General features: G+C 42.4%; 1 protein-coding gene across 1 annotated transcript; it reads left to right on the top strand.

The window, feature by feature from the left end:
- The first annotated feature begins 41672 nt into the window (after positions 1-41672).
- On the top strand, positions 41673-65265 carry LOC126406023 (neurexophilin-1). The gene is made up of 2 exons (XM_050070130.1): positions 41673-42472; positions 60228-65265. The coding sequence occupies exons 1-2, from the start codon at positions 42416-42418 to the stop codon at positions 60999-61001; spliced, it is 831 nt and encodes a 276-aa protein (XP_049926087.1). The 5' UTR covers positions 41673-42415; the 3' UTR covers positions 61002-65265.
- Positions 65266-71821: the final 6556 nt, after the last annotated feature.

Genomic DNA, 71821 nt, shown 5'->3' with positions numbered 1-71821 from the left:
GACATTTTTCAACATTTTAACACATTTTTCGATGAAATGATTAGTCGACTAATCGAAGAAATAATCAACAGATTAGTCGACAATGAAAATAATCGTTAGTGGCAACCCTATTTTAAACAGCACGTAAACATTATATATCAGCATTTTCTGTTCATATATTACTACGGCATTTACTACTAATACCACTGTTGATACTTTTAGGGATTGCTAATGTTAAATACATATTGTTATGTATTGTAAATACATACAATTAATAAACACTCAGTACTACTACATGTAATATGCAGTACTTGTATTAGGCAGTACATATCAATGACTCATATCAAAACTGTGCTTCATACTCGCATCGGTCGCAGGCACCCGTGAAAATGTCTTGTGAAATTTTCCAGTATTGTTGTATTGTTCATTGTCCATGGTCCATAAGAACCATAACTGATATTGAACATGAACTGGATAAATAGTAAATGTGGGTTGGCAGGCTTGTAAGGAAGATGGTGTCTCTTCTCTATTGTAGCGCAAGTCATTTAGACTGATAACACTAATTTAGGTGTAATTCTATGTGCAGAGAGTGTACAGTGTCCTGATATTAGCTGACCAGGGTCTTGTGCCCGTGTCCTTTCATCCTCAACCACAGGACCACAGGCGGGGGAGCTGAGAGGCAACAATAACATAAGAGCCCAGAGATAACGCAGCCTAATTTTCACGGCTGCTCAGGTTGGCTGTGATGGACACTGCCAAGGTGCAGGCACTGCCAGCGCCACACTGTGATGAATAGGTCCTGCGGTGCGTCGTGACTCACTCTGCTTCGAGCGGGCACTGTGCCCACCCCCACTCCTCCACTCTTGGGTGCTTTTCCTCCCGTTCCCCCTCTCCTGCAGCAGATGAGTCAGAGAGGCTGTTACAGTAGGAGATGGCTGAGCAAGGAGAGGGAATTAATGAAATAAAAGAATGAGAAGCCTGCCATTAGGGACCCTCCCCGGCACGCACTGATGGCACACTTGATTTAATTTAGGGTTTTTAATCTAAGAAGGGGAACTATGCTTTTATATCTCTTTTTCTCTTCTTGGCAGGCGACATTTTTGAGCTTTCCAGGGAGTTCTAATTGTTTTAAGCGCTTCCTGGGCAGGTGTCAGCCGTGACGGCCTCGCATTGGAGGAGAAAGGAAGGGTAGTGGGCACAGGCTTGTCTTCTGCGCTTAGGAGAATGAGCCGAATGTGTGTCATAAAGTGTTATAAACCATGTGAGATGTGAAACCTCGGGGGAGGGCTTGGGGTTGTAATGTCTAACACCTGACAACTATTCAAAACAGACCAGCATCAACCAAGTTGTCTGTTATATTCATGACTCTCGACACACGGCCACATGTCCACTCAGCTCTCAAACACACACAGACATCAAAGAGTGTTACTAGGTTCTGGTTCACTTGTGACCTTCATCTTCACTGTATTCGTCATTATTGAACAGGTGTTGGATTGCGAGCTGTGGAGGCTGTGGGGTCACGATGAGGAATTTCTCATTTTGCTGGTGTTGACTGAATGACAGAGCTGTCCTCTCTCTGACATAATGAGGATCTGCCAGAGAAGGAAGGTAAGGCATTTCCAGTGGTTCTAATAATATCAATGTTGTTACTGGCAATATCTATCAACAATAAGAGTGGAATGTACAAGTGATTATATTTATATCCACCAGTCATCAAAACCATTTTACAAGAGGTAAACAAAACTACAAAGGACTAAGAATAAAAAGGACTCTGAAGCAGGGCTGGGCAGTAACACGATAACAGTAATTATTGATATAATTTTCCTCAACAGAAAGATAACAAATGTTCAATATAATTATACCACTCATACACTGGAAGAGGGGGGCACTAATGCACCTTAAACGCTATTGGATACCTGCCATCAGAACAGAACTCTACTGTTAAAAATTGGTAAAATCTTAATCCATTGTAGAGCTGTGTGCAGTATGTTGCTTTGCTCAGCGCCTCCCTGCCCTGCTGTCGCTCTCCCTCTCTGTTTATCATGAGACTACTGCTGCAGGAGTGTGAGCTCCACACCAATATAGTTGGTGAGAGTCCCCCCACACGCACAAACACAGTGACAGAGCTAACTGATAGCATCACACAGCTAATGTACCCTAATGGTTTTTAATGGGTTTAATGACAAAGTCAGGTGTTATTTTGTTGGGACCATTCAACAGCTTGGTGTCGGATGTTAGCTACTGCTGCTGTGTTAGCTAATGCTAACTGGGCAGGTGTTGAATTGACCACGAGTAGAGCAACTCTGGACTCTGGAGACGGTCCATCAGTGCTGCGTCTAACACATGTAACAGCAATGACAGAAAGTTTGCTGATTTGTCTTGTTCTAACCTAGAATTTTTTGTTTTAGTTCATTTATGTGTTCAATAAATGAACTTTAAATTGCACTAGTTTTCTGTTGCTGGTGATTTTCAATTCCTATTCTTACTTCAGATTTGTTTTTTGGCGGTACTTGGGTACTCTATAATAATTTCCTTTGAGTGATTGAATATGGAGGTTACTTAAAATGCCCATCCATAGTAGCAGTAGCAGTATTTACTGTACGCATCAGCTGTCACGCCATTTGTCACTGTAGAGACTTCAGTCTGCATCATGCACATACATGAAAGCCAGTAGGTCAATTTATAGCTCATACACTCAACGGTCGCAGTCTAGATCCCTGATTTTAGCCATACTGCCCAGCCCTACTTTAAAGAGCTTAATCACCAACACAAACACTGTGACCAGGGTGGATTGTATTAGGTTGCATACCAATCAGCAGATTCTTTAAACCTCATACGTACAGTGATTCATCATCCGTTTATTATGTACAGCTGTGCAGTCTAATACAATCCAGAGCAATTTTGAAAGACGGTTTTAATATTTTGTCCACCCACACTTACATGAAGCACACAAGGGGGGGGAAGAACACATTTTATTGCTGTGCTGTCCTATTGGATAGCATTACATAATGACGGTAATGAACTTATGCTTCAGTAAACTGTTTACTGTATGTTGGCATGTCCCTGTTGTTATAATCATCAAGTTCCTCTTTTCATATTAAGTAACTGTGGTTTTTGACAGATGCACCTGCACTTTTGCCACAAGTAATTCTGCCTTGTCATGTTACTTTTTAAAACTTGTAATATGGTAAAATCCATATGCTGACCTCTGTTTCTTGGTAAGTGTAGCATCCAGCAGCAGTGTTGTCTGTCATTTATCATATATAATTCCTCATCTATTATATCACCTCTCATTGTCTCAGGTTTTATTTTTCGTGTCTCATCTGACATATCTTGTCCCTCGTATCTCCTATCATCCTCTATGTTGTCTCTCATCTTATTTTTCACATTATGTCATCTAATCTGTTTCCATATGCCGTATCATCTAATGTCTCATCACTTTTTTTTTTCTTCTTCTAGTCATCTTTTATGTTTTATCTCTCGTGTTAGATGTCATCAAGTTTCATCTAATTTCTCAGATCTTATCTGTCATCTCTCATATCTTAATGCTGATATATCAAATGTATCTCTCATGTATCTCAAAGTTAATGTCTCATCCATAAAAAAATAGAATAGGTTTGGTCATTTGATGTACTACAAAAGAAAATGGCGATTGTAAGTTGTTATGGTGACAATACACGTCAGTAGGCTCATAAAGTGCGTCTCATTCACTAGTTTGATAACTGTTTTTGCCTATTCTTACACCTATTTTCCTTATAAAACAGAAAATGGTACACCAATCCAGGTTTCTTTCTTTCCCTGAACAAAAACTGACATTAGCTCAACCGCCTTGATAACCCATTGTGAAACACACTTCACTCAAACTCAACAGAAACACAATAAAACTCAACAAAACCTTCCTACTTAGTCTTGTTAGTCATCTAGTTTGTCTGTCCACTGTTCCAGCACACATCAACTCTGATTTGGTTGAAATAAACCCTTAATTCATTGAGTTAGATTTGATATGCTGGATCTATACAAAGTCCCTCTGTCTCTCAGCTGCCGGCTGAGCAGCGACTCTTACTCATTCTTTTGAGGCAGCTACAGAAATGTTACATCATGTCTTGACAAACATAATTAATGACAACAAAACAGTATATGGTAACTAGTCCATACCCATTGGTAGCTTTGTCACCTTCTACCTATGCCAATCCTCAATGCCTATGTGCAGTTTCACATAGATTGACCACGTCAGTGAGTAGAAAAACGTGGGACTGACAGAATGACACACGGACAGTTTCCGTGATTATATACAGCATACCATACTATGACTTAGTCATACCAAAAATTAGAAAAAAACAAACAAACATTCGTCCACAGGGGGAGCCACAGCGATCGTTTGCATTTTAGCCATTTTTCTGTTGTTATAGCGCCACCCAGTTGCCAATTAGATTTAAATTTCTCCAGTCACCTTGAGGCGTCCTGTTCTACGTATCTACCAAGTTTAGTAAAAATGGATATGGCGGTTAGGCCTAGATAAGAAATGAGCTCTCTAGCGCCCCCATTTTGTTTGATGGGGTCAATAATGGAGGGGTCCCCTCAGATTATGTGTGGTCATATGCCTACAAAGTTGCGTGGTGATGGGTGAAACCCTTGAGATGTTATACACCTTTATGTGATGAGCCACGCCCTCCGCAATATTCATTGCCTTATAGAAGCTCAGTTTTAGTAAGTTTTCCAACTTTTGCCAAGAGGGAACTTTAGATATTGGTCCCTAGATTATGTTCACCCAGTTTCATGCAGATCGCTCAAACTTCCTAGGAAGAGATCCATTTGAAGTGTTTTTCAAAAAATTCAAAATGGCGGAAAATCTATATAACAGGAAGTTATGGGTTCCTGAGGCTCCTGAAATTTGTTTCTCGTGAGGAGAGGCATCTCTGTGCAAAGTTTCATGTCTCTACGACATACGGGGCATGAGATATGCCCATTCAAAGTTTGCTATTTCAATCGGTTGCTATAGCGCCCCCCTTTGGCCAACTGATGTAATATTGCTTCACTCGCATCCTCCCATGACCCTCTACCACTGTGCCAAATTTCACATGGATTGACCAAGTCAGTGAGGAGAAAAATGTGGAACAGACACACCCACAGGCAGAGTTTTTGTCATTATACAGTATAGTAAGATATTTGAAAGGCAACAGATTGCTTATTTGTAGATGTAATGTTACTATTCCACTGCACATTTTGTTGGCACTGCAAAACCTCACCTCAGTTTTGAGTTCTGAGTTTGTGACTTGCAGCAAGTTGGTTTATTTACACAGACGTTTATACAGAAGTTAACTCCACTACAAAAGTTGCAATGGAAGGGGTAAACATAAAAATGGCAGCTGCTCTGACCATTCTGCTCAGTGATTTGAATGGGAATCCGTTTTACTCTCATTCTGTTTCTTTGGTCTCATCTTATATATTTAATGTATGATTTTACATGTTACATCTATTACCTAATGTCTCATCTCATTATCATCATTTTAGATTGCATTATTCAAAACCGCAGAATCACTATCCTTCATTAAGATTCCACTCGTGACTTTTTTCTGGATAAAATGTTCATTTATAAAAGTCCAATAGTCTTAACAGCCTGATAATTTCCTCATTTTCACCCCATACCTCAGGCAGCCACCTTGAGAAAAGCAGAAAGTCTCACTGAAGTTGACAGCCAGACGTGGATGAAGTTAGATTTCTCCCTTTAAAGGATCCGGGCAAGACTCACTTAGGTTCCTGTAATGAGCAATCCATTAACTTTGGTCAGCTCATTAGAGTAGAGCTAACTCTGATGTGTACCTGAGCTTTCATCTGGCTGTTTGTTTAGAGTATAGTCAGTGTCAGGGGAGCTGGAGTGTTACTGCATGTAGAGCAGCAGTGGTAATTGAGTGTGTGTTCATGTGTGTGTGTTCTTGCAAACATGTGCACAACTGATGGAGTGAATTACTCTACGAGCAATAAAGAGAATGACAAAGTGTGTGTCTCCGTGAGTGTGTGTTTATTTTCCAAGATGTTTGATCCATCATGTTCAATTGAAACCTGCAAACCAGCACCCCTCCATCCCCCCCAACACGTAGAAAAATAAACCTTGAAAAACAAGAAAATCCTTCCACTTCCTCCGGGGGGCCTTCACATTCTCCACTGACCCGTGTCGGGAGCGGACCGGGCTCTCGATTCGAACCTCTTCCTCCCTTCACAGCGGCAACAGATCCACATGCCCTAAATCACAACCCATGCCCTTGACAGCGTGCGATGGTGCTGAAAACATCTTTCCCAGGTTGTGATTGTGACGGATTAGCCGGCACATAAATCGTACCACAGGAGAACCTTGTCTGGGAATACGAGGGTTGGTAGAGAAGAGGGTGTGTGCTTCGATAGCTGAACTGAAGCCCCTGATGAAATGCGCCCCTTTTTCAATTTCTGAAGAAATCACAGACTTACTATAAATTACCTCCAAAGACTCAACCTAATCTCTTAAACCACCACCGCCCCCATCACCCTATGCAGCTGAGTAATTCCTGATGCTCACAATAATCATAAAAATGAGATATACATTTAGGGCAAAGGTCAGCATTACATCATCATAGTCATACAGGGATCCATTGACTGTTTGGCCTTTTTCCATAAATGCTGTCAGGACCACAGTGAAAGACCTACAGTGTTGTATCCTATGTAGTGAGATTTAGGGACTTTGTGTCAATATTAGCACCTCATTTGATGCGTGAGAGAATTGTCGCAGAGTTAAAAGAAAGCTAATAAATAACAATAATAGGTTGCAAATCATCCTGCTTGTGAGAGTGTACGATTGAGACCAGCCAATCTCTCACACGCTGGGACTGTTTCCTGTTACCCCAGTGGTTGATACATGTAAAGGTTGCATGTAAGAGACGGTGAGATGAAGGGACAGATAGTGTTTGTGTGTGTGTGTGCTTGCAAGCATTCCTGGAGATATTACTGAAACTCTAGTGAGACAATCATGAGAGTGAGTGGGAGCAGCAGGGGTGCTGATTGGCTAAACTGATGCAGAGAATTGAAGCAGGCTGTTTCTTTAGGGATCAATTCATTCCCTCCTAGTCCCCGACCGGGCACGAAACACATGGAACCGATAAAAACCTCAGAGTCATACGGTATTGCTGAACAAAATACACGGACTACACGCAGGGAGGCGCACAAAAAAGACAGATCACGGGGGAGGGAGAGAGGTCCATTACGGTTCGTTCAAAATGGTAGGATTGTCTTTCACTTATATCTCACAGCAACAATCGAGTCTATTCTCCTTATCTACCAAGGGAAATAAGATGAAGGAGTTTGTGTGGGGTTAGTGAAAGCATGACAGCTTCCATTAGGTCAGCCAATAATGTATCGCCTTTTACACAAAATCAGCCAATGAAACGTTAACCCTTAGGAGGGATGCTGAATTTATGAGAATAAAAGAAAAAAATATATATAAGTAGCTGATTAAAGGGTGCAATAATAAAACTAAAAGCATGGTGTACTCCAGGCATTATATTGGATTTTGCAAGCAAAACACGCGACTAATAAAAATTCTGTAGGGGAATTCAGCATGTTACTTCACAGAAAAGCTGCCATGCGTTTCCCCTTTCGCCTCTCACCCTTACAACTGTAGCAGAATGTTTAAATATAAAAGCCTTTCATTGCTCCATATGGCAAACGGTTCAACCAAAGTGTTTGCAGAGTCTAATCAGGCTGATGTATAGTTTATCTTACCCTGCTTTAACAGAGCTTGCTTTTGTCACAAAAAGCGCCCTAATGTTGTCAAGGAAACAGCGGAGAAACACAAAGTTTATTTTACAGGGAGTGGTCGGTACCACCCGCCTGACAAGACAGAGGAATCCATCAAATCCACCTCCCACGCTCATTTGCGACAATGCACTCAGCTTTACTGGAATTACATTCACATGTGGAGCAGCAGAAGGTGTAGATGGGAGTGGAGCTACAGCACTACAGACTAATGTGAACCTGCTCCCAGATGTGGAGGGAGCTACTGGTCCCAGCTGACAGCTGGTAGTTAACGCAGGTATCGTCTCTCAGACACTGAGCTCAGATCAAACGCAGTGGAGGTGAATGGGGAGCACGTCCCTGCCATGATATCGTATAATACAACTGACAAAGCACCACGCGTAACCTTTAAATCCTGAGAGCTTTGAAAGAAACAATGGCCCCGGGGTCACAGAGAGCCCAACCGTTGCTTGACATTGAAAAGATGCGGGAAAAAAAACTTCCTGCAAACACTTCACGCTGTGTGGTTTGGGGTATCTGATTGTTCTCCTCAAAATACAATGGAGATTTACTTTTATTTATTTTACATTATACATCACACTCTTACATCATACTTCACGCCTACCATAAACAAACTGGTTTCTAATGATAATCCAAACACTGCAGTCTCAATGGTAATAATGAGGGGTGGGTTGATGGACAATCACCAATGGCTGTAAGTCACTGACCACTGAGTCCAACATTGTGATTCACTCCAGACACCGTCATATACCAATTTGGTAGACATCGCCCAAAGCTAGAATCAATAAAGACTGCTCTTCAATAGAAAGTATTTCAAATTATATTCCTAGTTTTATAACTATGAGCACCACAAATGCAATTTTATTCAGCCTCACAGCAACAAGGTAGTGATGGAAAGCTCACAGATGGATATCTTAAAATCAGGGAGCAAAACCAAAACTATCTGCATGGCTAGATACCACTAAGGATAAGTGGATATGCTTTTTTGTAATGTGGGTAAACTGCTTCTTTAAATCTTTCTATACTTGTCTAAAATGGTTTTGAATAGGGCTGCCTCAAGAAAATTGAAGATTTGAATTTGATACGGACAACTCTCGGGCGACTGAGATTTTTCAAGTCAAGCAGTCATTGCTTTTTGGGGGTTTTTTTGTCAGTCAGTGTGCAGTTTGCATCTGGGGATGTTTGGCGCCCAGATTTAGCTGTGAGCGCTCCTCACTTTCAGGCTGCTCTCCAGAACAGGCAGACTTGCTTACCAAGGGTAACTCAGTGAAACAGAGTCAGCTGCCTGCAGGAAGAGAGGTTTTCCCCAGTCAGGCTCCGAGATAACGCTATCTTATGTCTTCTGCTTAAAAGTGGTGAATTTACAGCTCACAGCAACTTCATACGATACAGTCTCCAGCTTCTGTTGTTGCACATTCCCAGTCCTTAGCACGCACTGGCTCGGAGGGCCAACTTGGCTAGTTTACTACATTATGTCAATGTCACCGTCATCCTGCACATCCCACATAACCCTGTTCAAACGTCAGATACAGCCCTAGTTTGAAAGCTATTGAGTATGATATTTTACTACGATATTATACCATATTATAGAAATGTCACAATCTTGGGGGAGTTCTTGCCTTGTGGATGCCGTCTTCATGGATGTTATCGTTATGCCAAAGGCCTCTCAGAGTAACTAATAAAGAGCTTTGGAGAATTAGGTACTGTGTTTTTTCCAATCTCTGAAACGTGTCAACCTGCAGGATGAAATGTCTGTGTGCTTGGGCAGGAGTACTGTTTGTACAACAAGACAAAGAAACAGATAATGTACAGGAAGCTAATTGAGACAATTTCACAACTCTCTGGGAAACAGAGGGTGGCAGTGCAGTGAGGATGATAAGTTGGTACATGCTTAATCCACTGCCCAGCTGCAGGTTTGCTGCTATTGCAGGAGCACATCTCGATCAATGGCAGCACCCTGGATTAAATTACAAATTGAGTTTAGCGGGGCTGCTTTTCCCCTCTTTATTTCTGCAGTGTCCCCCAGCGAGGCTCCACTGCAGGCTATTTACGGTGCCCTCTTCCTGGGTAAGTTAATAACGTGAGCCCAGCCTGGACGCAGCTCGACACACAGGCCCGCACTGAGTCATTTGGGCTGGAATTGCTCCGACACACCCAATCAATCATGAAGTGGGAAGGGGTCATCCCCAGAGCAGCCCCACCCCTGCACCTCATGGCCTCTCACACCGGTCAATACCAGGCATTATTCTGATCATAACTGCATTAGAGTTTTCACAGTGCGCAGCAAAACGCCACCCCCCTGGACCCACTTACTGGCAAGAGCTTTAATATGCTATTGTTGATTCATGTATTTGTCTAAATTGCCTTATTGACCATGCTCATTGACTTTTTATTAATGGATTCAGTCTGTTGCACTTATGGTCAAACACACTGACTCCCCACAATCCAAACGTCTAGTGATTATGAAAATGAGGGACGCAGTGAACCTGAGGGGGCTATGAACAAAGCCGAAGTTCAATAAGACTCTCCGACTAAGCCTGCAGGTGACCCAGCACAAGCCGCTCCAGGATCTGGAGTAAACAAACCATGCATCAACGTCACTACATGAACACACACACACACACACACACACACACACACACACACACACACACACACACACACACACAAGCACTTTGTGGTGCATCTCTATTGTCTTCTGGCAGTGGTATTTGGAGACAATCAAGCATGTGTGCACATTTATTTCCAGACTATGTTAGAGTATCATACTGTACATTATACTGATTTTAAACCCAGGAGGCAGTGATGTTGGCAGTGTATGTGAGAGAAATAAAATGCCTGCTGTTATACAACTAGGATTGTTGGGTGTAATAATGAAATTGTGGTTCACTGCCCACTCTGAATTTGATGTTAAAGCAGATTTTTTTTAGTTTGGAAACCCATGCTCATAACTGGATGCCAGTAGTTTTGGCTAATAGCTGTGTGATGTGTATTTAGGTTATGCGGGGGTTAGGAGTCCAGGGTGAATACTGTGTGGCTCACTGGGGGCCACATACTGCAGCTGTTTATGGGCTCCACCACAGGAGTCTAATGAGGGAGATACAGTCAGGGTAATTACACTAAAGGTCGTGTTTCTCCACCATCAGAGTAAAAGGTATAGAGAGAGGAAGCGGTGGTGGGAGTGGAGGTCAGGCATGAGTCGGTGGTGTTTGGCAGATAAGTGTGAAAAAAGCCAGTCGAAGCAGCCAATTTAACAACCTTTCCTCACAAAGCCTAAACCACAGCCGACCCATGGGTTGCATGAGTTAACCCAGTTGCGCCCTTTTCTTCCTTTCTGCCAACGCCCACGCTGCCTCCAGACAGGCCCTGGAAATCACATGACAAGACAAGGCCCTCACTCCCTGAGAGGATGTCTGGGGGCTGAAACCACATCAGCGCACCACAGAGTGGTGGTGAACGCCACTCTGATCGCAAACACAAAGTGATGAAAAGGCGCTATGACAGCGTGAGAGAGAGAGAGGGGGGGGTACAGCATGAAGAGATCGGTTTGTCAGAGAAATCTGGACTGCGGCCGCTCTGTGCGTGAAAAACAGAAGGGGATTTTCATTGTGACAAACAAGTGCAGAGTGGCTTCAGTGAGGGTTGTGGTTGTATCCTGTAGATTACAGGAATTCACATGAGTTTCTGTATGGAAAATACTGAAATGTTCAGAGGTCATGCACTTTGTAAGAGCTCTGTTTTTTCACCATGGAAGTCATCAAAAGATATTTTCTAGTTCCTGATCTGGGTTGACACATTGCACTCTTTCATTTAGAAAATAAATACATACATACCATAAATACAATTTTTGTGTCCATAGAGCGACATAAAGTCTCTTGGATGCGCTAAACAATGTCTACTAGATGATCCCAGCCCTGAAGGTTAACTTATCCCATGTGTGGTTTTATGAGTGTCAGTGGAGTCAATTTAAAGTAAAATTTACTGCACTTATTTTTATGTATTGTTTTCATCTTTTATGGCCAAGCATAAAAAAGAAAGGTTTGGCAGCTTCTTCTGTTACATAATGTGTTAAATGGCATTTAATATTGTCTCATATCGATCGCAGGCCCCTGAATCACATCAAATCAAAATCGTATCATATCATTGTCCAAAGAATCAGTATAATATCGTAATGCAATGAAACAGGTGATTTACACTTCTAATGTATTTACATATATGTATATGCATGAATGAATGAATGACTTTATTTTGAATTAAAAATAAAAAAACATAATAAAAAACAAACAAGACAAAGACAACAATGTCCAAAAAGACACAGGTAGAAGTAAAACTCCCCCTTTCTTACATTTCTTCTTTTAACTCAAATATTATTTGACCAAATTCCCAAATTTATTTACAACTAATATAGAACTCCCCAGTCTATTTACCACCCAATTCATACATAAGTAATTAACCCAGTTTATTTACAGTCCAAGCACCACCCAGTGTTACAAAATAAATATGCACTCCCCTAACACAACCTCTTTATCTATATACTGTATCTGCCAAAAAAAATCTTTTTTGTATAATTTTTTTAATTGATTTATATTTGTGCTTTGTTTCAGCTCATAACGCAGCCCATTCCACAAGTCCTCCCCATACACCAAAATTCACAGACTCTTCTTAGTTGTACGTACACATTGTTTTTTAAATTCTCCTCTTCAATTATACATATTTATCTATCAACCTGGATCCTATCTGCGAATGTTCTCCAATGTTATGGAACTAGATGACACTGTGGTGCTCAAAGTGCCAAAAAAATAAATAAATAAAAACTCACTAGCAATGTCACTTTCCAGAAACCATGACCTAGTTACTCAAGATAATCCACAGACCTTGTTGTGAGCAGTTTCATGTGGGAACTGTTTTCCTTATACCAAGCAACACCAACCAACCATATCTACTGCTAGCACACCTAGCACCACTAAGTCCCAGTAATTGATATCTGAATGTAAGAAGCTGCAATAAGAGTATTTTGGGGTACTTTTATAGTACTTTTCTATGAAAAATGACTCAAACCAATTAGTCAACTACTAAAATAGTCACTGATTATTTTAATATTTGATTAGTCATTGATTAATCAACGAATCGTTGCAGCCCTAAGAACGACATGCATAACCGGACAAAAAATATTCTCAGCAGTTAATCTATTAATGGTTAACCGTTGACATCCCAAATGGCAACATCGCTAAATCGGACAGGTTTTAGACAGACTTCAAGGTATACATACCTTAACTTCCTGATTCAAATTTGACCCACTGTACTTGCTGCTGTGCCCAACCATTTCCTGTTTCCTGGTTTGTTAGTAAATCGTACTTTTGTGTATATGTTACCTCCAAATACAGTGGTTTACATAATCTGGATAAACTGTTGGTTTAGTTACAACCAGTCAGACAGTTTGACTGCTTCTGTTTCTTGCTCTGCCAGACATTGTTGTAGCGATGTCATCCGATCCCAGGCATGGCCTTGGTGAATGGATAACCAAAAGCAATGATGGCAAAAACCACGAAACAAACACCCAAGTGGTAATAAACAGGTTTCAACTGTGTAGCACTTTCTCACTTTTGTTTTGAAAAGATCCATATAAATAAATCTGTACTCACTTACAGTACAGCAATTGATTTAACCATTTTAACGAGGCACGCCTTTACTTTTTAAATCAATACTGAATCACATTAAGTGGGAGCTGTGAACATGCAACTGTAAATCTTTCAACCTGAGCTGTGAACTTCCAAGCATCTGCCAAAGTTTCATTCTCATGTGCAGAAAATGGTATATGTCATCACTGTAAATGTTTCATGACGGTGAGGTCTGAGGTAGTCGGAGACTGTGAATTGAGGGGGTGGAGGGATGACGGGACGTTCTGTAAGCAATGGGAGGAAAGACCCACAGGCTCCTCAGTTCAACCACCATCACAACCACAGTCTGCTGTGTTGTCGAAGAACATGAAGACAGGTCAAAGGTCAAATTTGGACACATTATGAGAGCAACCCCGAGATCTCTTAAATCAACAAACCACTCTCCTATCGCATACTTTGATGTTTATCTTAGAGACTCACCATGGAAACCAATAACATGCAGCTCTGCATAATTGCATGAGAAAACCCAGGAAAAGTCTGTTGATGGCTGATGGCAGATTATTGAGGATCTAGGGGAGGAGGGATGCTTTGGAGGTGATGGGGGTGGTGGAGGCAGACAAATTGAGCAGCAATTACAGTAATCATCATTACAGATTTTTGTGTTTCATCTGACTAAGAATGACAAAACCTTGCTATTACACAGACTGGGACCAGGTGAAACGGACGTGTTAGTCAGCCCACCAGGGGAAAAGGAGACAGTTTCATTTAAAGACATGATACCAACCCATGTTCTATCTTTATCAGAGGGACTCAAAGTTGTGCACAATAAAGACATGATCATACCTGATGCACAGCTATAATCATCCCTGTATGTGTCTTATGAGTGGACATCATGGCAGACACAGGGATGAGTCACTGCCTGCAATCACAGACACAGAGGAGGAACAACCGTAGAGAAAGCTGCAGACAGAATCTTGGGGTTTCCACCTTTGTATTTTCATGTAAATGACGGTGTATTGATTCAGACGAGCTGAATGGGAGCCGCAAACTAGAAATAACACTTTGTAAACATGGAAAATGTAAATGAGGCAGAAAATGGTTTTATTGTTAAGGAAATTATGAGTAAATACTCTGCATGATAAAAGCTGAGCACAATCAGTCCCGCAAATTGTTTTGCCGATGGAAATCAGTTCAAAATTGGCTTTGGACCGCAAGTAATTTATGTACAGTCTGTCAGTTCACAGTGACCCGGAGAAATGATGATGCTATTGTTACGCTTAAAATGACCTCGGCCATTACATGAAATCACACAGGGCTACATACAAGCTTTACAAGAAAAGGGAAGCGTGTCTCACACATGTTGCATCATCATTGTAATCGTACCTTGGGGTAAGAATAAAAGACTCCTTTTTGGTGCTGGAACCAACGACTTGTCCGTCATGTCATGTTGCCATGACAACATCTAAATTCAACTTGGTGCATCTGGTTTTAATGTACAGAGGTTTTAATGTACAATAGGCACTGGGCATAGTATTACTCTAAGATATGTTAGCTATTATTCTTCTTAAAGTGTGGGTTGTCCATATGAGCACTGACACAGTTGCAATCATTCAGCTGTTTAAATTGGCCAAATTAAGGGTGTATCTACCAAAGGTATACTGTTTTTATTAAGAAACTCCCTCTTAGTGTTTCCTCAGATAATTCCCCAGAGCATTTTGTACTTGTACTGTAAAAGTGATCTGGATAATCTGATTTATTCAGACTGTTAAAGCCTCATATAAGCTTCAGCTATTAGCTACATTATTTTGTCCCCTGTCACTTACTTAATCACATTAGGAAGGCATCTTTTAGGCCAGATATTTTTGAAAACAGATATATTCCTCTGCATCCAGGCCTCTTGGCCACATGCAAACAGAGTTTTAGGGCACTAAAACAGACTTTTGAAAAGGGCTTCGCAGGTGCAGATATTTCAAAACTCTGGTTACTGTGTATCTGTGTGGACATGTTAAATGAAGCATTTAGGAAACAAGGGCTGTGGTCGACTCAGAATTATGCCAGTCAAATCAGATTTGGCTGTTCAACACAAATATTCAACTATTTATTCCTTTTGTTTCCACATAGAGTTTGAGAGTTTAAACAGGGTTCAGCGGGAGGTTCAGTGTGACAGTGACATTCACATAGCGTAGTAAACAAGTTATGAAATGTGCAACATTTTTTTGCAGACACTAGATATAAAAAAAAAAGCTAGAGGCTGTTGCGTAGTCAGTTGCTGTGAGCTGTAAAATCACCACTTCTAAGTAGAAGGCAAAACATAATGTAATCTCAGGGCTCTCCTCGTCCTCCAGGCAGCTGCCTCCAGTCGCAGCTGTCTGTACCAAAGAGCAGAGTGAAAGTGAAGAGCACTCACTCTGCAGCAAAATTTGGGGCCCAAATTGTCCCCGAAAGGACACTGCACACTGACTGGCAAAAAAAAAGACTGCTTGACTTAAAGCAATCTCATTTGACTGTGGGGTCTCCCACTGATGATTCAAATCTCCAACTTTCAGGGGGCAGCCCTATGGGAAACGATGATGTCATCTCCTCAATTCTCGCATGTCCATTGTTGTTTTGTGTAATGAGCATGCACCAAAAAATATAACAACTACAACAACAATGCTGGACTACCGCATTGCTTTGTCTAATGAGTACTTCACACACAAAATTAGCATTACTGGATCACTTCACAGATGAATGGAAGCATCTGCTGCACCGATTGTTTAGTCTACCTCAATAACTTGTGGCTTAAAGTCAGCCAGAAACAACAGTTTTGGATCTGAACCATTCGAACCAGCAGATGGTGGGACAATTTTGAGAGCGGGATTGTTGTTGATGAAGGGTGGGAGGAAATCTTTGCAAGTATTCAAGTGAGCTCTTTTGTTCTTATATGGAAAGGGAATCAATGGTGATGAGATCTACAATACGTGTTTTGAAAAAGGTAACGTTAGTCTGTACAGTTTACTACTTTTGCAACAAGGGGGAGACCATTGAAGACAGTGAAGAGTGGCGAGCATTTGGAGTCATTTTTGTGGTTAAGTGTGGAACAAGGGATATGCTTACAGCACCTAAAAAACTGTTTCAATGTTCATATGGGCAACTCACTATCGTTCTAGGAAGGACTTCAAAAGTTGAGAACCTATCACTTGAACTTAGCGGGCATGGACGAGATAAACAAAACAAGCACCCACTTATAAAAAAACAGCAGCTACTATAGGTCAAACACTCCACATGGAACTTTTAAAGCAGTGATAGAGGCACACACACAGTCCTTAAAGTTAACAATGTTTTTTCTTGAAGCAGAGCGTGTACTTAAGGCTGCCTCCCACATTAGCACCTGCAATGATCTAATTGGGCCTCATACGTTATATTAAACACATGTGGTGAGCGCTGGCACACGCCTTAACAAGATCATGCTCCAATGAATCCCCACCTCCACCTCCACCAGAACTGATATACAGTAAAACAGTACACAAGCTTACCTCACATACAGTAAGGATACACTTAAACTGCAATGGACAGACCCGTACACATTCACACAGGAGCAGGTTGTTGGGAATCAATACAGTATAACATTACAGTAAAACATTAATATGATATGATGGATTATGCAGTTATGGTGACATTTTCTTCATTAATGGAAGTGGACATGACTGCTATATGATTTAGGAGACATTAAGAGCATCGAGACGTCTGAAAGGATTTGAATTCCTCACTAATCAAATCACTGCTTTTTAATTTAAGTATATGGGATTGATATTGTGTCGCTTGAAATATAATTTTCAAAAAATGTTAAATCATAACATATTACAATATAAAGTAGAACTAATATGACCATTACAAAGCACCCCAATCAAAAACAGTAACTTGTATGCACACATAGGAACAACCTTGATGCCACTTATGACTAAATGAATTAAGGAGCAGTCTTATAGATAACACGCCACCCTACACCACATACTGTAAACCCAATGTGATTATAAAGCCTCCACCACATCCACCAAAGTACTTCATGCATGAACATGTGTATGGCACCCTCCACTGCGCTCACTGCAGCCCAGATGGATCTTTCTAATTACCACAGATTAACACAGAGTTGAAATACCAGCTGAATCTCAGGAGACAACCACCCAGCACTGCCAACTGCTCAGACCTGGTTGCTCCAGTTGAGTGAATCTGCAGGCCCAGGGTGTAATGTTTCGGCCTCAAGCAGCAGTGGTCTGAATTGCGGTCAAACCGCCAGCGACAACCGTTTACATACCAACCAAATCGGTCGCCATATCAAACGCACATGTTGAAACTGGACGACTGGCTGTTGTGACAACCAGCAGATGTATTGTATAGGAAAATGGCTGTGGGTAACGATGCAAGACTATGGATTTAGGTTGAAATAGAAGGCAGGGTTTGACTTTGGTGAACTGCCTCCGTGTGTTCGACCTTTTTTTTTTTTTTTTACTTCTCTCACGCAGTGAAGGTTAAGTCAGCTTACCTTCCAACAAAACCTGCTTCACGTTCACACAAAAACACACATTCAGCGCCTCTCAGTGCAGCATCAGACTCCAGCTGATCATTTTGCAGCTCCACTGGAGCAGTCGAGGGTTTGGAGGTGTTTTCACACTTGAGCTGATTAGCTGGTTCTGAAGTTAAGATCACTTCAGAGGTGGTTTTTATCCTCTCAAAATTGCCTCCATACACAAGAAACAAATCCCCACACCACAGTGTGTATTTGTGCGTCACTTCATCTCAACAGTGCCACTTTTTCTGTAATTTGAACTTGCAAACAAGGAGGGAAGCACAGAAGAAATTTCTGTTTTTGCCATGGTTGATTTCAGCGAGAGCATCAATTATATTGAGGTGTGTTTGCACTTTCCCCCCCTGAGCATGCACATAAAGCTATGCTTATCAACAAAAACAGTTGCAGTCAGATGGGATATCTCTTCTCTGAATGATAGACTTGCAAGCTACCACACTCTATACTTCCCTTAAACATTATGTAACAACATTTGCAAGAGGATTATGGGATGGATTGCTTTAACACCTGCTGCAGAATGCACCACATTTCACTTAATTCTGTTTTCACAGACTCCCTGTCTACTTCTATGGACTTTTCTGGAGTTCAAAAACAATTTTCAGTCCTACACACTTATAGCCTCTCATGTGGAAAACATCCTAAAACACTTTTCTCAAGGGGCAACACAAGGACGGCTCATAAAGAACGTAGCTACATTACTCATTCACCCATCCCCCCTTTTTTAAATCTACCTTTGTCCAGACATTCAGACCTGACACATCTGGTTACAAGCCCACAATTAGAATAAATCAAATTCTGTAATGCATAATGCAGCAAAGCACTCACTTGATTAGTATCACACTTCGGTAAGACCGGCTTACCATGCATTAAAACAGTCCCTTTTGCATAATTAATGAGGCACTTGGTTACAAGTACCAATTACGAGGGCTACAATGGCAGAGTCCAATTGAACACTGCAGCCATCTGCTCCAGAGCTCGGCTGCCTAACCAGGAGAGAGGCATAAATAAAGCCGGAGCAGCCGGCCCACATGCAGACCCACACCAGCTGTGTCTTTGTCGATATGGAGCCGTGAACAGGATGTTTCCGACCCGGATGCAGAGACAGGAGGAGAGAGGAGGAAGAAGAGGAGGAAAACATGTTGGGACAAAGAGAGGACGAATATGAAAGAATGAGTTAAAGCGAGGACATGAGGAAGTTACTGAAAGATAAGAAAGTTGTGCCCACTTGAAACAACTAGTAAGGATCTGAAACACTGTGGTATGATGCATTACAGTAATTACAAAATCAATTTCCTTTGACCCTACTGTAAGACATATGTATGCAACGAAAAAGTGACGTACATGAACCAGAGATGTAATTTGAAAATTGAAATCGATATGCTGGTGAGATGCATAATTTCCTCAGGTTTTCTAAACATCCAATCAGTGCAATCCGTGTCAAAACAAACAAAAGAAAAGAACAAACAAGCAAGAGCACCAACAGCCAAAACATGGGGACGAACACACAATGGAATAACAAACAACAGAGAGGCTAGAACAGATAAAACGGCTCTTGGTTGAGAGCTGATCACAGAGGCCCTGATAAAGAGATGAGCCTAAAAAAAAACAGAGGTTGAAGCCGTGATGTTCCACCATGGCAGAAGAAGAAAGGAGGCGAGAAAATGGGGAAAAATAAAAGCGCGGGGTCTGTTGGGATCAGTGTGCGTCGTTGGGGTTGGCTGTTGGAATGTGTTTGACAGTAAATCACTTCCTGTGAGGAAAAGTGAAAGCATAAGGGGATCGGAGGAGGGGGAAAGACAGCTGGGAGGAGGGGGTGAGGGGGGAGCAAATCAGAAACATCTTTTGATTATTGCGCTCGACAAATGTGCAAGGTACGTCGTGAAGTAAGCAAAACAGCCGTCTATATATACAGAAACATGATGATGTTGCTGTATGTGACTCCGGGGGATGATGCGGTAGTTTAAACTGAGATAATCAGCAGTCATTAGTGTTCAGCAGCAATCCTCTTTATAAGCACGTCCGTCAAGCAGCTGCCCGAGCCATAATACTGCGAATCCATCCAGAGGACCGACGGCAGTGTGTTTCAATCAGCACCGAGACCCGGAAATTAAACAAGAGAAGTCATAAAATGTATGATTTTGTGGCAAACTTGGGCCGACTACAAGCTGTAGCGACCGCTGAGGGCGACCGCAGTAAACAGTCCCGCAGACAATTACAACCATCCCATGCAGAACTCTGCATTTGTGCAGCATCAGGTATTTAGACCCAAAGTGAGCTTATTATATGGATTACAGAGGAGGAAGTATGCTGGGATGATTTTTCACAAAGACAAACGGCTACACAATAGATTGCGCTGCCAGCCGAGGGTTTTGTTTTCTTTCTTTTTTCGTTCTGTTGAGTCTTGGATGGCCGCCTTGCTCAGTTTAAACAGAAACAGAAGACTGTAATGGAAACTGGCTGCTTTCTTCTAAACAAAGGCATGAAATGAAAACAGTCTAATGTCTTTTTTTTCACTCTGGTCTTTTATCATTCGTGATCAAATGCTGACAGATACACTTTCACTCTCCCCTTTGAGTTCGTGGATTTGTGTCTATGCATGTGTGTGTTGGTTTGGATGATGGCATTATGAGCGTGATGTGTATACATGCACGTGTCTGTGCGAGAGTGGAAGATGGAGAGGACCATTAGGTGCTCTAATGCGCATCCTAAACCTATTGTCTCGGCCTGACCATCGTTCACTCTGATAGCCCTCAACGGCAGAACCCTGTGAGCCTTTAAAAACAGATTAATAAAAATAATTTTCTCCTCCCTCTGACAGCAGCCTGGAAGGCATTACAGCCGGCAGGGAGGCAGGCAGGCCTCGGACGATCTCCAGGAGCAGGATTAGCAGCATTAACCAGACAAATTAGGGCCTCGGCTCCTTCACAAAGCCAAGAAAGAAACTCCCTGACATTCATAAACAAATCCTCCCAAGTTGTTAATCTAACTGCTATCCCGCTTTTGAGGCCACCCGCACTCAGCATGCCCTTATCCCCCACTTCCCTATTGGCTCAGCATGCTGGAGTCAAGGTCGTTTCCACCTATTACAAGTGATAGAAAAACAAATAGGTGTGCATAAGTGCACTGAGCAAAAATGGGTGTGAAAATAAACGACAACAACAGACATTACAGGCCTCGGCAGAACAGTGCTTCATTTGTAGCCAAATTGCGCTCTCGCAGCCTTATTTGCTTTATCAGTCAAACTTTAAAAAACTCTCCAAGCCTTCACAGATGTGACACTGATAAATTTTTAGCTCAGGGCCATACTCATTTACATCTGCAATAAAACGTCTGCGTGAGTAACGAGAGGTCGTGTTACACAGCGTATCAAAGAACATAGCTAATGCCACATCTCCGAGTGGATTTGTAGGCGCCGGAGAAGCAGGAGGTTTGTTTCAGAGAGGTGGTGTTCCTGTGGATCGCAATCACAGCACCGCTGCACTATCCATCATGGGGCAGGGCACTGAGGTTGCCAGAGTGGGACAGAGGCCTCGACCCAAATAACATCTGATAAGAAAGAGTCACTCATGATGAATCACCTTGATGAAAGTCTCCCCTCTATCTACGGGAGGTGAAGAGAGGAGGTGCTGCTGTAAATAAAACTCCACCTCACGATACAGCCCCAGAATCAGCACCCTGAACAGCGCTCATGACACAAATATATTACATTTTTTGTATGTTATGGTAAATGTTTTCCAATTGTCACAAAATTAAAGTGTCTCCTCAAATTAACAAATGTCTATTTCTTCCACCTTTCCTGAAGAAGAACAACTGCCTAAAGAGAAAAGTTTCATTTGAGTAAACTTAATGACATTGCTGGCAAATTCAATACAAGTCAGACACACTGTGGGCTCCATGCCTCAGGATGCAATCTCTCAGTATAATCCCATGTGGTCCAGATGAGAATTGGAAATACCGTGTAAGACTGAATGACATCTTTTTCATTGGAGAACACAAGATCTGAGTCACCTTGACAGGCATTCACACTGACTACACAGGGTCTGTCAGCAACAGGAAGTCAGTCTATACAGAAAAAGATGTTAAACTTCGGCCTAGGGAACATGTACACAGCTTTATCTGGAAACATAGCTTTTTTTCTGTGTTCTGGCTTTCGTCCACACTAGGGCTGGGTACCTCTTACATTTGAGCCTATACCTGTACTGGTTCTGGTGCCTGAAATTCTGTACTGGTACCCAACGGTACATTTTTTTGGGCTAATCCTCTGTCTCAGTCTGTCTTTCTGCTTGTGTGTGCTTGTCTATCAGAGATACTAGGCTATTATTAAAATATTACAGAAAAGAAAACCGACCAGACACATTACTATTGCGGCATTTCAGCACTGCAGAAATGGTTTTGGTTTATTAGAAGGCTGAGGGAGCGGTCATGAAGCTCCATGGCTGTGGAGCTCCATGGCCAGCTTCCCAGTTTCAGGGTACTTTCCACCTCCCGTCTGAAGTTGAACCCTCCGGCTCCGCGGAACTCTGCTGTAACAGAGAAATCTGTGACCCATTAGATTCTGTGGGCCGGTGCCAGACCCCTTTAAAAATTGTTGAGTTTTGTGAATTGTTAAGAGGTTAGGGTCGGGGTTTAGGAGCTGGATTATGGATTTCAGATTTCAGATTTCAGTGCAACATCGGCATCAGAGCACTGTAGGTGGCTTCCAGGCTTTGTGGCACTTTGTGGCACTTCGTGGCACTTCGTGGCACTTCCACCTTTTCCCTCAACCTGGCGTTCTCACACAGATGCACTTTAAGGTACCATAATTTGGCACCAGTGGATTAACGTGAATTTATAATTGGTATTACTCTCAATTTCCGGGGCTTTAAAGTGCAAAGTGAACTCTGACAACCTGAAATCAGCACTGGTGCCATTCATTTTCGCTCAAGACTTTGCTGCCAACATGGCGGTGTTAACAAACCGAGTCACGTGACGTCCGGAGCTCTGTAGAGCATACTAAAACGAACTGACCAGAGAGCTTATTTGTGAGTTTTACCAAAACTAATAACACACTCCTACTAAACAAAACACGTGCATACACTTTTCAGTACTTACAGACAAAAATCCCCTCCGAAATACGCAATACAACAAAGACAAGTGATGTTGAACCCAACAGATGTCACAGATCTACGCTACTGTTATGAGCGTACCTGAAAAAATGTACGTACTACACTGAAAATTAAACAGTTGTTGAGCTGGCTGTTTGATTAATTGTGTTGTTTGTGCCTGAAGAAGTTCAGAATCATTAGTTGATATCAGTCAAATGAGAGCTGGAATGTAAATATAGGGTCCATCGTTAACACTCCGAATAATGTGGTAGATAAGTCTAGTTCTAAAGGATGTGAACACACAGCTGTGTAAAAAAAAAAGAGAGAGAAAAAAAAGAAATGAATCAAAGCTGTAAATGCAGCAGAGTTAACCTGCTACAGGGTGAGTTGTAGACTGGCAGACAAAACTAAACAAGAATAGAGAATAAAGTAATCGTGATGAGAGAGCTTCTACAAGGTCGTGACAGAGGCTGGTGCACTGGGGTGCTGGTGACACATCTCCTGCCAAACCAGAAGAATTATGTTGAGATAAGACTGGCCTGCGGCAGCAAACCGGCCCTGTGCCCCGAATGCAATCAAACCATGACTCTGAAGCCACTTCATATTCTTTAAACATTGCCAGACTGCAGTTGATTTTTCACTATGAGGAATAATCAATCATACTTGTGAGTCACCATCAACATCATAAGCACCTAAATGAGTCTCAGGGTGACAAAGTGTCTCCACAGCAACTTCAACTCCCATCAGACCGCTAGTCACGTACGACTTTGTCATTTACCCACGTAGAACTGGTTTAATCAGCAGAACCACAGGCACACTTACAGACATATGTTCACCCCCAACACACGCACACACATATACAGTATACACACGGCCTAAAATAAGCAATAATATAAAAGGAGCAAGACACTGCTGCTCCTAAAAGTTCTCCTCCATCATGAGTAGAAGAAGCATCAATATCCCTGGTCTGTTGTGCGGTGCAAAAGTGAAGCATTTCATATCCTGTCATGTTGCTCAGCAGGTAATCCACCTGTGATCTAGTGCTGAGAGCCATCAGGAGGGCATCTCTGCAGGATCTGGACGCAGTCGTCATGCTTGGTTTTATCCTTCGAGCCACATTCATGTCTGACACGCTGTGGAATGCAGAGCAGCCCGCCGTTCCCACCATGAGAGGCGAGACCTGTTCTTCTGACCACGCTATAAATAGCATAAATTGTGAATATAAAAAGCTTATAATAATGAAAAATAACACCCCGTCTTGGCTGTATTGATTCCATATCCTCTGTAGCTGTGTGAGTGCTGGATTAGCTGTGTTTACCCAGGAACAGACTGAGTACAACTCAAGGGCAAAGGTTTAACCCTTGAATACATTGTTTGGAAAAATCCCTACATACCTCGGGTTTTTAGCGATCTGGCTCTTATAAAACACAGAATAAGCCATAGATGGAAATCATATTGCTTGTTAAGTTTTCTGAATGTATTTCTAACAAGCAAAAACACAATTGAACTGTTTTTCAAAATTCATTTATATTTTAAGGTACGCATTCAAGGGTTAAAAAAGCTGCCAGACACATGGGCAACATTAACACTCTGGGAGAAGTATGTATGTATGTATGTGTGTGTATGTGTGTGTGTGTGTCTGTGTCTGGGACTAAAATAAAGGGGGGAAGAACATGTGATCTTGAGAAAGAAGAAAAAGGACATAATGATGACAATGATGTTGACGATGACAGGAAAGGGTACAGTAATAGTTTGTCAGCCTTTTTTTCCACTGTGTCATATTATTTTTGTTCTTGATTTATTCTTTTTTGTATCACAGTGTGGTGGGAAACATCTGGAATCTGTGCATAGAGTGGAAACATACATACATACATACATATATACATACATACTTGCAAACCCACACACAATGCCGCAGAGATGCTGAGGATTGTTTGAGGATGTTGTGCTGACCGTTAAATCAACAACATGATATTTTAAACTGTGCTGGGCAACTTTGCATGTCAGCGGCTACAAGTGGCAGTGACGTGCAACATTCTCTAAAGCTGTTTGAACTTCCCCAGAACTAATGTGATATTGAGTCAGTAAACTGCCAATAAGATACTGCTGTATGTTTCCCAGGATGGATTAAAGAGGCCAAACATATAACACTAGGGAACGCTGCATTCTTTGGATCCACTTTTGGTTCTACTTCTCGAGTTCCTGTCGACAGTAAAATGAAAACTTACAGAGGTTGTAACTGACCTTCTTCAAAACCAAAATTACGTAAGAAAAGTAAATGGCTCAAACAGTGTAAGGGGGTGCCACTGTGACCGCAGTATTGCTATACCGCGCTATTGACAAGCCAACCGCAGGGGATGGCAAGCAACTAGCACTGCAGCTACGCTCATGTTTTTTTCTTGTTTTTTTATTGGCATTTACACCATGCTACACATGCCTACAGTTTGATGAGCCGCTGAGCAGTAAAACACTGCAGCCGCTTGTGACTGTCCACTTTACCATCCAATCAAAGTGGAGGAGGAGCAGGACCAATATCCCACCACAAAGACTTACCATCACATCGCTAACAAAAATAAATAAATAAAAAGAGCAGAGGAGAAAATATTGAACCCGCACAGATTGGTGGGTCCGTCCTCTCTCCCACATGTTTCAGCCTTCCCTTCATCCAGAGCAGGTACTCTACCTTGTGCTGACATTTTTACTCCCATGGATACTCTGTATGAATCAACTAGATGCAACTAAAAATGCTGCACCCCTAATTGCTAAAATAACTCACATTTACTTTTGGTTTCAAACAGGACACGAATAACAATCCCCTGGATTAAAGTCCTGTGTTTGTTTGACCCATCTACCCACCCTCTAATCCTAAGCGGACTTTGGCACACTACATTCCCCCACTTCCCTCTTGCGTCACAATTGCGACAGCCATTAAAGGTTGGTGCCTCATAAGAAACATAAATATAGGTCATAAGTGCTGGTTATACAATCAACTTACGCAGTTGTATTTTGAGGAGGACAGTCTCGACTTCTGAGTGGTAAATCTTCTACTGTTAAACTGTATTCTGCAAGAATGGAAAGCTGGACAGCCATAGCAACAGTCACTAAGGAGGGAGGGAATAGCCTAAAAGGACCAGAGTGATGTCATGATTTAAGATGATAATTCAGATGTACTTACATAAAGGCCTTTGCTTGTGAATGAAGTTAGATGGTTATGGTTGTGCACTGAGCCATGAAGAGAAACATAACTCATCTCACCATTGGTCAGAAGCCAGCATCGTGTTGTGGTCTGGGATGCCGTAGGCAGATGGAGGACATGTCCTCTCTACCACCCACAACTCCACAGGACTCAGTGCACAGCATGCTGGGACAAAACTAAAGGCCCAGCCTTTGAAAAACTCTGTAAACTGTTTCTCTCTTTGTGTGTGTGTGCTTTTTAACTTTCTAATTTCCAGTTCCTGTCCCCAGACTTGTTCTGTTTGGCTGCTTCGCCTGCAGAATAAATAAATACACTTCAGCGCTATCAGTTTTCCATACTGCATGGCTCCCCCAGTCGACAGAAACACGTCAAACCGCGCAAATAAATAGCTCCCCTGTAACCCAAATAGCGTAATTGCTCAGATCCTGCGCCCCTGCCTGCTCTCTTCCTGAACATAAGAACCAGCCTAGGAGCTCCCTCTGCCCCCACCTGTGCCTGAGAACGGGAGACTCTGTCTGCCCTGAGCACTTTAACACCTCCACCTCTATACCTCCACTCACTCATTTCTGGAGCAAGACAGGGGGGTCCAGTTCACCCATGCACCCCACCAACCTCATGTCAAGCACTGTGCTACATCAGTTAAAGGAAAACTTAATGATCCCCACGGGGAATTAGGGGGTCATTCCAGCAGCGGATAATAGGATACAGCAAAGAAACATGTACTATATATAATAGCAGAGCAATAAGTGGGATTAAACATACACAGCCAGCAATTTCAACTGTGAAACAAATAAAGCAGCACAAATGAAATACATTTATGATGTAAAATATGATGTGCTAATTGGCAGCTGGCAATGCTGTGTGACAGCAGTAGCAATTTAATCAAAATCACATTTAAAAAAACATGCAGCAGGCCAAATAGTACTATGTGCAGTACATGTAAGTAAAAAAACAATCATTATAACTGACTAAAAACAATTACACCTTATACACTTTGCAGCTACATATCATTTGCTAATACAGAAGGTGCAGAAATGCATCATGGGTATATTTACAAGCCTGCCAGCTGCAGCTTAATGTAAATACATGTGAGTAAAGACCTCTGGGGTTGAGGTAGAAACAGTTAAATGCACTGACCTTTAACCCCAACCTCTTTCTTTAACTCTGACCTGCACCTGAACCCAAAACTCACACCTTCTCCCACAAGTTGCTGCTTTTACCCCGGGGTACGGCAGTAAACAGAGGGATGTTTCCCCTCCCCAGTGATATTCAATAGGTTCAGTGGAGATAAACTGTGAGGCACAGTAGTTGTACGCACCAGGCTCAGACCTCCTCTGTATGACCCCAGAGGTCACTGCAAAGCAGGTCTGCTCCACTGGACTTCTGTGAGAGAGCGGGATCATTTACATTCATAGGGAGGAGAGAGTGCTGTGTGTGTGTGTGTGTGTGTGTGTGTGTGTGTGTGTGTGTGTGTGTGTGTGTGTGTGTGTGTGTGTGTGTGTGTGAATCAGGATGCTCCCCCAGTTCAAGCTAAGGAAATGAAAAGTGTTTTCGAATGTTTTCACAACCCGGGGGGGTTTAAGGACCTCGCTAATCACAACCACACGGCCAAAACCTGTTCTGACGCACTAATGGATAGACACCTACACACAGGATTACAGTATAACATGTACTGTGTGAAATCATAGTTTTCCAGTGCAAAACTATCTCATTCACAAATCTGCTTTTGATAAATTATGGTCAAAATAGGCTAACTTGAATTTCCTAGCTGGAGCCAGTGTCATGTAATATGAACTTCTGTACATTGTACCCACTAGCAGCTGAACATAGCGACGTGCCTTCCCTCCATCATGATGCAAACATAAACCCCCTGAATCCCATTTATATCAGCATCTAATCCAGCCTCTCTACGGACTCTAATGAATATTTATGCTTTCCAGAGTGTTTAGGTTAGACTTGTACACCGCTATCACTGGGGGCACGTCCGAGACGTGTAATTGTTTCCATCCACATTCATGGTGTTTACGCACGGAGCTTTGCCAGCAAAATAAATGTTTTCTAGACATGTAAACACAGCAGCTAATGGCAATAAGAACGATTCAGCAGCGGTATCATTACATGAGGCAGGTATACAGGAGTAGAGTAATTTGGTTAATTAATCTACAGTCAAAAGTTCTACTCACTCTAGTGGCCACTGGACGCCACGATGACCTCTTGACAATGTCTTTTATAGGATTAACTAATACATTTGCTGAGGTCATAGTCTGTGCTGCAGACAGCCTTAAGCACTTCTATGTTTCTCTTAACATCAGCATGAATTTCCTGGTTCTCCACAGGTCCTTCACGCTAACCAACATTACAGCACAACAGTATGTTTAGGAAAAGACAGCTGTGTGGACAAGATGAACAGGTCGCTAATGAAGATGAATCTGCAGTTTTATCACCTGCAGCTCCCCTCAGCTTTACGGAGCTTTATCGTGAGCTTTAGCTGCCTGGCCCAAACTTTACTGTAGTGGTTCACACTGACTGCTCTTGTAGCGTTATTTTCAGCCGCAGCAGGCGGTAGTTTTCAGGGGAAAAGCCCTAAAAATCCACTGTACACTACCTGTTCAGCATCAAACAACAGATAGACACAGTTAGGGATGAGCTGGTGGACACAGTAGAGACAAATATTATCCTAAGGAGCTGGTAAAGAACCAAAAAGAGCTGAAATGGAAGTAAGGGCGTATTTAGCTTGTGTACCTTGATGTATTTCCAGTGTGCAGTTTAGGAAGGAATTAAATCAAATCATTTGCATTTAATTGGACTGCTAAAAAGTGGGCTGGCTTAGAATTTGGCATGATACCGACTTACAGTGGAGTCAAATCTTGAGCATGCTGTTGGCTCCACACACACACACACACCTCCCTCACCATTAGATCAGGAGAAGGATGAAGGAGAAATTAATAAATTAGACTGCCCAATGATTTCTAAACACGAATCTTCATATTTCTCTCCATATTGCTCTGTTAGCTAGCTACTACAACCCACAAATGGTGACGTGCAGTTTTTTATGACAGGTGTGGCTGGCTAGTCACCCAGTCTCATTAGATTGGATGAACTTTAGTAAACACCCCTGACTGCAGGATGAGTCATCAAAGCTTCTGAAGTATTTTACCTGGTTTCAGAGAGAGAGAAAAGACTGGAATTTTATGTAAAATATTCTGATACAGAGCACAGTGGATTTAAACTGATAAAAAGCAGGCTTTAAAAGGCGATGATATGCGTTTTTTGCTGCCCCCAGGTGGCTAAAAATCAGTTATTGAGGGTTTAAGTAAAGGATCTGAATATGACATCATATAAAGCTGAAAGGTGCAGGCTTAATAATTCCACATATTTTCAGAAAAACAAGCCAATCTAGTGCCTCACACCTCTGAGTAAGTTTAAAAATTAGGCACAGTCAGAAGAAACAACAATTTCTGCCATCTTTGTAATATGCCCATGCAGACTAGCCTCTTTTTTGGCAGGCGGTTGTCCTGCACTACTCACTCTGTGCCTCCAACCAGCCCAGCACCACCCCCACCTTGCCCCCCTTAGTGGCACACCCTCCTCTAAAAGCTTTTTTAATTATGGCAGCCATTAAAGCAAGGCTGGCTCTGGGCTCTGACTGATGGTAGTGTATGCACCACTGCTCCTCTGAGCTAGCCACAAGCTTACATGCACTTATATGACCACACACACTCACACACACGTATGTACAGTACATACAAATGCACACACGTACGAAATACACACACATATATAAATGCACTCGCAAAATGCCTAGACCAGACAACCGAACTGGCTCCAGTGGCATTAAATCTGTCTAATCATCTTTTTTTAAGTCTGCCAAAGTGATGGTGGCATGCCCTCATCTAGTCAAGAGACAGGGAAAGGACAGCAAGAAAAGAGCAAGGGAGAGAGAGCATGATAAGGAGAAAGGTAGGGAGGAAGACAGAAGAGGAAAAAGGGCACAAGGGAGCAGAGCTATAAAACACTGTTTCCATGTGTCTCCCTAAAGAGAAGGTGTGCGTCTGCTGCTAGATTGTTCACATAAAAAAAATAAAAAACTATGCTGCAAAATAAATGCAGAGCTAAAGATAGAAAGGGCAGCATGGTGGACGGGATGACTCATCCATCGAAAACAGATAAGTACACTTTCAATTATCGATCCCCCATCATAAAACTGAAATGAAAATGGTGACATCATGTGCTTGATGAGCTGCACTGCTGTTGCCTGAGCGTAACTGGAAAACCTAAAGTAAGTTCGAGTTCCTCAACTGAGTCAGCCTGAGTCAGACTGCTAAAATAACGAGTTTTTAAGATGTACAAGTGCAAGTGCTCCCAGGCTGCTTCTACCTGTGAGAATGTGTCTGTGTTTATGAGATCCCAAGGCCGTCTGGTCTACATAAGACACTAATCCAATTGTCACCGTTCTAGGAGACGTATTCGACCCCAAGGCTTCACGGGGTCACGCTCGCTTCCTGTTTGGACCAATGGGGAGACTCCATCAGTGGTCTGACAGGCTGCTACAGCCACTCTCAGGTTACACTAGCCGTGTCTGGGAGCCGCAGCTCCCGAGGGTAGTTTTCAGAGGTGTCCATATGTGATGTTGAAGTAGGGTGGGGCCCCGGGAGGGTTGTGCAGCCACAGAGTTGCAACTCTACCCACTTCAAAGGGTCCCTGTCCTTCGTATCCCTGAGGGCACCCTGCTGTTTTCCCTCTGTGGCCACCCCCAACCGGCTGGCCCACCTCACAATGGCGGGTGACGCAGGGCCCCTGCTTAAAGGCCTTGAAGTCGGACACCTTCCCAGCAGCCCCGCCTCGTGACCTTCCCTGTGTGTCTGATGCTCAGAGCATCCCAGCTGATGGTCGCTCTACTTTGATCTACCCTTACAGAAAAAAAGTGTAACTCGAGGATGCCACATCAGGACCATAAGACTTCCTCCGATATCACCATATAGACCATATGGAACAACCTGCTGCGGCTACTCTATCTTTAAAAGGAAGCTCTTATATTATATGTAGGTTGAGACATACTGCAGGCCTGTCCATTATCAGGACAAAAGAGGAGATGTTTGAATGACCACAACAAAGCCTCACTTGTTCTCTGGGTTATGCATGTGAGAGGGCCTGGTGACGGACGAGCCTTTAAAAAGGTGAGATGAACGATTTCCATTATGCGATGACCCATACATCGCCCTCTCTTGTTTGCATTTTCCTACTTTCCAGTCTCACATAGAATGAAAAACAACTTCCAAAGAAGATGTTCCATTATTGCAAATTAGAGTCCTCATTTAATTACATCACAGTTTGTTTTATTGCTATTTTACTGTGTCTAGTGACAGCACTGCGGGATATCTGAGGAAAATGTAGACCAGACTTACAAGTTAATGGGCCGTAACTCTAAATACTGCTCATATTCTCCTTTAAACTCACACTTTCCAGGTGATGGATATGTTAAGAAGGCCAAACTTCCAAAAGGCACCTTCATTAGGGATCAGTGGAGCATGACCTCGTGACACAGAGTCTATTTTTCTCTGTAGCTTAACCAACAGTGATGGCCATCACTCATGCTGATTAAGTAAACCCAGTGTTAATAGATTTTCTATGGAAAGGCTTCTGACAAAACTACAAATGGATTCAGGTTGAGCCCCTGAGGCACTCCGCAGTGATACATGGCTCCACTAACGGTTCAGGAAATGTTTGCGAGCGGACCAACTGGCTTGTTTAAGGTCAAAGGCCACATAAAAAAGCCAGATTGGTTTAAACTGTGTCATTCGATTGATACTAGAGGGAGTTTGAAGGAAAACCCATCATGCTACACAGTGGGAATTCCTTAAGTGGCTCTCTGGGCTCCCTGTGATATTTATTTTCAGTATTAGAGGGAGGTTAAATAATACAGGCAGGGGGAAGGTGCCCAAGCTGAAATCCACTGGTGTTAGGGCTGAGTCATTCTCACGCCCCCCATGTTGTCAGAACCCAAACAAACAGCAACTCTGAGTCACTAACATCTTCAGACATGCCTGGACCCAAACATGAGCTGTGGACAGGCCAGCAGGCAGAGACTCACGACTGATCACAAGCACATGAGCAGAGGACGACTTGTACAGCTGAAACTGTGAAAAGAGTTCACAGATTATTACAGAGATCAAGTATCATCCAGTGTAAGCATCGGTCAGGTGTACTGTCTCCTTCAATTAAAACTACCTCCCTAGCATTTTGACTTACTTTCACAGAACAATAACTGTGAAGTTGGAAGTTGTCTTGCTGTTATAGCGGTGTTTGTTTGGAGAACAAAAAAACCTTGTGCATGATGGTTATACTCTTGATGACAAAGCATTTTTGACATTTTCCAATGAGCTTTCACAGAGTTTTATTAGCCTAAAAAGGTTTCAGGAATTTTCTCAGCCCGCAGTGAGAGTATGTGACTCCTAACACTTTCATTTCTTCTAGTCTCAGTATGTCTGTCTGTCTGTCTTGGACCACAACCACTAGTGGGTTAAAAGCATAAACTTTGCCATAACAGTAGCCCATGTTGTTATCTAAATCTTCATTGTGGCCATTTTCAAATATCTCACTCTCAGCTTGTCAGCCTCAGCTCGACTTTGTGAAATTGGCATAACGCCATGAAGCTTTGGCAAAGGTCACATTTCTGTTATTTCTTCTTGCTCTGATACTGTTTGTCACTTCTGCTTTGTCACGCTGTCAAAGGTCCTTACATTTGCAAAGTCTGACCATATCTGAACAATTACCTTTCCATATTTCTTGACCTAATAGGTTTCTGGATGCTGCTCTAGAATAATATTGCAATCTTTCAGACGTTGTATTGTGCAGGCCAGCACCACCCCAACACCATAACATCCATAATGTTCTGACACATTTAACCTCCTGAGACCTGAACTTTTGTTTGGTAGGCATTTTTAATTTTTCCTAGCTATTTGGGATCAGTGGGACCCAATAAGTATGAAAAATTCAACATTGTCAATGATGACTAAATCGCAGTGTCTTCAAATGGGTACTTCCTAATTAACAGCATCTTAGCTCATTACTGTTGCTAAAATTGGCTAAATTTGTTGTCATATCAAACTATAAAAATTATTTATCATAAAAAAACAAGTTTCAACCATAAAATGTGATTGGGTTTTGGACCTTGTCCTTTCTTGGGTCAGGATCGGCTGTGGACTGACTTGGCAGAGATGGCTGCCATCTTGTTTTTACATGGATTAGTGTATTGTGCTCTTATTACCACTAGATGGCACAAAAAGTGTCGTTGAACGAGGACAACAGGTCTAAGTTAGGTAGAATAAAGAATAAGGTCAAGTAAACCCAAAATGTGATGTCCACATATGAGGACACAGGGTCTCAGGCGGTTAAGTGAGAGTGTCCATCTGCTAGGCTTTACTTCATCACCATCAGCAACTAGACTCCTGGGGGTATAATTGCAGGTGGAGGAGCTAAGAGGCAGCTAGATTACTGAAAGGAGATACAAATATATTGCACCTTTTACTGGCATAAAATTGGGGTCTAGGTTTTCTTGTTTCCAAGTTGATCAAACCTAAGTAATGCATGCATGTGCTAGTCTATTTATGCCTCACTGTTACTGTACAGACAACACTACAACAACACAACACTATGCAGCCATGCACAGTCAAAGAAACCACCTTTTTATACAGTCAGATGCCACAACACAAACATTTGCACGTGTTATAGAGCATAAAAATATACTTGAGGTCCGCCACAACATTAAAAACATCATCAATTCTATGTGCTATATAAATAGCATTAGTTGTAGCCAGCATACAGTAACCACTTTCACTTGAGGTGGGTCAAACTGCACTGACAGCCCACATGGCTTATTATCTGTGCCAGTGTGCAAAAAGAAAACACATGGGACACACATTAACATGACACAAGACACAACCCGTCTAAACAATAACACTAAGGCCCTTCATTGACAGCTATTAGCCAGTTTGATTAAGTAAGTACTCACAGTCACAGAGGGAAAAGGGTCAATGACAGCCTCATGGTCCAGGTCCTCCCATCACCACACCTGTTCCTCAGGTGTGTCTTCAGCTGACTTAAAGCACAAAAAGCTCCCTTAGCATGCAGCCGGTGTGACAGGTAATGTCAAACAGATACACACCAGTTTGAAGACGTCCAAAAAAATCATCCTGATATGGACTTAATAACGCAAATGCATCCCGCGTGGTGTTGGCAGTAATCCCATTCAGGTTTTGCTTCCAATATGGCGCCTTGCCAGGTGAAGTTCAGCAGACACATTATGGGCACTTACTCCATCATGTTGTGACTTCTTCCTGCAGCACAGTCAACTTCCAGACTCACTCGTTTTAATGGAAGAAGAACACATTGATACATGACCTTATTTTATACAGTCTATGTACATGACACATATGGACGGCACCAAAACCTTCCTCACCCTTCGCTAACGTGTAGTTTGGCTGTTTGTTGGCAACCAATCTACACTGGTGCAACCAAACCCATTAGCTCTAAGCAACCAATCAGAAAGCAGGGTCAACTGCGGTCGATTTTTGCGTGAAATTCTTGATTAATATTATTTATATTTTAATATGAATGATTCTTATTAGATATAGCCTACGTTCATACTAACGTTTGATAAAGAAAAAATAAAATAAAAAATTAAAATAATTTTTGGGGCCTTTAGTCTTAGGCTCTCAGCTGTTGTTCAAATTCATGTTAACTATTGGCTAATGATGTTTCATGTCAAACATGTCAGATAGCATATTATTTGTTTGTCTGAGAAGTGTCCTTCCACAAACCAGTGATGAAAAGTAACGAAGTACATTTACTCAAGTAAGCCACTGCACTTCTTTTACTTTTCTTGAGTATTTCATTTTATTCTGAGTGTAATATTGTACTTTTAACTACACTACATTTATTTGGTACCTTAAGTGAGGCCTACTTTGAAGATTTAGATTAGTAATACTAAATATAATCAACTAATAAATTATAATATATTAATATGGATAAAGATAAGACTTTATTGATCGCCTGGTGACATTCACATGCACTATATTTAGAAATACTTCTGAAATTGACAATTCTGCATAATAAGCACCCTTACTGGTTGGACTTGAAGTACATTTTGATACTAACACTTCTGCACTCTCAATGGAGTAAACTTTTGAATGCACGAGTATTTCTATATTGTGGTAAAACTACTTTTACTTAAAGAGGAACAGCAGCTCAATTTAGAATTCTAATATGTTATTTCCAGGGCCCAGAACAGTTCAATTAATATTTGTGAACATGAGCTACTCTCTCGTTAAACCAGAAACCAAAGCAGTAAGTCTCAAATTTGTGATGTCATGGAGTATAAAGTCTAGAGCTGCTCCATAGACAATGAATTGGAGCGTGATTTTATGGGCCCACAGAATATTTGTTTTCCTTTTTATACCCAAATGAGCTTTATTCTATTCTAGTGTTTGTAGTTATTAGACAGAAAACGTACCCATATACTCAGAACACTCCCCTGGCTGCTCTCTATGTCATCTAGAACATCTCTTTTGGGGCAGCTCCAGACTTTATGCCCTATGATATCACAAACTTGAGGTTTAGCACTCTAGTTTTTGGATTTGGGTGAGAGTTGTTCATGTCTGCTAATACTTTTGGACTGCCCTAGACCATATAAATAACATGTATACATTTTGGAAATAGGTGTAGTTCCCCTTTAAGTAAAACTCTGTGTGTGCTTCTTCCACCACTGTCAAAAACTGGAGTGTTAGACAAGTGGAAATGTTGTCCTGTTTGTGACACCAGATGCAAAGTAGGAGGAGAAACGTGTTTGTGAAATGTCTGTACCAAATCACATGACACATGCATTTGTTGTTAAGATATCTCACTCTATCTGGGCCATCTTTATACGCAGTCTTTGTCTGAACCAAAGTGTTGGACCAACACACCGGCCAACAATCCCTTCCCGCAGCCACACCACGCTGCTGAAAAGATTTGCAGGAACATTTGGATGGAACCAGCCTCTGTGTCTCAGTCTCCTTGTCAAGGTCTGGAAGTAATCCACTTTTCTTCAATAAAGAAAGAAAGAGGGAAAATTATAAAGCTGACAAGTCCCAAATGTGATCCCTTGCCTGCTGCAACACAATTAACCCTCTGTGGTACATTTAAAGTTTACATCAGATCCCACGGCAAAGCTTGAAGCAGAACGCTCAACTTCTGAAAATGTTTTTAGTGGGAACGAGGGAGAGAAAATAAGCACAGGCATTAAAATACAGAAGCCATATTCAAAACTTAATGATTAAGCAGTTGATAAGAGAATATTGGTGATTATGAGAAAGCCAAACAAGTGGAAAACTAAAGACTTTCTTTTCTTTTTCTCAAGGAAGAAGGAAATGAAACATAAAGAAAAGGGGGATCTGTGCGGGATTAATGGATCCTGAGTGTGTAGACCTCCCCAGAGCTGGAGATTTGATTCTGCTCCATTCATCCAGACCTCTTTTCATCCCTCAATCCACATTTAAACCTCCCTTCATCCCTCGGTCCTCTATATTTCTAGTGCCAGCGTCTTGTCATCACTCCTGCTTCCCTCCTGACCTGTTCTCTTATTGTGCCCTCTCTTCTCAAGAAAGACACTGATTAGCAGAGGACACTGTGATTGACTGCTCTGTCACAGAGCAGCTCACGGAGATTCAATCAGTCCATTGTTAGCTTGGAGTGCCTCATATATTTATATCTCTGGAGATTAAAGATTAAGACGGAGAAGGGGGCGGGGTGGGAAAAAGGCTGGGACAAAGAAAGAGAAAGTAACTGCTGGTGTTAACCTGACATTTCTTTACTGTAAATGCCCCCTCTCCTACAGTAACTGTGGTATACAGATGGTGCAGTAGATCAGATTGAGCCACGCTGAAACAAGATAGATATGTTCCAGACTTGAAGCTTGATACGATCTATATGTCCTCAACCAGGAACACCGGCCAGAAATAGACAATTCATTTTCCTCCTTTCAGCTAATGTGCCCCTCGCAGTAGAGAAAATAGTCACAGCGAACAAACACTAACACGACACCTTGTTCATGTTGTCAGACATCAGTCTCCCATGTTTGATGGATGGTTATTGATACCCATGCAGAAGGAGTCTGCACAGAACCAGAAGTGCTCATTAACTGCAACGGGTTTCCTTTGATTACAGCGACCTCTAGTGGCTGCAAGGGTTCAGGATGATTCCTCGCTCTTTAATCACATCTGGATACATGTAGTACAGCTCAACAAGCACATCTGTAACTCTTACGACTTGGCACTGTGAGATCAATTTGCAGATATAAACTGCGACATGAGAAAAAATGCTCACAAAAAGAGCATAATTAATTCATATAACTTTGACACACTGGGCCCATTAAAACGTGTTGAGTTGGGGATATTTAAAGGGGCAGTTCACCCAAGATACAACAAACATATTTTCTCACTTACATCTAGTTTAATGCACATAGTTTCATCTTACAACATTTTGAGATAATAGTATGTGACATTTGTGGAGTCACCCTAAAATAATTATAAGTGGAACCGTGTTGGTCCTGCTTAAAGCATTTACAATCAACAGCTGAGTGACTTTCCATAAACATCATCCGGGTTACTCCGAATAATCCTGTGAGCGTTTAATAGGAACCATATATGGTTTTGAGAAAACTCATCAAAACCAAGCAGCAGCTCTAATATTTATAGCAACATAATAAACAGGGGAATATAAGTTATGGTGATATTTTTAAAGTAACATGCTTATTTGAAAACGTGACATAACTGCTCCACCGCTCATTTGGTTGTTAATGCAAAACCTCACCTCAGTAAGTTTGTAACTTGCTGCAAGTCGGTTTGTTTATGCAGAAGTTTATACAGAAAGACGCACGCTACAAACAGTTGCAATGGGAATGGTACACATAAAAATGGCTGCCACTGACCATACTGCTATGATGGTTCGATTAGGAATGTACGTTCTACTCTCTCTATTTCTGTGATTGGAGCTATATTTCTACAGAAAAACAGGCTGAGTTCCAATGTCCCACTAAGCCCTAAATACTCACAGACATTAACTGATGTCATTGCTTGTGAACTGTAAAGTTTGAGGCTGATATGTCAGGCTCCATGTAGTCTAATGATCAGGAGTGTTTGACGCTCCCGTTTGGAAGAAAAAGTGTCTCCTGCTCTTCGGCCAAATTAGTTCTGTATATTTGTCAAGGAAAAATGTCGTCCTGCCAACTCCTTCCATGTCTTTCTTTCTTTTTATCTTTGTTTACTACTTCACAGTGCTATGCATTGTGGGATACTCCCTTGAACAAAGTCTACAGAGTTGTGGACGTGATGCAAATGTTTGTAAAGTACTCAAAACGCCAGCCAGTGAGCCGTCAAACACTTGGTCTTGAGCCCTTGTGGTCTGTGAGGAGACACTGAACCAGATCACCATAATCCCTCAGAAAACTATTGACAGTGTTTTCTGTGGATAACTTAGAGTAACTTTCTGGAAAGGGAGGAAGCTATTGAATTAGATGTTGTGAGCAACCCCAAACTACACTAAGGCCAATTGCACGCCTTGCCCCTACCACTTAGCCCTTACCCCTTCATTTTGCGCATTCAATCCAAGGGGTAGGGTGTCCCCATTCTTGTTGGAATAGAGGGTAGGGCGACCTGTCAGGGCTACATGGCCCTCCAAAGGGAGGTTTGTCAGAGGTACATTTCAGCTGAATTTTACGAGAAATCCTCTGCAAGATGGCTGAACAGGCAACAAAAGAAACCCACAAATGTATTTTCTTTGTTGATAAAGATTTGAAAAATTACAATAACCATCATATTATCTTCGATTAATGACGTTTGAATGCATTATGATCCTTTTTTTATGACAAACAAAACAAATGAATTGCTAGTATGCTGATGTCTTGGTAGCTAATTAGATAGCTAACTAACGTTACATTGTTAATGCTGATTTGTGCTGGACAGTTTCGTATTTTGTCATATTTCTGTGTGGCATTCCCCTCCCCATCTGATAGCAACTAAAGTCCTGCAGTGAAGTTGCTGCAGTTGTTACCACTCCTCCAATATTAGTGCAGACTGGCAGGGTACGGGCACGGGTTGCTAACGTTAGCCTAATGTGCCCTGCTACCTGCCTGGTAATGGACAATGTTCTTTTTTTATTTAATGACTTGTTTGATCGATTGAGAGTGAGAAACTTAAGTAGCAACGAGTCATGAGTGTCCTTCTGACGATCACAAAAGGCTGCCTTCGGCCCACGCAAGAGAAATCACCACTGCAGAAGACTCGGCATGTTCACAGTGCCAGGCAACACTTGATGCATCTGAGCGCCAGCATATCAGGTTCTTGAAGGGTTTTCCCATTTCATAGGGGACGTCTTCAACCACCACCCTGTGGAACTCTATTCCGATGGGCAAGGTGACACTTGCAAACAAGGGCTAGGGCTAACAATATGAATGGGCTTAAATCAACTTCCTTTGTTTAGGGGAGCAGAAAAAAATCTCAGTAACGGATATCTCAAAGCCTGGACAAATACAACCAAAATGATATATGCTTAAATACCACTTAAAGTGAGGAAATAATCATTTGGATGAACTGACACTTTAAATAACCTCCATCACCCATCAGTGCCACCACTACTGAAGCTTTGCCTCCATCCTGAGGGTGCAGGAGAGACTGAAGACACTAGAGGGCAGCCAATACTCATCTATGAAGCCTGCAGTCCGGGTCTCTGACATCTCACCAGGCTGTCTGTTGCCTGGAGCTCCTCATTCAAACTGAATTACACTGTGAAATAGGATTACGTGTCAAGCAATGCAATGATTGAGCGCAATTGTTGGGAGTTTGGCAGGAAAGCAGAATAAAAAGAAAATATACAAACACGCATTCCTATTTGTCATGCTGATGTGAGTCGTCTGTGAAACAACATTAAGATAAGTCGATCCTGGGTGTCAAATGATGGGTATCTTAGCATCCACACTGCTTTTTTTTTTTTTTTTTTTCCAAGTGAGTAAAAAATAGCAGACGCTTGTCTGGCTGTTCCCCAGAGAGTATACAGACTGAGTTATTGCCCTATAATTATGTGCAGGAGTGAAAGTGTGTGTATGAATGAACGTGCTCCGTTTTAAAAGGCGTTTTATTGTGGTTGCTGTTTCCTCAGATTGTGGGCCGGGGAGCGGATCTCCCTTTATAGGTCTGCTGTTTCCTCTCCCAGAGAGCTCCCTGATACCCTGGGCAACTGAAGAGGCTGGCTCGCATTATACAGAGACACGTTTAGCTTCAGAAATAATCTAATAAAAAAGGAAAGAAAGAGAGAGAAAGACATCAAGCAACCTCCTAAGTCGATGAGCTCATTCCCATCTTTCATCAGCATCTCCTGCATCATAATGAGCAGTGGATCTGTATGTATGCACACAGTCAGATGGGTGGGAGAGAGCAGTCGTCTTGAAGACTTCCCTGCAGCCAAACTCTTTGATGTCTCGGTCACACCGGATTGACATGGGCCTCATCTCCTCTGGTGACCCCCCTCAGCTCCGACCTTGCACCTCCAGGGGTCAGGTCCCTCAGCATTAGGCCTGTCCAGCCAATTAACCCCAGAACTGCGATCAATTAACCCTTTTACACCAGTGCAAGCAGATAACGCCACATGCATTATTAGCAGGTGCAGAAAAACCCACCAGATCAAAGGGTTTCAAATGGGCTGATCTAAGGCAAAATAGCACTGATAGAAAAGGCTCTGACCTGGTGACTGAGAGATGCGGAGCAGGTCTTCTTCTGCGCCGCCTGTGAGATTGAAGAGAGCTGCAGAGAAAGACGAGCAAATGGAAAAAGGCTCAGCGAGATGGACAGAGCGAGTGAAACTCATCTAGGAGTCTAATTAAGCAGAAATGGAGCCGTTGGGAGCCAGGGGACCTGCGTAGTGATATCTCGCATTTCAGTCCATTAACCTGCTCCTAATGAACTGTGTGTTATTGGGGAAAGTCTTTATCAATCACACCCCACTGAGGTGACGGTCACTGGTTCATCGGCGCTCACAGAGTACGTCGATAGTCTTCAGTGGGGCTTTGGAACCGTGGCTGACCTGTGGGGAGGACAAACAATCTGATTGCATGAGGTGTGTGAGGATCAGGAGTGTGAAAATTCCCGTAGCTGCACCTTTAACATCCTCAATTACAGTAAGACACAGGAGTTGTTGTTGTGACAAGCACGGTGTGAAAACGGACTCAGTCTTTCCCAATCAATGATTTTCACTCACCTCCAGTGATGATTACTCTTAATGACAGGCTTGGTGATGAGAAATGACTACAGTGTTGTCAGTGGATTAGTGAGGCGAGCTGTTGTAGGCTGAACTCATGTCAGATATATTGGTTAGGGATTGGAAAATAGAGGCAGATGTACTCATACAAGTGGAACAGATGTTTATTGTTGTGTAGCTACTGCTTATTTATTTTAATTGTTTTTTATTTGATTGTATGCAGAATGAATTAAGTGGATGGGATCAGAGAAAGTGGCTGACAGAGAGAAGGAGGGAGATGCTGGATAGGTGGAGAGAGATAGAGACGAGGGAGGGGGGAAGAGAGAGAGAAAGGGGGGAGAGAGAAAAGAGATTCGTGGGGAGAGAAGAGGGGAGAGGCACATACAGAGAGACAGGGAGAGAGAGAGAGAGTAGAAACTGTTAAAACGTGTGTTCGCTCTTACCAGTCTCAGCATCGCTCAGTTCCTGCAGGAGGCTGCAGCTCCATCACTCCAGGATCTCCACTGGCACCGATGACCAGATATGATCTACCCACTTCCCAGTCAACCCATTTCACTCTGAGCTGGGATCTCTTTCTATTTGTTTGCATGGATGATAACAGCATACCGCATATTGATGGATTTCTCATACCACAACTAATTTGACTCAAACCCGGGATTGGTGGGGGGAAAGAGAGAAAAGACAAAAAAAGGGGGGGTGACTCCAAGTGGTTTCCAGCGGGGTTTCTTTAGGTTTGTGGAAGCTGCAGTTCAGCCTGCTTTGGACATGGGACCGTGCGTCAGCCGAGAGGGATCCGGTGCCGGAGGAAGAACATCTTCCTGAAGGAGGAAAAGCCCGTGTGCGGGAGTTTTTTAATTTCTGTGTTTTTGCCACCGGGGAGGGGGAGCTGTGGGTTTTACGCGCCGGAATGATGCGTCCCAACCGCGGCTTCATCTTACTCCTCCTCAACGGAACTGCTTGTTTGGTAAGAAAAGAGTCGTAGTCTTTACGCATCTTGCTCCAAATGACCTTTTCTTATCCATCTAACACCTTGTGTCTGCGTCACGAGGTACGAAAAGGTGTCTGCACCTCATTTGCACCAAAAAACTTACAAACTCACGATTATAAGTCGACTGAAATTGTGCGAACAGACATGTGGAAGTGATATCTGAGGCGATGCTTTATCAAAATGATAAATGAGCAGATGTGCAGGTCATTTGTGTTTCTTGCAGAGATGCAGAGATAATTCTCGCCCGCTGTGCTCTGTCCGCTGCTTCCAAACGCATTTGTGCTGATGTCTGTGTTATTTTGCCTCGAACTTATAATTATGAGGTAAATAGCAGTCAGTGTGACCCTGCTCGGCTCAGGTGCGGCGGGTGCACTATATTCCCAGCGGACACGTGCGGAGCGCAGCGTGCCGCCGGTGTCCATCATCAGTGTGCTCTGATCTGGAGTTTTTTTACGCATCATTCTTTCTACATTATTGGATTACTATAAAGTATCTAGCTGCACATGAAAGTCAGAATTTTCACCACAATATTTACACTAAAAGTGGACATGTGTCAGGCAGGTGTCACCCTCCACTTTTAGCTGGAGCAAGAAGAAAAGGCAAAATAATGTGAAAGCTTTCAGCAGTTTCACATCTGTGCAATTAATATACTTCACTATAACTTGTATCAGCCAATTGCAAACAACATGTATATGCAAACTGAAGAAAGTGGTTAACCCTGCAGGAGCCCACACACCTGGCTTCAAATAAAAAAAATTAGGCAAGACACAACATATTTTTTTATCTGCTACAATCAGTTGCACCATCAGGTTGTAGGGTAATGGACATGTGGGTGTGGGACAGATCCTACAGCAAGATGATGGAGTACTTTTCATGTCAGAGATCTACAGAAAGATAAGACGAGCAGCTCTTCTTAGTAAAGTCTTTATTCTGAGGACTCTCACCGTCACGTCAGATATGATTAAACACAGAATTTATACTGTGGCTGGTGAGATAACTTTGAACTGCAGTGAAACATCTCATTAGAATCTCTGTTCTCTAATTGAGCCAACTAATAATACATGAAGTGCTACTACAAACCTCCAGTATATATATATATATATATATGTATATAAGTAAACCGTGATACCTTCCCCAAGGACCCTCGCTGACCTATGACACCAGATGTGTAAACACGAACCATTTCCGCAGTCTTAATGAATACCTCCAACATTACATAACCACACTATCAAAATTTGGATCACCCACTCCTCTTTCATGTACGCTCGCAGATTTATTAAAAAGCAGCCTTTAATGAGAAATCAGCTCTTGATTCACATGAGAAAACTTGAACACCCTTCTGCTCGGAAACCCCTGGGCTGAGTTTCACAGGCCCAGGAAATGAGCAAGCTCCAAAAAACACATCAGTGTGGCAGAAATATTCAAGTGAGGTTGAGTGTGTTTTTTTCTGTGCACCCGTTTGTGTCGGCATCCCTTCAAGGATGACCTTGTGGTTTTCATATTAACGTATTATTCAGGTGCTCACGGGGAAGTAATGGCCCTTTTGGTGATTTGAGGGTCTAACAAACAGGGGTTGTAAAAGACTAAACACACACAGATTTATTTAGAGCTCTTTCAACAGATCTGAGAGAGAGAAGGGACCACACGCTGTTTTAAAATATGGGGGATGAGCGCCTTTTCAGCCGTTGTATAACTAGATACAAGAGTGTGGGATAATAGGCTTAACACTCACTCTTGTGTTGTCTTGGTTGTGGGAGCATTTTTGTGAGCTGCAGGGCTACAGCCTATTGTAACCCAAAAGGTCTGTGGCTAATGATAATGAAATTAATTGGGGCCTTTTTCTCCCTCTCCAGACCATGTATCTATGAAAAACGTACATGACATCCCTCAGCAGGAGATCTGGGGTAATTCATTAGCCCCGTGACATTGATAAATTATGGAGCAATTAATAAATTAAGTAACTTTTTATTATGCTACAGAGTAGTGATTAATAATCGCATAAGCCTACTATGCATTAAAATTCAATTTGGATGATTTTCTGTTGTAATAGCTCCGCAATTCTCAGAGAGGGTTTAGGTCTCGAGGGGCCTCTTGCAAATGACTGCTAATATAGACTACTATTAACACTAGGTGCCACTCTGGTTGTTGTTTATGTGATGAATGATGTGTTTCAAATGTTAATTATTCTCTGTATTTGAATAGAGGGTTATGAATAATATAAAACCATCTCAGTTGTATAACTGACTGCTTGAGAAATTGTGTTTATTTTTGGCAGCGGTGAGAATTATTTTTCTTCTGTGATGCTCGACAGGCTGACGGGGTTTGTTTAAGTGAGCTAAGGCTGATGTGCACGTATCAGGAGGATAATGAGGAGGGTAGTTTGATATTTAGTGTCCTTTTGCTGTCGGTGTGATTAGCGGTCAGCTGTTGGTTAGAAAGAGCCAATATGTTTAATATAGCTGCAGCTAACAATTGTTTTCATTATAGATTAATTTGCATTTTACTGGCATGAGTAAGTGATTCATTATTTGGTTTACGACACCTCAATTATTGTGAAAAGTGCTCATGTGCAAAAGCAGCAAAGTGTCACATTTAGGAATCAGGAGACATCAAAATTACTTCAATGATTAACCGATAATCAAAATAGTAGTTGCTCGTACAGTAAGTAGGGCTGTCACTAACGGTTATTTTCATTGTCGATTAATCTGTTGATTATTTTCTCGATTAATCAGTTTGACGTTTTCTCTATAAAATGTCAGAAAATGGTTTTGTCATAAAGGAGTAAAGACACCAGAAAATATTCACATTTAATAAACTGGAATTCAGAGACTTTTTTTTTCTTTCCTCAATAACCACTCAAACCGATCAATCAGTTATCAAATTAGCTGGCGATGAAATTAATTGTTGACACTTAATCGGCAGCTCTAATGATAAGTCACTTAATGGTTTAATCGTTTCAGTTCTAATGTGAAAGTTACAGTCTTTGTAAGGACGTAATTCATCACTTAACAGATGCAGCAGATGCGAGCGCCAAGGAAAGACAGGTGGCTCTACAAGATAAGTTGACACACTGAAAACAGACAGAGCAGGTACAGAGTAGTGACGGAGGAAGTGAGAGGAGGTGTAGAGAAAGTGCTAAAAAAAGGAATGAGTTAAACATCTGCCTCAGAGGTTTACACACCTCATTGACAGTCCTCGCAAGATTCTTTCTTCCCTTTGCACAAAAGCATCCAAAGAAAACACACTTAATCCGCATATAATTACGACTGCAGCAGTGTGGCTGAACCGTGCTCAGCACAAGGTTGACAATCTGAATCCCCAGACCAGCCGGTGAAAAATCTGGGAGGGGTGAGGTCAACAATCTGAATAACTACAAGCAGGAGAATGAAGTGCAGCAGAACAGGGCATTGAACTCGTCTACCCCAGCGAACTGCAGACTCTCTCCACTGCAATTGCTCCAAAATCACTCACACTGTTCCCAGAAGAACATTTTTGCTCTTAATCAACATGCCTGGTCATTTCAGATCGGTTTTAATCATAATTATAATTTCGCTCAACAAGGAGACATAAACGTGTGCGCTTAAAACACGCGCACACCCACAAAAGGGCCCATTAATTAAGGAATTCTGACCTTGCACGTGCTGTAACCTTCATGTGGTAAAGATCGGCGGGGATGCAGGAGTTCGACTCCTCATGCGCTCTCACGTTGAGCTCACAGCTGCTCTTTCACACAAGAATTTTTCTGGAAGGGATGAGCCCTCAGGTAGCCTCCTCTGTGGCCATGAGAGACAGGATGGCTTTATACTCCCTCTGATTGCTTTCAGTGCAGACGCAGACGCTGACCATCGCGCTTGATAGCTGAATTTCACCTCTGTAGCCCTGCTCAGAATGTCACTTTTTGCAGATTGAATTTCGCTGGAGACATTCATACATATTCCAAGGTTTTTGTACGGAGGCAATTTGAAAATATAAAGAAAGCATGTCACTTGTATGAATTCGTGAAAAATTTAACCGGTGCTTTCACAGCATTTAGTTTCCCACTCCTAAACTTGTACCTCCACCCTCTATTTGACTTTGCCATCAGCAAAGAAACTTATTCAACACAGCACGTCAATTAAAAACAAATTATGTTCTTACATTGAGAGCTTCACAGAGCCACAGTCCCTTTCATGACAAAGACAGGATTGTGATTAGGCTGCACAGAGAGCACCACAGCAAAGGGACACTTGAAACACAACATAGCAGCACCACAACTGAGACAACAAAAGGCGCAACAATCTAAGCACAACAGCCTGTAGTTTGCCTGGAACTCCACCAGACAGCATGGTGCAACAATGCACAGACACACACTGTGCAAACCTTAATATCTGTGTGTAAGATTAAAAAGCAGAGGCTGCCTGGCGCTAATTCTAACCACATCAGACTCCTCTCTGCGTTTTGGCCTGTCACAAAGCCTTAGATTCATGCTTCTTAGATACCTGTCCTCCTCGCAGGGTCGCTGACCTTGTCCACCCAGATACATCCCCAGCTAAGCAGAAATACCACCCTAATCCTGAGAAAACAAATAGAAAAAAAAAAAAAACTCAATGTCTGATAAAGCATATATTGCACGCAGACACAAATGTGAGACAGCAGCAGCAGAGTGAATGCTAATGTATTTTTTTGGGACGGGGCTTTCTCGCTCTCCTGAGCCTCCCTCCTCGCCATCACTGTTGCAATCTGCATGTCAGAGCTCATAAGCTTCTACTCTCCACCTCACATCCCACACAGACGCAGGAAACACAAAACCCATTCATAATTGTCAAATTTCTATTATAAAGGAGGGTTCGGCTGCAGAACCACAGTGGAAGCAGACAGAACAGTTTATTGTGACGGTGACATCTGTCGTGTACTTTCCACCATAAGGGGGTGATTTGAGGAGGACGATTATCAGGTCGTGACATCTTCATCATCAGTTGCACAATAATTTGCACTCCCCTTGTTAGCCATTGTTAGGATGATTGCAATATAGCTTGAGTGAGCACACACAATGCACAGCTGGATAAAAAAGAAGCTGTTTCTCATGGTTTTATCTTGTGTATGATACAGGAACCACACTGGTGGCCATTTATAGAACAGCAACTATTAGTATATCAAACAATTAGTCAAAATATATTTTGCTAATCTTTTTTCCAGACTTTCAAAATGTGAGGATTTACATTTTTCTTTGTTTAATGTAACAGTTAAATTAATATCTTTTGGTTTTGGACTACTGGTGGAACAAAACAAGCAAATAGAAAACTGAACCGTTGATAGAACAAATTAGATTACTGAATTAACGGAGAAAATAATATTTGGTTTACTTTTTTTTACAAGTTGAGCTGTGGCCACTGTTTCTGAATCCACAAAATGCACATTGTTCAGTCATCATTGTTTCAAGAACACTCAGCTTCACCAGCAACTTCAAATGCTGGATTTAGAACGCCAGCTGCTTGTACTGTTTTTATTTGGATCCAAAATTATAAAAGAAGTTGATTTGCGCAGATAATTGCGTGACTGTTATTTGTCTCCGTAAATGTGATGTGTTCACTTGAAGGGCATCTTGGATTTGTTTGACTCTGTCAGAACACCTGTAACTATGATTCCTTCTTTCTGCTTTAACCTATTTTGCTCTGACTTTTTACATCAATGTCCATTTTTTGCATATTTCAAATAAGAAAAGAAACAGAAGGCAATCACAAAAACAATATATAAACATGAAGAAGTGAATGAGCAGGCCTGCTGGTGTCATAATGGACAACCTCTGTGGCTTTCTGCCCACGGTGTAAAACAGCTTGAGTTATGCACAACCACAGCGAGAGTGACCCCAAAGGTGCACCTCTCTTCCTCTGACCACCCGCTGAGGAAGCCAGCGGGGGGACTGCCTGTCCTCCCGCCCCTCCTCCTCCCCCCTCAGGCTCCCAGCAGCCCCACGGCGGAGACAGACAGAAAGAGAGAGCCTGAGAGAGATGGACAGAGAGAACGCACGCTCCCTGACACACTGACAGCCCTTCATAGTGAAGCGCCGAGCTGTCCTGAGACAGAATACGTTGTCTGCTCAAAACCAGCACAATTTATTGTGGCATTGCTCTCTGGGAGACTGCAGGGGAGACAGAGCAGATCCTGGAAGAAAATCTGTAGGTTTGTCTGCTGGTACGGATAGTGAAGGGTGGATTACAGTGCACACAGCTTAAAGAAAAATGACTCGTAGCCTTGGGTAGAATGAGTGGGTATAACTCCCGGGGGATCCAGATAAAGATGCGCTTGACTTTCACACGCAGGAATAACTAAGGATGGGAAAATCCATAACAGACGTTTTAATTTCAGAGAGCTTCTGCTGGAACTGACAATAGTAAAAGTTGTTTTACTGCGTTGTGAAAATGTTGTGGAAAGTGTCAATATAGAATAAATTTTTCATCATTTCAAGTAGGCATCCAAACAATATTAGAAAAGGCGATGTGGGACCAAGGGACGTGGGTTTATTTGAAAAGGGAACATCAGGCTGTCAGCGCAGTTTAACACTGAAGGAAAGTGAAGCTTTTTCTGATGCCGCAGGCTCTGAGGTCCACGCTGACCTCATCGTGGCGGGACTGGAGCTGCTGGACACCACATCAGAATGAAACCGGGAAGCAAAAGCCCATTTATATTCTCTCACAATCTGTAAACAGTCTGTTCTGCGTGGATGAACATGTAGTGTGCAGTTCACCAGCGTGCTGCCCAGCGACGGTACAGTGATTTTCAGGGTCAGAGTGGTGCACATGTCCAGACAAGGCCCGCTGAGGGTCTTTACGGGGGATACCAATTAAAGCAGTGCACAGCCACAGGGATCAGGGAATTTGGCTGAGCTTGAAAGAAGACTGTTTCAAGTGTAATAAATGGATAATAGGAACATTTCTTGCAGAGCACAGTGATTTCTGAATTGAATTGAGAATGTGTTGCTGTACAATATAAGAAAACAACGTCTAGCAATTATTTTAACCGTGTGAGCATGCACCAACTTCCCCATGCCCCGCTTCACAGTGACCCTGTAGGAGCTGTAGTGTTTGCTGTTTGGGAAAGGCTCACTGACCTCAAGCACAAATATATTTTTCTGTTATTAAAAAGCGACTGTTTTCTCAGCTGTTGCCTGTGTAGTTAAAGGTCCAGTGTGTAGGAAATGGAATATAATACAATAAGTATGTTTTCTTTAGTGTATAATTCCCTGAAAATAGTTTTGTCACCTTAGAATGAGCCATTTATTTCGACATAGGGAACAGGGCCTCATCCACAGAGATTGCCAAATCGGCCACCGTAGTAAGCAGTCCCACAGATAGAAGCCCCTCTCACTGATTTTTGACGTAAAACTGCTTTATTCAGTGTTTTACTGGTTTAAATCAATTGGTCCAATTGTTTTGGAGAGAAAGAGACCTCTACGGATAATTCGGCTCCCTGTAAAAACCTCTTGATGGTCTAGATCTTAAGTTATCGGAGAAAATAGGTGAGCACACACTTGCAGTTGCTGGGCTAGCGGCATGTCTGCGTCGAGCCAAACAACGTCTGCGAAACACTGATTTATAATGTAAATGGTTAATTCAGTGTTTTACTGGTTTTAATCACCTGGTCCATTTGTTTTGGAGAGGAAGAAACCTCTGCGGATAATTGGGCTCCCCATAAAAACCTCCCAAACAATGAACACTGAAGGAATCCTAACCAGGAGTTCAAGTTTGGCATATTGAAGAAGATTCAGCTGCAATCTTCACGGCGAGATGCCACTCAATCTCACACACTGCTCCTTTAAGGGCAACTATAGCTATTTGGCTAAGGTTAAGTTAAGGTTAAAGCTACTCTTACCTTTCTTACATTTCACACAGCACTAAGAAAAAATGGGAGGTGTTACGTGAGCGGTTACATCAGTCGGAGGCCTCCACATAGGGAAGACAGACAGGACGCTCGGCCAATCGGCCAATGTGACTAATCATTGCATTCGATCCGAATGCAATGATTGGTCGGAGTTTTCTTCGAACCATATGAGAATGGTATAATTATGAGTATTTATCTCTGGTGGAATTAACTTACATTTCAGTGTGCCATCAGCTTATTAATTGCAGTTTAACCTAAACAGAGAAAAGCGTAGAATTTCCAGAAAGGTAAGTGTTGCTTTATGTAAGGGTTGCATGCACAGTTAAAAGAAACCAACAGTGTCTCTTTGTAGGAGACAGACCAGTGTGCCATGCCACGTTCTTTGTATGTCCAAACATCCACCCCAAGCTCCTCACTTTTGTAGCAGGATAACAACGGCACACAACACTTTCTTTGCTAGAGGTCACACCCCCAAAATGACTATTTGTATATCAGTGACTTGCACAGTGTTACGTTGAATTATTGACGAAAACTGTTATTCTGGCATGACTTTGTGGTGAACGAAGAATCCAGAAACGTAATAATCATTTTTGATGAATTGAAGCCATAGGTGATTGGGTTTAACAACAGCAAAACTATATCAAAAGATCAGTTTAAAAAACTCTCACACAACTTGTGCAGTATAATCTAAGTCTCATTTATCCAGTCGTATGCTCAGTAACACAAACGCATTTTCACTAAAACCTTACTATTTAAAAGACTTACGTGTACAAGTAGTTTGATTGGCATGTGCGTGCATTTGAACTCTGCTCGTGCATTCCAGCGAAAGTGCATGTGTTTGGGAAGTACTGAACATATGACTTGGATTGTTCTGCACAAGTTGCGTAATTTGTAAAGGAATTGATTTCAATTAATCGAGAATTTTCACTGTTTTTGGATTCTTCTTTCACTGTGAAGGCATGCAAGAAAAAAGTTTTCTTCACAAATTCAGTGGGTTCACAGGGTGAATAATTGATGTACAGATGATTACTTAGTTGGTGAAGTATTATTTAACACATAGGTTGTTTTAATTGTTCGCACAGCATCCTTTCCCTAATGACATTGCAATGCAGTTGAGACGGGCTGCAGTTCACACCTGTTGTCAGGATGCGTGTCAAATGTTTCACAAGTAAGCACTTGTGATCAGATTTCACCTCCCCGCTCACATTTGGTTTTATCCGTTAAAGACTGCTGCTAAACAGAAAAAAAATTCGACTTCAGCTAAAGAAGCAAATTGCTGCGGCAATCTGGCACTTTGCTGTTGTCCGAGCTGTGTGTGGCGTAATGTAGTCTCACATGCATCCTGCAAAGCCAGGCAGAGCTTCAAAACTATCACAGATGCATTCGTGTTCACCATCCAAATGTGGACACATCTGGCCCACCTCTAAATGTCACAGAAGTGATGGAGTCCCAGCGGATTCTGGGATGCAATCCCATCTGTATTTAAAGGTGTCTACTAATGGCCTTTACGTGCTACTGTAAGTGTGACTGGAGCCTGTTCACACAGTTACACACATTCCCAGATGGAAGCTGCACAGTTACACCATTGTCTTTTGATTTGACTTTTACTGAAGCAATTTCATACACAAGAAAGCATAATTCATTTGCTTTTATTGTTGAGGATTGAAACTGGCAACTGTTCAGGTATTCGTGCTTTTAAGCTCCTGGGCGGGTGTTCAAAATCTGACAGACAGACTGCAGCATTAAGTCAGAAAACAGCCCTTGATAAGATGCCAGTGAATTGAAGGTTTTTATTCCTGAACCTCTATTAGACAATTGTAGAGTCCTTTCAGCTGTTACCAGACAGGTGTGAATACTGAAGCAGTGCTTTAATCAGCTCCGCCCCATCAGTGCATGCTTTGCTCCTGCTCTCTGGGGACAGACTGGGGAGAAACAGTCCCCTCTCCACCCTCCTCTCACCGCCAACTTGTCAATATCTTATAATGTAAAAAATTTGATAGCCAATTCAGAAGCCAGCTTCTCTCTGAGCATACAAAATGAGCCTAACTCCAGCGGGACCACACAACTGAACCTGTCCAAAATGAGCTGGGAAGCAGGCGTGGAGGATGCAGAGAGAAAGAATAGATCAGGGAAAGAGTTTAAAATAAAAAAGTGTAGCGTGTTTGTTCACCCGCTGCAGATCTAAGCTCCAGTGACCCCCAAGAAGCAGGAGTAAATTATTCATTAAGAGTCAAATGGCTTGTTTCTTGTGAAATTACCTTTCCCTCCCTCACCTCTTCTTGGATCTACACTAGCCAGAAGAATAATTAGTTATAAGGGCACAGCCATTTTCAGTCTTTAATCATGTAACAGAGAAGTCTCCTGCAGTGAGCATATTAGATCTGGAGACAGGGAGAGCAGACACAGAAGAGGAAAAAAAAAGAATAAAGCATTGACGAACACTTAAGAAATCTGAGCTGCCTGGGTCTTTAATTAAAAATTGATGTCGTATTAGAGATGAAGATTTCAACTCAACAGCCAGAGGAAAATGGAGTGCTTATTGAACTTGTCAGCTCCACAGGACCAACACATGCTTTCAGCCCCGCTGGGTGGCTCTACAGGAGGATTCTCCGTATCAATCAATCAGTTTACTTTAATCCAGATCATGCAGCCATAAAAATACAATTTCAAACTCATAACACACATCACACCAAAGACATACTGTACACTACACTTCGTACAGTATTAAGCATTTGCAGTTCAAGACTTTTTTTAGATTTCAAAGTGTGGTTCTACACGTACATTATATTTTGTCATTAAGAAGCTGTAAAAACAATTATGGTTAGACATCTAAATTAAACCAAATTAATGTTTAACCTAGATCCCTAAATGTCTTGTCCTGCCATTGACCCTATCAGTGATTACTGCGATACATATTGTATATCACAGTAAGAAAGCAATAAAAGCAATAAAATAGCTTTTATTACATAGCAATAACAATAAAAAATAATTAATGAAATAAAGCCCTGCACCGCAGACCCCATTAGTGCTGCAACTAACACTTATTTTCAGTATTTGTTAATCTGCTTTATACTTTGTTTTTATTTAAACATGCAATAACTTGGGGGCAGCGATGTAAAGACTGTGCATTTCAATTTTAAGGGGGAAAGAAATGTTCAGATCTTTTACTCAAAAAGACTGGTAATATAACAATGTAAAATATGATTACAAGTATAAGTCAAAATCTTATATAACTGAAAAAACCCCCCCCCCGATATGGCGAATTTGTTAGCAAACAGTTGCCTCTTTACACCTCCAGCGGATATGAGGCAACATTAGCATTAATCTGGAGTCGTATACTGTATCTGCCCACCTGATGGATATAAATCCAATGTTCACACTTTTGTTAGCTCTGTTTTTGGTCTCCCCCACCTCCTGAGGGAAATATCTGGTTCTTTAGCTGCTAAATGCACCATTATGTTAGCTAGTGGCTGACTTTTTCTGTCTGCAGTGGTTTTGTTACCATACTGGAATTTCTATGACAAGTCTATAACATGACAACGACAACTTTTCTATTCTTAGTTAGTAGCAGAAAACAGCTAATTGACTGTAGTAAACATTGGCAATAAGAGAGAGCAAGAAAGAGCGGAAGAGAGGAAAATTAGTATTTGTATAGTAATTGTTTAAAATATTCAGTTAGTAGTGCACAGTTAGTTGTTAGAGTTGCTGAAACCAGTCAAAAACAACACCCTGAGAGCAGTGAGAGTGAAACAAAACAGCAAGAGTTGCGGCTGTAAAATCAAAACAATAAGCTGAGAGACACTAAAATGCTCCGTCGAGCTGAGAGAAATCTGTGAATCAGGTGATAATTCACTGTAGGTTCTTTATGTTGAAGGACCACTTTCACATTAAACATAGTCATTTTACCTGTTTTTATGATAAAAAAAGGGTTACAGTTACTTTAATTAATTAATTTTGTTTAGTCTATTTATTTAGTCTATAGGTTTTCTGTGCCCAAGGTAATGTCATCACGGTACCAGAATTTTAAACTTCGTTACTATATTAGTATGAACAAACAACATTTGATACTTGACAAAAAAAAAAAAAAAAAAAAAAAAAAAAGTCACTGAACAGATGCCAACACATTTGTAACAATGTGAAAAGTAATTAAAACTTGGGTTGTAAATCAGTAGTTCAGTATTTTCTCTAATATCGATACTATCAAATGTATAATCTCCAGAGATTGTATCATTTTAAACACGTGGTACTAAAAAATGTTCAAAGTATTGATACTTCTAACAACCTTAGCCCAAGACGACATTTTCAAATTGCTCGTTTTGTCCGAACAACAGTCTAATGCCCAAATAAATTTCTTTTACAGTGATACAAAACTCCAAATCCTCACATTGAAGAAGAGGGAACCAAAGAATGTTTGGCATTTTTGCCAGAAAAATGACATTAACAATGAATCAATTATCAAAATGTTTTGGATTGAATGATCACGTGCTGTTTAAGCTCCAATTCCCACATTTCTAAACCAAAACATGCTCATCTGAAACCCTTGTTAATTTCTTGGAATTTAACAAGTTAAGTCTGAATGTGCAAACTCATGTGGGAGTCTAATTTTGGAACAATATCCTTTGGTTGACACACTGGTCTGTCACCAGTCCCCTGCTTCTGTGAGAGTTATGGCACAGATTTCAGTTAAGTGGCTCCCTGATCTCTCTGCTGCATTATGGCAATAGTGTGTGCCTCTGTCACCGGGGGAAAGGGGTTAAAACGGTGTACCTGTCACTGTAACAGGCTGATTATTGCCTGTGGAGCTGGCAGGCTTGTGAGGATCGCTCCCCTCCCCTCGCTCCCTGCTGGGAGAGAGGCCTGGGGCCTGTGCTCACTGAGGCTGAATGACTCACAATTACCACAGCGACAGAGCCTGCAGTCACCTCCCATCCTCTCCAGCCGTTTCACTGACTCACTTAGCGCACATGACAAATGACAAAATCACCCCGAACCTCCGCCCCCTCACTAAGACCTGATTGCCCATCGCCCACACTTTGCCTACAGTACTTAAAGCTGGGATACATCTTGCCAAGCTCCGTGAAACAAAACAAACTTAGTCGGAAAATCACTTGTTCTGGCCTTCCGAAGCAACTTTTTACTGTAAAGTTACAGTTACAGTATGTAGATGGTGTAGATGGTGCATATTTTAGACTGACCTAGTGAACATTAAACCTTTGACATTACAGCTGCAGCCCTGGAAATTCTTCCCTTTTTAAAACTCAACAAATCACTTCTTTAATGCGATAGCACGGGTCTTTGTAAAAAAAAAAAAAAAAAAACCCCAGATATTATTTGTTTTGCATCATCAAAGGATGACTTCTTGGACTGTGTTTTAAATATGAAAGCAAGTGAGTTGTATGAATACAAAAAGCAGACAACATTAGCGCTTAACTGTTAACAAAACAGTGTCGGGGTATGCATGCTAAAATTGGAAAATATTCCACCAAAGTGAAGCAACGCATTAATCTTTTAGCATTGTGAAAACAACAGTGAACTCAGGGGGGTTTCTCCTCCATTTCAACCTGCTTACGCTGCACAAGTCAAAGTTGGAAGCGTGCTGATAGTTAAATCTTACACCTCATATACTCTCCTAGTTAAATGCAGAGTGGCGAGAGAGTTGTAGCAGTGTGCAGTTTTTTAGAATGGAGTGTAAAAGTGGTGATTGGTATAATACTTAATGATGAAAAAATATGTGCTGCAGAATATGTGACCTTTGTGACCTTAGAGTATCATTGTTCACCATAGGACTGGGAAATATATCGATATTACATCTATATCGGTATATGACACTAGATATCGTCTTAAATTTTGGATATAATTGTAAGTGTTGTCTGTTCCTGGTTTCAAATGTTGCATTACGGTAAAGTGATGCAATTTTCTGAACTTACCAGGTTGTTTTAGCTGTTCTTTTATTTGCCTTTACCCGCTTCGTCATTAAATCCACATTACTGACGATTATTTATCAGAAATCTCATCGTGTTATTATTTTGTAAAAGCACCAATGGACTCTAAGACATAAAGGTGCTAACTAGAACCACAAAGGGCTCTTGTCCTCATGGGAAAATCCTTTATGGCTCCTGGTAGAACAGTTTATTAAGGTTTCACCTGGTACCCTTTAAGAGGTTTCTACCTAAAACCCAACATAAATGGTCCATGAAACAAAACAAACTTAGTCTGAAAATCATTTGTTTTCAGACCTGGACCCATCTTCCCTTATAGACACACATGATGGCTTGGTGGGTCAACAACTCGGAGATACAGAGTTTAAAGCCTGCAACTCCACACCATTCCATTAGAACTAAGGAAGCCTCTTGGACGAGAGGCGAAACGTTTTCAAGAACCTCATGCAAATCCAGTTGCCTATGATATAACACTAAAGATAACTATGTCCTAGATGTCTGAGAATCTTCACTGTCAACATAAAGGGTTATACATAGAACCATAAATGAAGGGTTCCATTGAGCACCCCACTTCGTCCACCTGCCTTGGGCTTCATAAGGTTTCTAAAGGGCTGGGGCTGATGTGGTCCAGTGCAACCCACAAAAGTCGTGGTTCACAATTACGTTTTTAGAGGGTGGAGATTTCGTTGTGAAATCACTACTACTACAGCTTTTACTACTTTGGCGCTGCAGTGGAGTTGAGAGCTGAAATTCAACTAGAACCGAATACATAATACCAATTACCAGGTACCCCTACAAAAAGAATTTTGGCAGACCATGTAGTATTGTATGGGATGAAATGATGGTAAACACATCAACTATGGCAGAATACAACTAAAATGAAATGATTCCAGATACGTCTATGTTTAAAATACATGGGTATACATTTGAACAACAACAACACCCATGCTTTCAACAATCCTTGAAGAGCCCTTTCTTCCAAAAGGGTACTTTTTTAATGGAATAGCCTGTACACTTGCCATGTTTATTGTGCCCTCATATCCATTGTTTTCAATGTGAAAGCACAGAAAGCCTCTCAAAAGCTAGTGCAACACTGTGGCACAAACTTTTCCAAGAGCCTGTTTTTCAGGGCACAGAGATAAACCCTTGAACCCTCTATTAAGAAAATGATTCCTCAGAAGCTAATTGTTGTGGGTAGAACCTCAGCCCATTAGGAGGAACCCTTTTGGAATCCTTATCTCTAAGAGTGTACCACCCAGCCCGACTTTACCAGATCTCCTAGGGTTTTAAAACATGCAAATGGTATGTAAAAATGATACTACAGAACCTTTACCTGCAGAAATGAAACCACAGTAGTATTTCAAGGTATCAGGGCCGTGTGGACAACCACACAGTATGTGTTCTCTCACTGCAGTAATAATTGCAGCTCTGACTCTGTTTTTTTCTTTCTTTTCTTTAGAGCCATATTAAGCTCATTTTAACATTTGTCTTTGACAATGATGCTGCACACTGAATCTGACACCTCCAGCAGTGCCAGACACTTAAATCTTCTGTTCAACAATAGCACAATTCTCACTTCATCTCCCCTCCTGCAGCCCCGCCTCTCAGGCTTTCTAATGAATACTCTGCAAGACAGAGGGAGCGATGCCTTGCTCAATGTGTAAGCTAAAGCAAAGCATTTTGCAATACGTTGTCACTCAAATACGTGTGTTGGGACCATCTAAGAGTCACTCTAGACAAGCGGTGGCATTGGCAAAATGATCCAGATCTTAAAAGCAAGGGGCAGTTTTATAGAAATCAAGAGTGACATATTTTTCAAGAACTCTAAAGGGCCGTTTTGTAGGACGCCGCAGGGGCTCTTAAGTGCTATCTGGGGAGGCAGGCAGAGTGCTACCCTCTGTGCCCAGCAGCAACCAGCTCATTGAAGGAGAGAAATCAAACACAAACTAGTTCTTCAATAGGAGCCGTGGGGAATTGTGTATTTGTCATCAAAGTCATCCTGCGCTGGCCTCAACTCCCCCTCTGAAAAAACAAAGACACATCTGAAAAGATTAAAATCGATATGTCTTCAGCTCCTCCAAATTTCTGTTCATTATTAATGAGTTTGGGATTCTCAGAGAAGCTATCTGAACTATCTGAGTCAAGAGGAAGAAGTCCTTGTCAAGCCAGTTATCGGCCCCCGCGGGGAGGCTGAAGGATCTGAGTGGCAGTGTAGCGTAGCAGCAGACAGGTAACTAGAGGAGAGGGCGTCTGGCCCTCTAACACCCCCGTGGTAATAGGGCCAGATTAGTGGAAAAGGGGAGTCCTCTCATCTGAGTCCAAACACCAGACCACAAGCACATCAGCGGGAATCCTCGCAAGGCAGTTGAAATGCGATACACGTTGTTATGAAAGGAAATACATGTTTTTAGAAAGACAGAAAATCAATACCGCTGACTGACTGCAGCGCAAGTGAACAAATCTGAGCGAGCTTGAAAAACCTGCATAAAATGGAATAAAAATGAGTCAGACTTAATAATCCTGACTAAGCCTGTATAAGGAAGCCCTGGCAGTCAAGACAGTAGATGGATCAGAGCACAGACAGAAATGCATGCATTATGCATCATTGTAAAATCTCTCCGGGTAGAGCGCACACACACACACAAACTTATCCCGCATTTGCATCACTTATTGTTCACGTTTACAACTCAAAATTCACAAACGACGTGTGTGTGTGTTCTCAGCTGCCAAACCCAAAAGGACACAGTGATGCTTGCGACTTCCATGGCGCATTGGACAGAAGCAACCTGTTAATAGATCATTACCGTTGAATAATTATCCATTACTTTGCTCTCACATTCACACACTCTCCACAAAGCTACTGCTGAGCACAGCAGCACTATCTTATCTCCCTCACTCCTCTTCCCCTCCCCTCAGTTGATGTTAACATCTGACAGCTTTGTGTGTGCGCCGATTCAGATTTTTTTTCTTTAATTAAAACACTGGAAGTCTTAATTGGACATTACACTTTATTCTCCGGCCCCCCCGCTTGCCCAGCTCCCCTTCCTCAAACACTTTGATCCTCCGACCGAATCTTTCGAGGCAATAATAGTTTCCCCTGTTCTCAGACTCACACCGCAGTGCTTAAGAAGCAAAAAGCTCACTTTAAAACAGGGAACACAGCTTTGTCGGCTCTCTGCTTTGAGTTTCTCCCTTTAAGATTTTATATATGAACATTTCCTCTCCAATTAGATGATCTTCAAGTGACCTTCTCTGAGTTAGTTTCAGTGAAAATGAGATGAATTATTAAAATAATACATTAGATGATGTTGGTAATGTAGAAATGAATGTTTCAGCAGGAATCCTGCTCCATTTTGGTGCATCCAGACACTTTATAAGTGCATAAATCAACATCCAACCTCTGTTGTCAGAGAAACAACTCTAGAAAGCATTTCTTAATGACAGAGCTTTATTGTTTTACAGGATTATAGACTTTGTAGAAAATTGTCCACCCTCAGAAATATTGATTAAACTGCCCACAGGAGTAACACGCTTTATGTGAATTCAGTTTTGGTGTGGATTTTCTGTTTGAATCTGTTCTTTGATCCCTCTGGCCTCCGGTAGCTCGAAGGAGGCATATGAGCCCATTACTAGGGAGCTTAGGGAATTACATCGGCTCTGCGAAAACTAGACATAAAGGAGTATTTTCTCTCACAGCTGGGGTAAACAAAAGAATGTAATAATAGCAATACCTGCAAAAATTCAATCATTTATTTTTATATATAACATTGATAGAATGTCACGGTTACTACCACTAGAGGTATGAACGGTAAATTAAGTATCGATTAAGCCTTTAATTTGTTTTCTGTCCACGTTTCTTTCTACCTTGCTAATAACTGCCTACTTTTCTTTCTCTATTTTCTCCTTCGATCCCCACCTCCACCTCTTTTCTCTAGGTGGCCCTGGGTCAAGAAGACGACTCCTCCAGCCCCAAGAGCTCTTCAGACGACTCATCCAAGACAGTGGGCCTCCTGAGCGGGCAGGCTCCCCTCTCACCCCTGAGCCGCTGGATGCTTCACAGTAAGAGCAGAGCTGCTAACACCACCTCTCTAGAGCTGCCCTACCGCTCCCCGGTCCCTTTCTCCAAGCAGGAGTTTTCGAAACAGGAGTTCTGGGAGATGTTGGGCAGTGACCTGCTTAAACCCGACGCCTCCAGCTCCAGGGTCAAACGGCGGCCCATCGTTAAAACCGGCAAGTTTAAGAAGATGTTCGGCTGGGGAGACTTCTACTCCAACATCAAGACGGTGAGGCTCAACCTGCTGATCACCGGCAAGATTGTGGACCACGGTAACGGCACGTTCAGCGTCTACTTCCGCCACAACTCCACGGGCCAGGGCAACATCTCAGTCAGCCTGGTGCCACCTGTCAAGGCTGTGGAGTTTGACCTGGAGCGCCAGAGCGTGGTCTACCCCAAGGACTCAAAGATCTTCAACTGCCGCGTGGACTATGAGAAGGTGGATCGCAGCAAGCGCACCTCGCTGTGCAACTATGACCCGTCCAAGACCTGCTTCCAGGAGCAGATTCAGAGCCACGTGTCTTGGATTTGCTCCAAGCCTTTCAAGGTCATCTGTATCTACATTTCCTTCTACAGTACGGACTACCGCCTGGTCCAGAAGGTTTGCCCGGACTACAACTACCATAACGAGATGCCCTACCTGCCCTCGGGCTAGACGACTTCTAGGGGGGAGGAGAGGTGGGAGGGGAGAGGAAAAGGGGGGTGAGTAGGAGTGACTGCAACACACGAGGAGGAAACCAGGGCTGTGAATCGTCCTTAACGCCATTGTGGCACCTTAAAAAAAACCCTCTCTGTAGCCTGACTATTCTAAGATGTAAAAACATATATGCAAAACAAAAACTACAGTATGCAGATAATGAGGCATTTGGAATGCGTAACTGCAGCATTCATTAACTGGACTGGTAGTGAAAATCAAACACGCACATTCTTACCTCAACCCAGTTTCTAAATGCCAACTTCTCGCCAGCTAATTCTCTCCTCCATTAAGTCATCTGTGAATGTTGTCTGAATGTCCTTTTAATCACCCTTTACTATATTGCTCTTTTGCAAAGTCACCAGGCAGCATTTTTCAGCGAAAGCGTGCTTTTAAATGCTGCGATATGATTCACCGGAGAGTTGTATACAAATCCAGACTTTATTACAAACATCATACAGTGTTAAACATTGCACACTGTAAATGATTAAAAACTTACCAGAGGGAACACAAAGCGTTGTTTCTCTCACAAGGAGCAGATGAATGTAAAGTGTAACCGACCACAGGATCATTTAGGTTACACTCAAAGTCTTTTTAAAGGGCATCTTTTTTTATCTGAACTTTAAGTCCATCCCCAAATAAAGTTCCTCGTCCTACCCATTCTCTCCCCCGCTGTCCTCACATGTAAGCGTCCCACATTGTCACTGTGTAGTTTGCAGCCTGCCAAATCTAATCACAGTATATTTCTCAGTTATGTCACCTCCATTTCAATAAAAGAGGGAGAAGAGGGGGAGACAAAATAATAAAATTTGCAAGAAAAAGCAATTGCTCAACAAAGATTCAGGGCCAGGGCTTAAGACGAGTTCAGTGTGAGGGAAGTAACTAGATTCTGCATAGAGATAGAATTGGCCCTCCACACTTAAGAGAGGGAGGGAGAGGGAGAGGTGGGGGAGGGAGAGAGGGAGAGATTCAGTGAGCTGTTTTAATTAAAGTGGAGAAGGAGACTTAGAGTATGCAGCTCCTTCTATTGTCCCCTCTGTATGAAAAAGATTACATTTTGTTGCCGTCAGGATTCCTGATTTCACGCCTTGATAACTTTGACTGTGTGAGGCAGATTGCTCTCTCCCGACAAATACTGTGCTCACTAAAGTCGGCCCGTTATCTTGAATAAATGAAAATATTATCATAATAATTACATATAATTTAATCTCCTTTAGAACTAATTAAGGTTTCAACGAGAGGGCGAAATGTATTCCTAAAAATCAAGTCAGCGGGTAGGAGGATAAGAGGACGTTCATGGGGATAGTTGTGGGTTTTTTTTCTGCTTGGAGCCAGCAGCCAAAGCTCAGCTCAGAGTTAACTGCTCTCATTAAGATAAATTGCCACTGGCTGGCCCGTCTCATGTTACTCTCACAAACAATATCAGTGGAGAGCAGTGCACAGTGGAGCCATGAATTAGGTAGCCTGACATTTTGTTAGTGAGAGGTTACCCTGTTCATGAGGGCACAATGACTTCTCATTGGACAGTTACACAATACAGGTGTGAAGAGTCATTAAACGGTGAGATCAGGTAACCTGTTTGATGCTAATGTGCTGTGATGTCAGGGATTTAGCCAAGATCTGTGTACGCCCAGCTGGAACTGTGCAGCGATGTCCCAGGTGGACCTGCGCAGCGGTGAGCAGTAACCATGTGGGGGCCACTGTGAGGCCAGACATAAATGCATCGCCTTTGCCGCTCTGTGTGAGATTGAGGAGCAGGAGTTTGAGGGAAAGCACAGTGATAAGGCTAAAGATAGTAACAAAGACCACATTAAAGCTCTGCGTTTTTTAATTCACTCTTAAAGAGGGGGGTAGCTCCTCTCCATATGCGACTTAATCAACTTGTGGCACAGAGCAAATGGCAGCAGGGCACGAGCATGTCCGCAGGGGATGGACAGCTACACCACCCGCAGCAATGATTAAGGCAGTTCATCTGGCCGGCGTCAAACCTCCATCTCCTCCTGTTGTGATTGTTTTATTGAAACAGATATTTCATATGCATCGATTTATGTTGACAACACATGTGTCTGTATTTAAGTGTCTCACAATCAAGAATCCTCACAGAGGGGATTTTACTGAAGAGGCTATTGATAATCAGAGTGCCAACTACTGTACTAACAAGCCCGTAGGGACAGAGTCTGATTTATGCCACATCACAGTAACTATTCAGACTGCTCACATTCACTGATCGTAGTTATACCTATGAAAAGTAATGCACTACAATTCATACATTACCAACGTAAGGAGGCTGTGATATATGTCACACTATAGGGGCAAAGGAGGAGGTCAGGACACGTAGCATGAAGAAATACAAAAAGCTCTATTTGCAAAGGACTAGTATTACCAGGGGACATCATGTGATTTAGATTATACCCCACATCTGTGTTTTGTGTGGCACATTCGCACAGGATAAGTGTAGTATGTGTTTTACCCCAGTTTACTGACCCTCAGACACAAACAGTACACATCATCACTACAGTGCATATAGTGTTAACTGTTTCTAAGTGTCAGTTAAACAAACAGAACTCATCACCCATCATCTTCGGAGATTTTGCTCTATTGACATATTGGAGTTTGTTTTTTCTGCAAATTGGTCTCCGTGCTGCTCCGTAGCGAGATTGAGCCTCCTGAATTTGCACCCAAATTTCAGTCAAAACTTTCATTTACGATTGCAAATGCAGCCAATGACAAGAGGTCCCAACATGGCAGGGTTAGCTAGGTAGTCCTGTGCAAATAAGGCTGAAGTCCTCATAGGGAGGTGGTTATTTTAAGTTGCATATATACATCAGGTTGTCACGTTACCCTAAGTACATCATGTTGTTCTTTTAAACCTAACCTAAGCCGGTAGGGGCGCTTATTCATAAGCTATCATACAAACTGGTGTTTGAGGATACGTTGAACTGTTTATGCAGTCTTTATTTGAAAGTATACAGAGTCAAAGTGGAACATGCAATATAGATGTAGGTCCTGTCTGCAGGATGAGATACCAAGCTTGTAAAATGCACATCAACCAGCATGAATGAACCACTGCCTCTTGCTCTGTTCATTCATTTCCTCACCCTCCAGCCCTCTGCCCCTTTTTCCCTCCAGACCTCCGTATGTTACTCAGCCATACGCCCCACCGTCTTCACGCTGTTGTCCTCTCCCTGTGTGTGACCCGGCTGACTGGCCCGGGCCCCCATACCCTCTCTACCTCCCTTACCCTGGCGTTGAACCCTGCTGTGGGTAGTTCCTCACGGCTGCCCCGCCTGCCCTCCTGTGCATAGCGCTGAGCTGAGCTGGCTAATCTCTGTGAGCTTAATGCCGAGCCAACTGAACATCAGCAGTGAGAACTCCCCTCTCTCCTTCTCTATCTATCTGTTTCTCTCTTTATCTATATCCCATCAAACAAATGCGTGTGCACACACAGTCTTAAGATGTGCTGGTTTAGGTATTTTCCTCTCTCCTGTTCAAAGCATCTTACATAAGCCCCTGGATTGTGAGGACATGAAATCTCCTCGAGAGCATGCCAACGGAGTGCCCGACACAGATATGCCTCAGTAACCTCAATACTCCTCTCCCCGCCTCCTGCAGGGTGTCCGGAGAGAAGCTGGATACTCACACATGTTGGAATCAAAGCTGGGCAACATGAGCCCACAGCACTGAACTCATGTAGAAAAAAAACAAGAACACATCTTGGGCTACATGCTGGGAAGAAGCCCTTCACTCTGCTCCTTACGGATCCTCTCAGATTTACAGCAATACTCTCACTGAGACTCCACCCTCTCCGCCTCTCTCCGGGGTGACTTAAAGAAAGGCTGCTGGACTAAGTTAAACAGACAGTCATGCTGCTGCGGGATGGACGATGTTGTTATGATGGCAGCCTTACTGTTGACCCATCTAATGCCAACAGACATGTGGATATTTGGCCTTAGAGACTGCAAGACAACACTGGTCCCCTCAGCAAAGAATAGTAACAAAACTCGACTGTCAAAAACATAAATATACATATAAATATATATATATATAAAAGCTAAGAGTCCTCAGATCTGAATAAAGTTGTATTTAAATGTGGGTCATGCAGTGGAGGTCGTCTGTTTTATCTTTTTGTTCCTCATGGTTTTGTTTAACTATGTCATGTGGCTGATATACTGTACGGATGATATGATGGCATTTACTGTGGTTTTCAACATTCTAAAAATCAATAAAGTACACACAAGTACTTAAACCACTTCGGTTGTAGAGAGAAAGACTCCAGTCTTATATCGGGTTTTGCTTCATGTGTAGGAAGAGCGTGTCAACAATGCTGAAGTATCTATTTTCTCATATTTGCATACCCATACTGTGTGCCAACGGCGGAGAAAAAGATGTGACAAAATTTTTGCTGAGGGCTCTTGCAGATATACATGCAGAGAGAGAAATAGAAGGAGAAGAAGGAGCAGAGAGGAAAATGGGGTTGAGAGGGAGAGGAAGGAAATGTTTCAACTGGGATGATGCATGAACACAACTCCATCCTCTAATTAGCCTCCTCTTTCTCCCCTCCCCTCCCCTCCCCTCCCCTTCTCCTCTCACTCTTTGTTTCTTTGTTGTGCATCTTCGCACTCTCCGTTCATTTTCAGATGTAATTGACATTAAATTCATTCTACTTCTTAATTAAATCCCAGAAAACTGTTAACGAGGGGATGGGTTCAAACATTCAGCTCACAACATCCCTTTAAACAAGATCGATTAAGGCATGGCTGGCGGCAAAGCCAGGCCCTCCACCCCTCCTTTACGCCCCCTTGTTCCCATAAAAGTGCTGCTTGCCTCGGGATAACCTTGCCGGAGATGATGAAAGGGAAGCAAATAAGTCAACATGGAGACAGAAGAATAGAAATCTAATTTGGAAGAAAGCAGGATTGAGGTTAATGTGAAATCTGTGAGAGCAGCATACTGGGTCAAACGTGCATACACACACACACACACACACACACACACACACACACACACACACACATACACACACTGCAACAGATACACAGAGAGGGCGGAAACTGCAGGCAACAATCATTGATAATGGACATAAGGCTTTACAAGAAGTACAGAGGCTTTGGGTTGTCCACGAAGAGAAAACAATTCGAAAGTGTGAGCTTCTCGGGGAGGAAAGGGCATTTCAGCATGAGTAATGGGAAGCTGGACGATAGTCAATTGAGAAAATAACTAGTCATGGCGTGAGGAGGCAGGAGAAGGCGTGCAAAGCTTAAAATGATAAATAGACATTCGGAAAAATAACCTTGAGGTATGAAAACGTGTGTCTGGAAAAAAAACTAGACAAAATATGTAACAGGAGACGAGGAGAGTGAGAGAAGACAGAGGGGACGGCGCTGACTCCTTGTTAGCACCTTGTTTTGAATAACAAGGCTATCAGGTTTGCAATTTTATCCTGTAGAATAATAATTATGTGTCATTTTCCTCCATGACATGTTACACCACAAAGTGTAATATTGCTGTGGCGGTAGATATTGCACTCTGCAGCATCATCCCCTCGCTAACAGTGTTGACAAAGTCAAAGCTCAGCCGCAGCGCTCTCATTTCTTCACACTTTGAAATCATCGACGAGGATTAGGCTGGTATACCAGTTTGATGATATACAGAACCGGAGTGATACTGAGGTCTTATTAAAAAATCTGATTTCATCAGTCATCTGTAACTAATATGATACAGGTTTCTCTGTCAGCCACATTAAAACAGCATGCAAACCCCGGATAATCTCCTTCCCATAATTCTGTTTTTTAATCTGTTTTTGTAAATTACTTCTTCATTTAAATGACTAATGTATCCCCGAATCTCTCGTTATATTGAATAGGTGTGTTGGGTCAGCCTGCCAGCCCATCTGAAAATTTCATTAGTCTGGGGTTTCAGAGGTTTTGGTGTCTCGTTATGGTGTAAATGTGGTTTCAGAGGTTTTTTCACCCCAAGAAGAATGGAAATCTGGGCATATATGAATAGCAGGTGAAACTGGAAGCGTATTGTCATGAGTAGTACATATGTTTAATTTTAACAAAGATCATTTTATGTATTTTGTATGACACAACTCTACCATACCATTAAGTGTCTTTGTGATCTATTTCCACATCATTTTGGATGCAGGTCTGCAAATCTTATAGAAGCTGATTAGGGCTTTTGTTACCTGGATACCATCTCCATCCAGATGCAATTTATTATTACATCGTACCTGGCTGCACTCTTGCTGAATTCAAATACACTTGATGTTCTTTGATATTCTGGATTGTGTGTCGGCGTGGTTATGGTCACGCTCTTACTACAGGCACTAATGTATACATGCACTCAGTGCCCCCACACACACAGCCACACACAGCCACACACACACACACACACACACACACACACACACACACACACACACACACACACACACACACACACACACACACACACACACACCTTAAGTGGTTTCATGCTTCAGCATCCTAATAGTCTCTCTGCCCCGCCATGCCAATCATAGAGCTCGGAGTAGAGTGGGCAAGCAGGTGGGCCAAGTCTCAGCCACAGAGCATCATGGGAGACGAGTTACATTAGAAAAGGACAAATACAGGATCAGCCTCTCAATCCCTGCAGCTCTTTTCATGATGGAGCACTGCAGCCCCTATCACTGTATTTCTACACAGGCTGGACACACGAGGCAGGGCACACATGCTCGACTTAGGCCATGAGAGAGAGGCTGGAAAATTATAGTGCAGCAAAGGGGTTGAGGAAACAGCGGGAGGGCGGTGGAGGCAGTGAGAGCTTGTTGCAAAAGAAAGCACAGATGGCCTAGGGCTACAACATGGTGGGAAGAGGAAAAGAATAACTGAATAAACTAATTAGAGGGGCAGAGTTTCACACACACCTCCATCAAGTCAGCACTCCCTACCTCCGCTCGAAAAATATGTTTTTATCTATAAATCATTCTTACGCACAGAAAACAAGACTTTGAGATGGAAATACTAATATCAAAGCCCACGGTTTTGACGCTTCGCTGCATCCTGTAACATAATAACAGGAAAGTTTGGATTGCGGCAGGCGACAGCAAATAGCTTCACACGTCGACGCCAGTGTGGAAGTTCAAGCTGGGTGTCTGTGCCATGCAATGCGGCAGTATTAGCTGGAGGCCGTGATGAAGACATTAGGGCTGTGATCTCTGTATTAGCCCGAGAAAGAGGACATTTCCACTTAACTAAAAGAAGCGATGGAGAGGAGGGGTAATTTAAATTCAGTGACAAGGCTTTAAATACCAGCCAGGGATCACAGTTGTGCCCTTTGGCAAAGTAATTATTCACTCCCTTAGAAGACGATCAGGTGTGGATGTGTGGTCATGTGTGCGCGCATGCATTTGGCGAGGAGTGTGTCGGCATCTGTGTGTGCGTTCAAGTGAACCGGGAGGGAGCGAGGGAGGTGTGAAATGTTACAGTTTCTCCTCTTTTCATGTAACTGAGAAGTGTTTATGCCAAACTCTTCAAAGGAGAGAAAGGGTGTTCAGCTAAGGGCTCATATCAGGTGATAAACGTGCGAAGGAAGAGAGAGGAAGACATAAAACAAGAGCTGGTAAAGGTTAGCTTTCCACCTCTCCATCACTGCGTCTCGCCAGCTTGTTCTCTCCTCCTGTCCATTTATTTTGTTCCTTTATAACCTTCAACCAGACGCGGCGTGATCTCAGGAGGAGGAGCTCTCTCCCGCCGAGGCCTGACCGAAGCCCAGCCCAGGGGCTGACGGGATGAGACTCTCACTGGGAAACTGTCCTTCAAAAAGTGCAGCCCGATGGATTTTTTTGGCCCTGGTTTTGCTTCTATCTTTCCCCAACACATCCTTAGTGCTTTTCTCCTGGCAGTGCTCCACATCCCTTGAGCTCCCTCTATTGCCCCTAAGTTACCAAGTAGCCCCAATACACACACAAACACAAACACACACACACTTTTCTGCAGGTTTGTTTCTGCTGACAGTCCAGTCCTTAGTACTGCGGGGCTGTTACTTGATAAGTCAAAGACAGAGTTGTGGGCCCTGATGCTTCTCATTATCTTTGGGGCTGTTCACAGGGAACCACCCCCCCTCCACATACACACACATACAGAGCAATCTACCCACCCCAGGCTTGTCATGGGAGCGTGTTGGGCTCACATCGTTATCAGCACTCCTGCATGAGTTCATCACAAACCCCAACAATGTGCAGACTCAGCTGCAGACATTCACACAACACCTCAATCAGTCTTCATTTGCCTCCTCTTCCGTGTCATTTTTCACCACTTTCCCGCCTATTTGGGGAAGAAACAGGGAGCTCTCAAGGGAGAAGCTTTATTTTGCTCTTTCTTTCTCTTAGCAAACAGTTGAATTTTTGCAAAACAAAGGCTGGTTTTATGAAACATGTCTGAGGTCCGCGTCCTGCTGGGCCCAGAAGTGCTCTGAAACCAGCCGCAGGCAGTGCAAAAACAGTCACCTAACAGCGGCATATACAGGCACTCACTGCAAATGGCACATGAATGAATGCTGTGAAAGTAAAGCTCCCCCTCAAATAACACTAAAATGCATTTGATGAACAAACAGTTGGCTCACCTCAGGAGTTTGTCTTCCAAAGACGTAGCAACAAAAGCTATCAGAGTTTCTTCATATGAAATGAAAAAGTCTGGCCATGGTCCCTCTGTAAAATGTCTGAATAAACTTGGTGCTGCAAAGACCTGCTTTTATTGCTCTGAATGAAGTGAAATCGGTGGCTGGGCTCCCCCGTTTACAACTCAGTAAAAAGAGAAAGCTACGATGGAGAGCAGGTTCATTGCAGGGAGGTAATTGGAAAACTAGACTTTAATGTGACCTCTCAATGACAATGGACAGCCATGCAGTAAGTCTCAGGCTGACATTTTAGCAAATTATAAGAGGATCACAGCCTGGTGTTGATTAATTATTTCACATAAAGTGTTGGAATCTCTAAAATGTTGGACAAAAAAAGGGCAAAGACTTAACGGCTCCTTTGCAGCTCCGCCAGTGTGAATGATCTGAAAATAGTGGTGGTAGAAGTATTTGGATCCTTTACTTGAATCTCTATTAATAGATTGTTTTGTCCCACAAGGCCAGTGCAACACGCTGTAAACACAACAGTCACGTCTTATCATCTTAGGTTGATATTACAAAACATTTGCAAACAGTGGCTTATTTACTTACACCACAAGCACACATTGAATAAGAGCAGCATTGGTTCAGTCATGTTTGCTTCCACTGGATGGATTTTCACTTTTATTTCTGCACTCCACCAACTTCTGAGGGAATTATCTGGCTCTTTAGTTGCTAAATGCTTCACTGTGTTCACCAGCAAGGCGCTAACTGTGCCTGTCTGTGGTTAGGTGTTTAATAGGTAGCATACAGTCATTACAGGCATTAATGATGCTGGTGATGATGGAGTGAAAGTGAACTCAAACAGTAATGTTGCGAAGTTGTCAGTAAAACCAAAAGAGCTAAAAGACACTAAACAGCTCTGTACAGCTGAGGGGAAGCTGCAGAGTCACATGGTAATTCTCCAAAAATGTGATTAGAGCAGCTTTTAATGTTATATATGGAACATTCAGAGCATTTATATTGCAGCAAACAACTAATTGCTGTGCAAAGATATAGTGTACTAATGGCATCCTTAGCAGAGAATGAAGTCACCCTACCTCTGTATGTTGTAATTAAGCCCCCAGGAACAGTGCTGGTTTTCCAAGCCAATTTTAAATAGTGGCCAAACATACAATTACAACCTCCTAGTCAGTCACGTGATACCATGGGGCCCAAAAAGACTTTTTCCAGAGACTATCATTGTGAATGAGAACTCTGCAACTCAGTGGATACATTTTTTGAGAATCACAAACCCTGTGATATGACTCTCTTCATAGCCGGGATTGATCCATTCAGTCCAATAACATTTGGAAAGTCTAGAAGAGCTGCATGATTGAATCATTTTATCCCCATTCAAGTTAGCGAAAGGTTAAACTGGATATTAGCCACTCAGCTGCTGTAAGTCTTTAGTGCACCTGCTCTATGGGCTCCACAATGAGCTAGGTAATTGCATACCACCGAAATCTAGCTTATTTGGCTTCATGCTGCACTAAGCAACATTCACAGCAATGAAAGGGGCCCCGCCTCCAATGCTGTATCCAGTTCTCTTTATACATCCACGATTGTAATCTTAGCTTCTCCGTTCTATGTTGTAGTAGAAGGTCTGGCTGCATGTGCACATGAGTCTCTGTGCGTATGTCCTACTGGCTAGCTTATCATCGCCACTCTGCACAACCCGTTCTCATTCCAAAGTCCTCAAAGACTGCTGCTTGGTAACTGATTTCCACATCAAACACCAACCAGAAACTTTTGTGGCACCATGACACACGGCCAGGCAGTGTGAAACACCACAAGAAAACAATGTAACTGAAGGACCTGGAGACTCCCTGAAGGGGAGGTGAGAGGTGGTGGACTGGCCCAACAAACACTGGGCTTTCACCCAGGAGTGTTCGTTTCCCATATGAATGTTGAACCAAATCATAATGTTTTTTTTCTTAAACCCAACCACATGCTTTTGTTGCCTAAACTAATCACGTGTTTGTTGTACAAGGAAATTAACATAAGGGGCTGGGTGTGGCCAGGCGGATTTTGCAAATTTGGCACACCGTGCGCCTGGCGCAGCTACTCCTCTTTCCCACCTCCGTCCCTCCTACCTGCGCAAGTCGGAAAGAGGGAGGAGAGAAGGCGTGGAGTGGGTTTTACAC

Source organism: Epinephelus moara, chromosome 18 (genome assembly GCF_006386435.1).
Source record: "Epinephelus moara isolate mb chromosome 18, YSFRI_EMoa_1.0, whole genome shotgun sequence".
Lineage (NCBI taxonomy): Eukaryota > Metazoa > Chordata > Actinopteri > Perciformes > Serranidae > Epinephelus > Epinephelus moara.
Note: the sequence above shows the minus strand (reverse complement) of the source record. Positions and strands in the feature narration are given on the sequence as shown.

Excerpts from the sequence above, each read along its gene's own strand:
- LOC126406023 (XM_050070130.1), top strand. The coding sequence starts at position 42,416 with ATGATGCGTCCCAACCGCGGCTTCATCTTACTCCTCCTCAACGGAACT. Across the intron at positions 42,473-60,227 it reads TCAACGGAACTGCTTGTTTG|GTGGCCCTGGGTCAAGAAGA; the intron begins GTAAGAAAAGAG and ends TCTTTTCTCTAG.